The sequence below is a fragment of the Trichoplusia ni genome, chromosome 25 (genome assembly GCF_003590095.1).
Source record: "Trichoplusia ni isolate ovarian cell line Hi5 chromosome 25, tn1, whole genome shotgun sequence".
Taxonomy (NCBI): domain Eukaryota; kingdom Metazoa; phylum Arthropoda; class Insecta; order Lepidoptera; family Noctuidae; genus Trichoplusia; species Trichoplusia ni.
In genome coordinates, this window is record NC_039502.1 from 3,230,100 (window position 1) to 3,301,749 (window position 71,650).

The 71,650-nt window shown below is 32.6% G+C and overlaps 2 protein-coding genes and 1 non-coding gene across 5 annotated transcripts; 2 read left to right on the top strand and 1 right to left on the bottom strand.

Annotated features, from left to right (window-relative positions):
- Positions 1 to 5,481: 5,481 nt before the first annotated feature.
- Positions 5,482 to 52,362, top strand: LOC113505332 (diuretic hormone class 2). 3 transcript variants are annotated; one of them, XM_026887970.1, is made up of 5 exons: positions 5,482 to 5,601; positions 48,741 to 48,824; positions 49,389 to 49,496; positions 49,913 to 49,933; positions 51,429 to 52,362. In XM_026887970.1, exons 2-5 carry the CDS (start codon positions 48,742 to 48,744, stop codon positions 51,556 to 51,558), a joined length of 342 nt encoding a protein of 113 aa, XP_026743771.1. In that variant the 5' UTR covers positions 5,482 to 5,601; position 48,741; the 3' UTR covers positions 51,559 to 52,362. The 3 variants fall into 3 exon arrangements, with proteins under 3 accessions (XP_026743771.1, XP_026743773.1, XP_026743772.1); XM_026887971.1 differs by lacking the exon at positions 5,482 to 5,601 and adding an exon at positions 44,847 to 44,867; XM_026887972.1 differs by lacking the exon at positions 49,913 to 49,933 and having other exon boundaries at positions 5,488 to 5,601.
- A 699-nt stretch (positions 52,363 to 53,061) lies between these two features.
- Positions 53,062 to 53,133, top strand: Trnae-uuc. Its single transcript has one exon. It is a non-coding gene; the product is annotated as a tRNA-Glu (tRNA).
- A 1,461-nt stretch (positions 53,134 to 54,594) lies between these two features.
- On the bottom strand, positions 54,595 to 58,221 carry LOC113505412. The gene is made up of 7 exons (XM_026888085.1): positions 57,649 to 58,221; positions 57,328 to 57,351; positions 57,037 to 57,251; positions 56,501 to 56,627; positions 55,975 to 56,154; positions 55,278 to 55,459; positions 54,595 to 54,758 (listed from the first exon to the last, which is right to left on the bottom strand). Exons 1-7 carry the CDS (start codon positions 57,695 to 57,697, stop codon positions 54,633 to 54,635), a joined length of 903 nt encoding a protein of 300 aa, XP_026743886.1. The 5' UTR covers positions 57,698 to 58,221; the 3' UTR covers positions 54,595 to 54,632.
- Positions 58,222 to 71,650: the final 13,429 nt, after the last annotated feature.

A 71,650-nucleotide genomic window follows, 5' to 3' on the forward strand; every position in this document is an offset into this window, starting at 1 on the left:
TCAATAATTTAATTCTCCAAATAAAATCAATGTCATATCGCGATATCCCTATATTGCCAATATTTTAATAACCACGGTTATACTAGATCGAAATACAGAATTAATGCTATCATATCTACTCATACGTAGTTGTGGTAACATAGAAATAGGAATTTGTATTTTTTATTGGTTTACTTTAATTAACTTTTAATTGTTAATTTATATTATATATTTAATGAAACTAGTTATCTCTGCACTTATTCATGTAACAAAGACTTTCCATGGACACATTAATTCGAACCTAATTAAGTGCGCAAAAATCATGTTCGTAATTCAAACATTAGGCAATAACTTTATCAGTAAGTTCTGATTGGCACGTCGCTCGTCGGTTGCCATGACAACAGTCCATGACGCTGTACTTACCCCGTTAAGAAAAAACGTGAGCATATTACAGTCTAGGCAGGCCGTTAAACGTTTTGCGATCCACTCTTAAGCTTATTGACCGTATCTCATTTGATGGCTTAGTGAATCACCGAGCGGCGTCAGAATTACATCAGTATATTAGGTACTTGCAAAACTCGATAATCTAGGAACAAATTACTTGGTTTTATATGTAATTGAACGATAAGAGAGTGGACCTTAAATTGTAGAGAATTTGGGACAATGTACAAAAATAAACTTTGTTTTTAAAGTGGCGATTTAGGTATTGTGATTCAAATAAAGTTTTCAAAGTAATAAAATATGTTTTTTTCAAAATTACACGAAACCAAAATTGACTGAAAAAAATGAGCCAATGATAAAATCAAAGTCATTAAGACAGACGTAAACATAGTACCTGCAATTCATCTTTGAAAAGTTATAAATTTTTATTTAAAACTAAAAAGTTAAAGAATTGTGAAAGATAAAAATTTCAATGAATATTAATTTGATCTCTCAAATATTAGTTCGTAACTAAAAATAATACATTTTTTATAGGTGTCTAATAACGAGTATTAGAAAAAGGCTTTAAAACTTCTTTAACTTGTCTTTGTCCAGGATTTTCTTCAGACGGTTCTAAAAAGTAAAAGAGGGAAACGCGATAATCCTTGGTAGTATTGAAATCTAGATTCAATATTTCATTGTATCAATCCTGCTCCCTTATTTTTTATTATTGCCAGCCTACCTCCTTTCCCCTTTCACCTGTTGACCATTTCAACACCGATCTAAGACGAAAAGATTTCCTCATATTCATCATCAGCAAAAAAGCTCTTTGAAACCCCAGTAAATTAGACTGCAGTAACTTAATATGTGATAGGATGTTCCATTCAACGCAAGCGGAAAACCGAAACGGTTTGTTCCGGACAAATAGGCTACAGCAGTTTCTAATTCATGATAAATATTGGTCAACCATCAAATTTCTGACCTTTACAACCATTACTTAAATCAATCAAACCAATAATAATTTTAATTTTTATTATATTTTGTTATAGCGCTTATCCAAAAACATAATCAGTAAAAATCTGTCGTCTAACTATCACGGTTCATATGTAACAGCCAGGTGACAGACAGACAAGCAGCGCTGCCCTAGAGAATTCCTCTTTAACCCTCTAGGTGCGGAACCTGTGGAAACTCTAAGCTATACGTTTGTAAACAACGCAAACATCACGGAAACATATTAGCATGTATTTTGTACACAACAACTAATAGACCACCTTAAGTAAGTCAAGCAGGGTTACCCGACACCTACCGCCGAAGTCATGGCACGTGGGCGCCTATCATCTCGCACCAATCATATTTCCTTTTGTTTGCTCACTGTCTCCCCATAGCCGACGACGCCATTGTCCGGTCAGAAAAAATAGATCACCCATACTATTGGTTGGGTTTTCATCTCGAATGGAATTTAGCTGATAGGTTACGAAAAGTGATAAAAAGTAAAACTCACTGAGATACTTTTAGATGAAATTCAAGCTATCTTTAATCAGTTTTTATATTAATTGTTGAGCTGTTTATGTATCCTTCGACAGTGTTTTGAAGCTTTTATTATATGTAGGTTATTTTCACGCTAGATAATAATGTTAATTTATAATACCTGCGGTAAATAAATAATATGCAAAACAGATTTTGCAGCATGGTTATCCTTTAATTTGTTATTTTGTTACCTACTATTGTCCCGAGTTACGTAATTTCGTGAATACCAAACAATTTGTGGATCATAACCATCTTTCATCCCTTCTAAACAATACTTAATTCATTCTTAGATAATCTAGGCCTATTAACTTTAAACTGTTTCAAAGGGAAATTAAACTGTGCTAAACTGTTTCGTATAAAATAGAAGCCAACGACAACAACTTCTTACAATTCCTAAAGAAAAAAATTTTCGTAACAATTTTTGCATACAGTTTCTTCTTATTGAAAATTGGAGTTAAGTTTACGGAAATTCATTTGAATATTGAAAGCTTTTATTTTATCATTCAGTTCCTTTTCCTTTTTATAAATCTCCGTATTAGCATAGATCTTACAGCAGAGCAACGTGAATTAGCTCATTGCTCTATGGGTTCTGAGGATCGACGAATATTGTTTTGACATGCAAAAAGTAAGTAAATATCCAAATATATCGTTTTATAAAAAATAGTGCCATCGTTGTCGTTTAAAATAATTTAATAATGTATAAAATTCTCAGTATTTTTTTAATTTGAACGCCTAATAAAGTCTAAATAGCAAATTCTAGAACTGATCAATTAAAACTTTACACTTATGGTAGGGGTCATCTAATGAAATACACATCTATAGTTATTTGTGAACTAACAATTAGTGAGGCCCATTCATGGTCACATGAGCATCTATGGTGAGAATGTCCCGTATTATACGAGAGCCTGCGTAGGCTTATGGCGTAGTAAAATACGAATTTTATTAGAAGAACCAATATAATCTGTTGATCAACCATACTGCTATTTAATTACGCATGGAATCGAACAAGATTTTTGTAAATGTTTTCATTTATCTTTGGAAAAAAAACATATTCCGGTACATACAGACATAAAAAATTACCTGAACACATTGTACTAGTCTATTACACACAGTTTCATATTAATCCGATTACTAATACAAAAGTATTATAACTCTAATCGAAAAATATAATCACGAGAAATAGGGTACACATTGGAAAGAACAAGAGAAAAACTATTGTCAACTTATAACCCACAGCGGGTTTCAACTGGGTAGTAATATTATACATTCCTTCTCAAAACTAAAAAACATAGAAAACTAGAGGCCCCTACAGAAGAACGACAACACATTTTCTTACAGTTGCAAAACAGTCGAAAAAATTACTTAATCATCTTTCGATACACGCTCTGCGTTGTCTGACAAATCCGTAAAATATTCTTATGACATGCAAAAACTACAACAAAAAATCCTTTAGTTATTAAAGAAAATTCGCTATATATTTAAATTGTAAAAACCAACTGAAAATCAACCTCTACTTTTATACGTACCACGTCCAAAACAGTGAATCTCATGAACCCTTTTCAAACTTCAACATTTACAATATTAGCAGGATACATCATGGCCGGTATATTACCTCGTTCACTCAAAATAAATATAAAAGAGAGGTAATGAAGCCGGGTTGTCCCAGGGCGACGGAATCGGTTCTCAGACCTCTCTTGACTTACCGACGCCTTAATGAGCTCTCCTAGGCACAAAGCGTGAATGTGTGGGGAAATCGTTTTACATGAGAACAGAATAGAAACTATAAAAAGAAACAATGAAAAAGTCAGAATTATCATAATTAACAGCATCTAAAGTCCCTCTTTATAGATAAGTAATAGAGTAATTTTGGAATAGGAAAAACAATTTTTATTTTTTAAACTTACTTATCAATCACTTTAAAGGGTCTCGTTACTTAAAATTCCCTGGCTTTTTCATTACATTTTGAGTGCCTCTTTGTAATTTAAAAGATAAACTCAACACATCAAAATACATAATTACGCAGCATGATTTTTGTACGCGATGGACAACTAAACTGATTTTTGTAAATTTTGCGCACATTGAGCAGTTTGAACCAACCTGAAATAAAGAATTGCTATCATCACAATTATTATTTGACAGTCCTGACTGTTGTGTGGTACGAAGTTTGTAGAGTCAGCTAGTTATAATATAAATAGTACATTCAATCAAGAATGAAACTAAAAATCTACTCTCTGACTATACAAACACAAAGACACCGAGAATAGCACCGAGATTCTTTCAGGACCTTTAATCGTTTCCGTACCGCACCGTCCCTTACTATTGACTAGTTGCTAGTCTGATTCTTGTTCAAAAAGATTGTACACGTCTTTTACAGACTTTGATTAAATTTCACATACTCCGCTGTCTATCTGTAACCAAAACTAAAATTTGATTGATTGATTAGGAATCCGATTGAGCTGAAATTTTGACAGCATATGCATATTGTTACTTTTTCATATTAGCTTGTTATAAAATAAAATATATATTTATTCCGTTTTACAGCTTTATGGAGGAGGAGATATGGAAAAAAACATTACATTATTCTTATCTTCGGACTGGATGGACAGATTTGCTTATTCTATTTTCATTTAACTTGAAATAGCTGTCATTTGATCCCATTAAAATTTCAGAATAAAATCAAAATTTCATCAGCTTTGACTCAATATTTTTGTTTGAGTCTGTTGTATGTTTTTGTTGTTACAAAAATACTCAATGATAGTTCTTTACAATTACATTACACACACAACTACATTTTACCACTGTAAAAGCCAAATAAAGCTCCTTCATCCTTGATAGAGTAAAAAAAGCAAAGATTTAACTTACATCCCTTATATAAAATAAAATTGAAGTTGCAAACATTTTAACGTGAGCAATCTTGGGCTATAAATATGAAACGTAACAGGACTTAAAAGTATAAATTCACGATCATAAATATGCACAGAACACATAAATTGTAAGCTGTTTACAAGAATATTTATATATCAAAGTTGAAAAGCGTAAACTTGAATAGTAGAAAGTTGTATGGAGATTTTTCCTACTAAAGACGACAAAATCATTGGTTTTAAGGGTAATCTTTAAGCTTTCGCACCCAAAAGAAGTTAGAAAAGGGACCCTATTACGGAGGTTGAGCTGCTATTTGAAAATCATTTCTCAAAAATATGCAATTTAATATACCTTTATGTCAAAATCACAATAAAAAATACTTATTGATTTAAATACAAAAATTATGACTAATTTAGCCTTTCTAGTTGAAATTATATCTATCAAATTTTAGAAAGAAATTAAATTCTTGTAAAAAAATATACATACACCCAAAACCTTGTAACGAAATCATTTAACGCTACAAAAACGCCGCCTAATCTAAATAACCAATTTAAACATACGCAAAAGGCTAAATAAATAAAGATAAAAAATAAATATTAAAATTAATGTCATCATACAATTTTGTTACCTAAAATTGAAATGCAAACTATGTTAGTAGCATTCCAGCGATGATTAAGCCGGTGGGCGGGCGGGCGGATGGAGCCTTCGCGGTATATAAGCGCGGGCCAGGGCGGGCGACTGCACAACACCACTTGTTGCCGACGACAGTGCCTGCCTGTTGACATCGCTGGAACCACACTTCATACGAACCAGGTATGTGGATCTGTGAAAAAAAAACATTTTATTTTTAGAAAGTAATATTCAGATTTTATAAAAAAGTTAGGGTTTTATTATGAAAGTGTTAATTCTATTTCATGTCTCAGTGGTATTAAAAATTATTTTAAGATTAACATTGTAGAACGCAACAAAAAATAAAAAAAAAACATTTAAAATAGCACTTTCGATTCTTAGCTGAAAAAAAAAATACAATCACTCTAAAAATGCCCAAAACAATTTAAAAGTCATACAAATTCAAAAAGTTTAAACGAGTAGAAAATAATATTACGCAAGTTAAGAAATCTGTTAACTTTTTCTGAAACGGAGGACGACTCATACTTATTGTCACAAAAGTTCAGCATTCTTAAAAAGTTTTATAAGTGCGCTTCGGAATTTAAATAAAATTTAAGGAACCCCGAATAAAAACTTTTCTACAAAACTGTGGACTAATGTTCATAAAAAAAACTGACCAGAACTACTTATCAATATTTTGAGACATTCTTTTTCGTTATTTAACATCTGATATTGGTTTCATGTGCAGTAAAATAATTGCTTAGTAAATTCTCGACAGAAAATTCTATAAAATCAAAACAAATTATACTCTCCAAATTCAAACTTTTCGCATCATTATCGTAACAAAGCTACAAACTCACAAGATATGTTAATTTAACTTAAAGCAACTTTCTTTATTGTTCCAATATGACGTCAGACGATAATTAAATCGACTTTGGAAGTTGAATTATAGGAAATACTTAAAATATTAAACCTTCATAATAAACGTCACTTTCTACAACTGAACTTGAAGTTATGAACTCGTAAACTCATAACTTAGAGTTAGAAAACTATAAAAAAGTTAGAAGCTTTAACTAAGCGATTGTAGAGGAATTATTAGAGAAGTTTGGGATTTCTAAGCTTTATTTGATCGACCCATAATTATTTTTATCCTTAACCATTTTAGTACTTCCAATAGCATGTCATTCTGATATCTATTAATTAAGTTATGTTCACAAAAGCATTCGTTAAAAACGAGTTTTTTTTCTTCTTTGAGGATAAAATACGATTTAATAAAAGTTTTGGACATTTACTCTAAGCAAGCAGCACATTTAAATTTATTTAAAAATAATCAAGTATTGGATAGCTTTAAATTAAAAATATAGTCACATAGCTCTACAAATATAAAAAAAAAAACTAGTAATTAATCACGACTCCTGTTAAAGTTATTTTTTATTTACATTTTTAATGAATCTCTCCAATACAACAAGAACGTTAATAATGAATGAACAGATTGCAGAGAATTGATTAACATCATACGATCTTAAGATAAATGATGGAATCCAACGATTCATTTATAAATAGAAACTCTTCGAACTATTATTTTTCAAGAACAATGTACAAAGTTGGAAATAAATGTTACGGAATGAAAAGATATGAGAGTTAAGTATTGTAGAAAAAATATGTGATTGGCCAATAGAAGGGCTCTACTTCAGAGTTTTGAGAGTCACCGTGATATTTTAAACTTAAATTATTAACCGAGTTTGCCGGAACATCTAGGACGTGACACGGACTTGTACTTTTAATGTAGTGTAACGGTAATGTTTATACGAAAAATTCGCACAAAGAAAATCTTACTTACATTCAAAATTTAAATTATTATAAATAAATAAGCCTTTAAGTATTAAGTACTTAAACTTTGACTGACTTTAAAAGTCAGAGAGACTTTAATTTAAGGCAAGAGTTGAATTGACAAAACCTGCGCCTTTTGCCAGTTATCAAATTTCTCTATTGTGCGACAAAACTTCGGAACAATATAATTTTATGTTTAGACACAAATAAATTCCGTATTCAAGTTATAACTTATTGTCTTAGAATTACTTTTAGGTATTAATTATAAGTATCACCTTGGTACCTTTGTTCAATTGTTACAAAGGCAAGTCAATCGGAATTGTTGCTGTAAATTATTGAGATTGAGCCTGAAAATGAGTCTGAAAGCACGTAGTTACTTAAAGTAATATAAAATCAGAACTCTCTTTTTTAAAGCAAACTAAAAGCCGGAATACAATTTTAATTGAAATATATAATTTTACGCAAACTCAGAGAAATAATTACACCGTTTCAAGTCACTATCAAAAATATGTTCCAAAAATCCAAATGTGTCTCTGAATACATTTACAGCTTCCATTCATTTTTCCCATGCATTGTGAGCTCAGAGATGTCAGTAGAGTTTTAATTCAACCGAGTGTAATGCTTTCTATCCACACGTTTCCGCAGGCTTTGACGGAAAATAGCGTCGGTATAATGGCTTCGACATCAATACACGACACTTAACTTTGAAATACCATAACATACTTTGAACAGAAATATATAATATACCGTTATTTTTTCATGAATAATTTTAAGTGATTTTTCTGTAAAATGAAAGGTTGCGGCCTTTTATGGTGGTTAGACAAAGACCAACCTAACCCTTAATGCATCCATCAACGTGTGTCAGTTATTCTAAAATTTCCATTTATTTTGTAAATAAAAATTACTTTAGAACATGCGGGAACCCTTCTCAATTTAAGGGTAAACTCAGTATCCAGCTAAAAATATATATATACAACATAGATACAGAGTTTTCTACAGCGGTTTTATATTCTTCGAGATTAAATATGATGATCCCTTTACGAGTACCTTAGTTTCCTTAACAGTAATCTGGCCTAAACTACCTATCTCAACGTAATCACATAGTAAAAGACAATGTGTTATGCATGCTTAGGTGTTATAACCATGGAGGTTCTATTTCTTAAAAAATATGCTATAAGAAACTTGAATCACTAACCCTCTTATTTTTAACTAGCTTAGACACTGGCTCTACATACTTAGATATCAGTTTTTCCATTTACAATCATTTATGAAATTTCATTAGTTAATCTTAATAGATATTTATTATCGAACACTTAGCATATAGTATCCCGCACAATTTATTATAACACCTTAGCTTCAATAATTTGAACTGTTTTCGCGACGTATAGTACCTCCGTCATCTTTTTCGATAAGAGAACAGAAATATTCAGTTAAAACTCTAGATAAAAGTAAATATATATATTCTAGCTTATTTTGAAGTGTGGATAAGAGTTTATAAAAATGCTCTTTCTCTCATCTTTATTATTCTCGTGTAAAGATAAATAAGTCCACACACTTTCTGTGAACATGAACCAGTCACAAAACTATACTTAGAAGAAAATATTAAAATATGAAGTCACCCTGCAGACTGCTTCTGTGGTATTGTATCTTTCTTTTTTTAATAGAATGACATAGAGTTAGAACTTGACATACTTTCGTCAAAATAACAAAGAGTATTATCTGCCTACCCCTTAGTGTAGGCGTTATAGCAAACACGAGTACAGGATACAGGAACTTAATTTTCAACGCTGTCATAAAATAAACTCGATTCAGGAAGATTAATATTTATAAGTTGTGTTTGTAGTCCAGGTCCTTTAAGAGCTAGAGTGTTTATGAAGAACAGTTCGCAACGCTATAGGTTACCAGTGACCGACAAATACATATTTCGTTGTTTGGCAGTTCATTTTTATTTTCGGTAGTAGGCCGTCACGCTACGACTTATATTTTCTAAAAGGACGTAAGAAAAATAATTGTAAATGGTAATCATAATTATTGTCAGGCTGGTGTGCAAAGGATTTTTTCTAATTGATTCGATTCTAAATTTTGTGTATAAAATTTTAGTGACGTTCCAAAAAAAAGAACGCGGTAAGGACAAACGTATTGTATGTCATCTATTTGTCTATCGAGATTAAGAAGTAGGTCACTGTTGTACAAATACGTAGTGACGTGAGTTCAATAGTGAACGAAAATAGAACCTTTTTTGATGTAATTAGGAACGTCACCTCTAAGGTAAAGGAGAGTGTTTTCAACACCCTTTGTCTTAGTATTGTTAGTTCACCTTTAGAATAAGTTACGGAAATCACTACGCACATGGCATTGTCTTTAAATAGTGATATGAAATATGCATTTTTATGTTTAATACAATTGATGCAGAATTTTGTGAGGCTTATGTAGCACTTTATCTTTTCTTATGCTCATAATACATGCAACCGTCTTGCAAATTTAAAAATATGATAATTTTCTTCGACAAAGTTTCGAACACTAACAGTAAATATCATTTTTACTTAACACCATAAGATAACAACTGCACAGTTTTCTTTAAAGTTCGAAAAATATGCATTTTGCAATAAAATAGAGTCAGTAGTAGCTGAAGTAAAAAGTTGAGAATAGATTTATGAGACACCGTATATGTGAAAAGTATTGTGGATAGAGTCGGTTATTTAAATAGCTTGGTTCGTATTTTAAAACAGTATTAAGTTGCTACAAAAACTACGCTTGTGACTACGAAGTGCTACGAACGTAGACTATCTCTACGAGCGCCGGTTTTACATTCACAACTATTTATCGATAAATTACGGAGGGTTTATGAGGAAAGCTACATACTTTATTTTTGTGCAGACTTTAAAACTATCGGTTTGATATGAGTACTGTACTACAGTACTGGACTTCGTAGGCATGTGTTTCTTACTACGTAGATACCAACAACAAAATTTTGTTGAACCTTTTCAGGAATTAACAAAACCGTTATGAAATGAAGGCTAATATGTGGTATTCAAGAATAAAGTGTTAATATTTGCATATATTTACGTTATAAAGGCTTGAGCCGAAAAATGTACCTACCCCATTTGAGGGTTAAGGCAATAAACATAAAAACATATGAGAACTCTCATCTCACTAAATTAAGTAGAATATTATTTAATAATAGTTAGTGATAAAATTCTCTAGTAGATAAGAAGCATGAAGGTTTTATTATAAAGTCCTAGTAAAGTTTTTTCTTTTTTTTATCATCCCTTGAATTATTTCCGAGTTTACAGTTAATAAAGCTAAATAACCCGCCAGTTTCATTTACAATATTTTGTATCATTAGTATATACTAGAATTTTTTGTTGATTTCAGCTTATTTGTATCATGTGTTATTAACAAATTATAGAACAAGGATCATCATTATTTTTTTGCTTGAAGGTAAAATGTTTTAGTTCATGTATCATTAAGGAAACCTAACATATAACAAAGTCAAAATATTTCAGATTTCATTCAATTATTGGTAATGTACATAAATAAGCAGGAGATTATTCTTTAACTAAAAAATATTTTATATGAATATGATAGAAAGATTGTAAAAAAAATCTGAAAAGTTTTTTTTTATGTCTCAGGTCCTACCTAGTTATACTATTCGAAACTGTTTTTTCAATTATGTTTTTCCCCCTAATTTTATCGGATATTTAGCACGCGATGCACTGTTCCTTCAGAACTTGTTATATGGCCTAAAATAAATATGTCAGATAGTTGAGATTTTTGTCTTTTATAACTCATTTAATTTCAGAAATATAAACAGACATATTACTGAGCCACGGCAACTTCACGTTAACTAATTTCTACATCATACGAATATAAAATACTTATAAGATATTATTAGAATAACAGATATTCCTGTTACCGTCTGTTTTATTTGAGGACTAAAAAGCAATACCTACTAAATCAAAAAGGATTCTTGTACAAATATGTCTAAAAGCGAGCATCCATGCCTGAGTTAACCCATATACGTAAAATATTGTATACATAAAAAGTGTCATAAATTTCCTTGCACGGAATAACATTTTGGGTGATTTCTTTTCTCTGTTATTGATCCAAAAACGATGAAAAGGAGGTTTAACGCGACTATTTCTAATTATATTTCAGAGTTATTGAGTAGTTTCTTTGGTAGACAGCTTTGCTGCTATCAATACAAGCCAATCAGCTGTCGTCGATAAGTCATATAACGTCAAAATCTCATTACGTAAAATAGATGAAAATCAAACTATAAACCCGTTCCCAGTATTAAACTCGAACAAACAACAATAAACATCAAACATTTTCGGCCAAATCACTATTAAATTGGAGAACCAATTCCGTGAGCGAATTGAAGGCTTAAAATTTACCGCCAATAATAACAAATAAATTGAATTTAATATACGAGTAATAGTGGTATACGCCTGGTGCACATACTGCGCGGGACGGACGCGTCAACTTCACGCGTACATCCAAACTCAGCGATAATTACGTGTTTCCATTTCACCCTTCTGTTATTTTCCATGGACCATCCAAATTACGCGCATATCCCATAGCGCTTAATAAGGTGCGAATAAATTATAATCTCTCAATTAAAAATAATTACACCAAAATTGTTATAATTACAGAAATTCATAATAAGTATGAGATTTTCAAATAATGGTTACGGTTCACGGAAATGAGAGTTTTACGATCGTTGTTTTGAGTTTTACAAGTTTGGACAGCCAAATTTTATACAATGTGCAAATTAGTTTGTTCTTTGTTTTAATGATTGACTTGTTTTATGTATGTAGATTTACACTATAAAACCACCATGACCATTGGTTTATGGCCGTCAATATTCTACATCCGATTCTCTATATATGCGATCTATATTCGTAGCAGTAGGTATTAGACTAGACTAGCAGTAGGTTAAAAATCGCCAGAGTTATAGACTAAGTAGTATTCTCCCAAATATTGTTTCTTAGTCTAAATTCATTCTTCATCTTTGATAACGAACTAGTATATTCCCTCCACTCCTTACTACCGCGAGTCACACAATACTTTTCCACATGTAAGATACGAATTCTATTTTACCATACACCAAAAGGTAATTCAAATATTTTCTCGTATAACCAAATATCAATGCACGACATTGTAAATGAAAATTCACGTATCAATACCTAAGGGACAGGAAGGTATTGACGATCTCAATATTGTGGGAATCAAATTCTGACGTCTAAAAAATTGTATGTACCGACATATTTAACATGATAATATGTCAGAATTTAATTCTGTATAATATGTTAGCTGATTTTACTGGTATATTCTGTAGTATTACACAGAGTCTGAGTGACAAATTGAAGTTTTGATCAAGACACAAAATAAAGATTATTAAAATAACCTTTAAAAATGTTAGTGAAAATAACCAAAGCCAAAACCAAATAATTATTTCATGAATTTTACCAACCATTAAGACATCCTGGATACAAAAAAAAACATTTCACCAAAATGTCTGTGGACACAATAATTATTTCAAATTTTTTCAAAAACAACATATCCACCAAAAAATTTAGCTGTACAATATACATTATAAAATGTGATTCAATTTGCCTATAAGCCAAACGTTAGGCGGAAACATTTAGAATCGTTAGGCTCGCGTATAGTCGAACAGTGAACGTAATAGGCTTTCCCCAAAAGGGTTTTGCAAATTATCTGTTATCCCTGTAAAGAAAACAGAGGTAGAAAACCAATATTCCTGTTTTCGTATATCCTTCATTTATATTCTAATGTAAAGTAACATCCCTGATTATATTTTTAGGACGATACATTGCTATGTTTAAATAATTCATTCGATGACTTCAAAAATGTTCGTGTTATTTTATGAGTTCCAGACATTTTAGATCCAAGACAATTCCCATTGTCATTTCCTTATTTTATTTTTTCTATTTTGTACTAATTGATTCGTTTATTAATTTGGGACGATACCTTTCCGATCTCTTTAATCTTAATTCTTATAAAAATATGAGCGAATATATATATATTTTTTATAGAAACGTCTAATTTAATCAAGTTTATTAACAGTACAATCATTTGCTATATACAAAATTTAAATAAATTGACTCTCTGTCTCCAGTACCTATACAGTGTAATCAATAGTTCATAGTATTTTTTTTCTACAAAAACTACCTCTTGTAGCAAATATTAGTTCTGTCCCAATGGACAGCCGCAGATTACACCAGGCTAGCGAAAATCGACCGCTTCACGGAGGAACAATAGTAGAGAAAATAACTGCTCACCACCGAAAATTCTCGAATCACAGTTTCCAATTACATATCCAAGTTGAAATCAACTATTACCCTGTTCAATGACTTTTAGTCGAATGTTCTAGAGTGATAATTTCTAAAGGTGTTCCATAGTTAAGATGTGCTCAGTCTCGCAATGACTCCAATCCGCTTTATCCACGGATTTTCGATTTCAATTAGGTTCTATATGAGGAAAATAGGAAATACGAAAGGATTCACTTTTCTGAGTGAATGCATTTTACGAGGTGAGGTCTGCAGGTGTTAAGATAGTGAAAAATATTTTTATGTAACATTAAGTAGGACGATGGTAGAACTAGTACGTGATATCGTTTTCAAAAGGCTTTTGTAAGCGTCTTTTTTTTGTATTAACAATCACTAACATACCTACTACCCAAGTACCAAGCCACTTGTTACTTATTTAACAGACCAAAGATTAACCACAAAAATAATAAACGATTCAAAAATGGCAAACAATATTATAATATTAATACAATGAAATTCAACAGGAATAATTCATCGGAACATCACGAAACATTTGCATGAATTAAAACATAATTTTCGCATCGGCAAAGTTTTACACTCTCAATACAGGTCGCATGCTACAGGAAGCATCATAATTTAATTTGATATCACATTAAACATGCTTTTTGCGAGCAATTTTATACCAGTTAATTTAATTGTTTAATTATCACGAATATATGATATGATTTTCTGATTGAATTGTTAATGCATAAGCCGATATTATGATTTATTAATTCACATTTTATGCGGAAAGGGGTGAACGAAAAACTCCCGTCTGTATTGAAGATGATTAATGAGATGAGATGAATGATACAGCTTTTCCTGACGATTGCATGTTTAGGGGTTAGCATGAAGCAAAAAAATACAAGTTTAGAATTGTAAATTGCGGAAGAAACACTACGCTACTCGAAGGTTATATTTTAGCTACTTACTTACTTACTATTTTATAGTAACACTTGCTATCCTTAGACTCAGGGAACACCTAGTTAAGGGTTTAAAATTTCAAGAATAATTTATTATATCTCTGGAGAACTCAACAAAATCTTTGTTACAAAATTATTATTTTGATAAATATGAAATCGGATGATACGGTATAGGTAGTGGTTTCTTAGGTTTACGTGAATGTTAGTCTGCAATCGCCGAACATCCTGAAGGTTCCAGCCATTACATTAGATTATATTTTCTGCAATCAATCTATTTCTTCTACATACAACTAGGTAACAATATAAAACTCGTTGCAACCGATAAATGTTTGAGCTAAAGAGGTCGTCGGCGCCCATTTGTGGTTTGGTCGGTTCGACGGCTCGATTCATCGCCTTTGCGTCGACGTCGATTCAAGTTAACAATATTATGGACCGCAGTTCAATCCGAGATAGATTAACAGATTTCATCGGAAATATTGCATCGAACTATCAGTTTAAGCCTTTGAATATATTGTTAACAGGTGTAGATGAAAGTAAATAAATTAGATTCAACAAATTTTTCGGTTTAATTCATTTTGATTTGAAGAGACGTGCTAATCTCTGGATTTACAAAATTACTAACGTTATTTAAGAGGATCGTAGACTATTTATTAACCTTAAAAATATCAACGAAGTGGGCACTGGTTCGCTAGATCTAATACAATTATGTAACATCGTACTGAGTTAAATACACGAACGAAAATAGTTTGCTATGTCTTAACATTTTTTATCCACTGTAATGAAATAAACATCAATATAGTCCATACTTTCAAAATCCCCAGTCACCAGTTAATTCACGCTTAACAGTATGTAACGGCTTACATTATCACAAGCCTAACAGGTTGTAGAGAAATATAGTGGAATTCCAACCATGCCACCCTGCGCGCACATAAAGGATAAGATTCGTCGTATAGTTTGTAAAACCTACTATATCACATACTTTGAGTTTGGATCCCAGAATGTGGTAGAAATAGTAGAGTCTTTTTGATAGACATTATACGGCTTGGTCAAATCTTAAGTTAAGATACTGGTTTGGTATCGGAAAATAATATTAGTATGCTACACAACTTTAAAGGTAGGTACAGTTTATTTAGTAACTAACTTGAATAAAAATGAAATTCTTAAATAAAAGAGCGGTAAATATAAAAAGTTTTATCAAATTTGTCTTTTAAATTTAATATTCGCGAAAAAATATAATATAAACAAGTTGAAAGGCCTTTTAACTGCTAACTGTAAACACTTTATCTGTATAAGCGGCTTGAAGCAGAAAAAAAACTGGTTGTTTAATTTGAATTCATTTTAAACGGCTGCCATGATAAGGCACGGGTCACAAAGATGAAAATAACGAAATCTGGAGATTACCAACATTGTAAATTGCATTTTGTTTGTAAAAATTATTAGAATTAACACTTTTGTGTATTCAATTGATAGAAAATATTTTTTGCGCTCGAATACACTGCTTGAATTGGAATAAAAAAAATGGTAGAAAAAAATGGAGATTTTTAGATGTAAAAAGGTACGACAAAATTATAGAGTGAGAAAAATCATGTTTATTTTATAAAGTTTATACCTAATACTAGTTTTCTTTCTTATAGTATTAATATTTTTCGGCCATTTTTCTTTACGAAAAACAACCCAAATTGTATAAAAACTCAAATCTTTTCGCTTCCTATCGCAAGAGATTTTGTAATCCTTTTACGTTAACCTTATCTCAAGCTTTTACCATTAAGCTGAGAAAACAAAATTTTATGATCATCTTGAATGAAAATGCATAGCACTCAAGATTAACAAACAATTTTAGTGAAGTGTCATTTTTACCTAAGTAATGGGAATGCTAAGTATATACTGAAACTAAGTTACTTTGGCAAGGCTTCATGACAGTTTGAAGTACTACATAGGTACCCATGTCTGTACCTATTGTCGCCTAGTTCAGGCATTTGTAAGATGAAAATAGTGGGTATGTTTCTGTTTGTGTGTTCGATTATCTTCAAGCTTAAATGGCTGAACCGAATTCGATAAACCTTTAAAAATTATTTTCAACGGAATAAGTAATTTTAAAACTGATTGGATTCAGACATAAAAAAGCGCTTTTTTAGTGGAGGTTCAATACTCAAATTCTTTGAAAATCATTGCAGTAAAATTAAAAAAAAGTTGAAAACTGAAAAAACAATATTGTTCACTGCTATTCTAAAAAGGTATGTAAGTTTAACTCTCCTTACTTAACTTTTTACAAGAAGGTGACACCTAGTTAGCCGAGTAACGCCATTCCCATTATTGGATCAACGCCTCGCGGATGAGCTCTCAGCTACCGACGATGTTTATCAAGCCACTCAACTTTGTGTTAACTTTTACCACATCTATTAGTTTCTTCAACATCTTTCTGAAAGGCTGAGTAGTTAGACCTTTAGATAGTATTAGTTACACTACCGCTTGTATCGCTACCGCGAGTTTTCGTGCGCTAGTGCTTTCAAAATTTTAAAGCAAGATTTTCATCATCGGTAACAGACCGATGAGGAAAAGAGATGGCATTATGTGGAGTGTATAGCGCCTTCCTGCTTCCTCAACACGATGCTAGTATCACTCTGGTTTGGTTGCGCTTTTCGGTCTTCACGCTTTGAGAGGATAAAAAAAGAGAACAGAAATGTTTTTTTGCACTACCGATCACTTATCTTTATAACGAGAAACTGCCATTACAGATTTTTTTTATCAGACACAGAGACCTTGTCATTCGTTACGTTAGCTCGTCCCAAATTGCGATTACCTTGATTTTCAATTCATCACCAAATTCTATCTGGTTTAGGGTAATAAATAAATTTTCGTGTTACAATTTTTTTTCATTAGCTTCCGACGGCAATTGAAAATCAATTCAATTAATTTCTCCAATCTGAAATCAAATTGGATTTAATGAGATATTCATTGTTTCAAAAAGTAAAACGATTTCAGATAAATCTTTTGGTTCTTTTAAACTAATGTTGTTTTCTGGGCCATTTATTTGATTCCAAATCGTTTCTTTATACCTTTATTTTAGTGTAACGAAGATTAACATTTGTTTTTTTTTAAGAAATCCTTATGCTTTATCTGTTTGTAAGTTAAAATGTATTCTAACTTCGATATTCAGGTAAGGCGATTTGAAACTAGAACGAAACCAAGCGAAAGACAACATGTGTCGTCTTACGGTTGGAGTTGGTATTCATTTATTTAAAGTTTATGTTTAGTTTATTTATCCGCTCGAAAGCTACATTTCAGACGACCTGACTTAATTGAGGCCTTATAAGAAACTGTCTCTCTGAAACTCTGAAACTCAGGCAAGGTGTACGAGGTGCTTGAATGAAATACCAAATAGCCTAAAAAAAATCTGTTTAATTTTTCTTCAAAATGAAATCGTATTTTTAGACACGAAATATTGAAAGGCCTAATATTTCGTTGACGGCAAACGATCTCGTCGCTGTTTATCATGGCAATTAACTTTCGCGGAGCGATGCTTACGAAATATATTCTGTGACCGCGTCACCCTGCCGCAAATTGATGGAAGTAACAGCCTTGCTCTTGAGTTCTCATCTGTTAGCGGGTTTTAAATTGAAATAGGAACTCGAGCAGAACGTGTTGCGTAGTTGAATTTGTATAAAGTTGTAAGTTTATTTAGAGACCTGCCTCAATGTTTAGCAAATAATCATTTATTTATTTATCCATTTATCCTTTACGCACAACGTGTAAAGAGGCGGACTTAATGCCTTAGGCATCTATACTGTTTGTATTCTAAAGTGGATGAATAACGATTTAATTACTCTTGTATGGGTCTATAAAAAACATTTGGATAATCTTTGTCAATTATTTCTTACTTGTTATTGCCTGTCAATATTTGAGTTGTAGATCACAATTTAGTTTTATAGTGTAGAATTGTAGGTACAACATATATTCAGTATCCTCACAAGGCATTTGATCACAAAATAATTCAAAAAACTAAATTATTTACTATAATCAATACTTAGAAAGATCATGACAAAAAAAATGTCAAGTTAGAACCGCCCGTGCTTGAAAAAGCCTTGTATAGAAGAAGTTCAATGGTGTTTATTTGTCAAGATTTATTATGATTAAGGGGAACCCGAAATTGTTACGAGTAGGCCGTACTAAGGGAGTACTTTCATCTACTGAAAAGCTTGTATGATTTGTTTCATTGTTTTCATGATTCATAAAAGGGTGAACGCGCATACAATTTATTATTCATTACGATTTTTGTTTGTCGTAGCTGCAATATGTACCTATATTTGTGTTTGTTTTTTAATATTGGTAATTTTATCGTTCAAGCCACTCTGTATTAAAAATCTTTATTCAAAGAGTTCGAACTACTTATTTTCAATTCAAAACTTAATCAATTTACATAGTCTTAAAAATAACAGCTCTTAAAAGGTCAAAGTTTAACAAAAAGTAAGAGAAGTCTTAAAATTGTAATGAAATAGACTCATTGGTTACCAAGCTAGCTGTCAAATAGTGCCGTAAACAGATATCTGCAAATTCAGTAATGGATCGTACACGGCACGCCACTATCGTGGACAAACAACGATGTTGATACCCTTTTTGTAGCTACCGTTAAAAATCCTTCTAGTGTGATACTTCCGTACCACACAGTATCTACGGTCAATGGTTAAAATAAGTTAAGTTACTCATTAGCATAAGAAAAATAAAAAACTATACAAAAACAAATAATTTTCTAGCACAAAATGCTTGCTTTAAAAAGCTTCGACAGAGACTTACACTCACTCACAATAAAAAGCTCATTATGAAAGAAAAAACAAATGAAAGATTCTTAGTTTGAATTCGTTCAGACCAACTTTGATCTTCGATTTATAAATAAAACACCAACAGGCGATCAGAATGTATCATGGCCAAAAAATGGGAACGCCGATGAAATAATCTTTGAATTGACATAACCTATTTAGGTAAATGTCACGTGATCCGTGAATGTCACTTCCACACGTATTTTGTTGATTTGTCTGAAAGATTGTAATCTTTTTATGGAACGTGATTGCGAAATACATATTTACGAAGCTGTTAAATGATTGGTATTTTATGATTAGGAAAGCAAATTTATTAAAGATGTAATGTGCAGCGTATGGGACAGAATAATCAAGTAAAGAAGTTCTATCATTCTTAGAGCAAATTTTCGTTATCACTACTAACTTACAACAGCCAGCACTTCGATGCCAATCTCTTCATAAGTATGTAACAGAGATTGTCATTTATTTACGACCCGCCAAACATAATAATCTGCACTAAACAAGCGGCCATCTTTATTTGATGACGTCACGCAATATGCAATGATTTATAGGCCAATCTAAAGGGTTTGAGGGAAAAATTAGGCTGATATTATGTTAGTACGTGACTTCGGATGGTATGCTGACGTCACCAGTCCTGATAGATGTTTTTACGATCCCCGTTATTAACATTTCAGTACAGTAAAATTTGGTTTATTGCGAAACACGGTTCGGGAATAAAATTTATTATTGTTTACACGCTTTCGAATATAATAGACTCTGAGTTATGTCATTTGAGTCGAAATTTGACTGGAATATAATAAAAGAAATATTGTTTTTTGAAAACAGGGATAATTGACAAAATTGAAAATTGAAATTATCTAACTATAAAAATGTATTTATGGATAACTATAAGGCAATAAGAATGTTTTCCTACGTTTTTTGTTTCAAAGATTGATACTTGGAACGAAAACGTTTGAGAAATATTGATGAGTTCTGTGAAAGAAACTTGACCTTAATCAGACCTTAAATAATTATAGCGAATTAATTTACAAGTCTAATTGCATTTTCCTCTTTTTTGTAAAACATTAGGAACACGTTTCTTAAAGTTAATTAGTTGACAATTACAACCATTTTTCTCTTCCCAAGGACATAATTACACTGAAACGGATATTTAGAATCAAAATATGTTTTAAAAGGAGTTTAGTAAACTTCAAATATATTTAAGTGCTCATACTTTCTAAAACTAAATAATAATAATGAGTCACGCAGAGAATTTCTTTTGTAAATATGTGGTGAAAGTGATTTTTATGTTTCCTTTTTGAATTTTCCTAAATAAAATAATTGAATTTTTTGAAGCATCCGAAAGACACTTTTTGTAAACAAACCCTTTTTTCATAGCTGCTATCTTTTTCGCTATTTTCTTTTAATAAAAAGGAATAATAAATTTGTCGAGTTGTAACTAGACTAGTTAAGACTAGCTATTCGAATCGTGTTAGTGGTCAGTTAATGAAATTATGTACGGCCACAATTAAGTTAGGGATCCCAAACCAATATGTGGTTTTGTTAACTTAGCGGTTTAATTGATTTCAGTAAATTGCAACCGTATAAACAATTTAATTACTTTTTGAAAATAAATTAATTGTGTTTGCGAACGCGCTATGGTATAATTTGAAAAATGATGAATGACATATGTATGTATGTATTTAAAAATACAAACGCAAAATTTTCATACGTGTTTTCAACCGTAGGCAAAAACAAAACTATGATTTAACCTTCCTTTACTGTATGTTGAAATACTGTATTGTTTGTAGTGCATATAAAAATCTTAATTTTTCCCAAATTTCAACCCAAAAGCAGAATATGTGAAACAAAACTATTTGGATGATACATATGCCACGATAACTAACGGAAACTACTGCAAACTTTGTCCTACCAATGTTATTTATATTCTAATAGTTGAGAAAACAAATAGAGGGATTTGAGAACGAGATCTCGAGACCAACAGAACAGGGTGCAAAAAACCTACCCTTACTTATACCAACTTAATAACACAAAATTTTCCGTGTTGCCAGATTAATTTTTGAAATTTAGTATCTCTCGTTCTACCCACCCACATGTATTATTCAATTTAAATTTTAATCAGAGCAAACTGACAGGCCTCGAGAACAACGGACGCACATACAAAATTTATTTGCTTCAGTTGTATGTGATGTATGGAAGTAGGTAACACCTACATGGTGCTTAATGATAATTTATTTTACGTGACTTTTTTAAGTTCCTTCTTTCTGACACTTACATACTTAATCGGGCATTTTAAACAGCTATCTCTGCCAACATAGTCTTACATAATATATTTTACACAACACTCAAAGGCTCAAAGTTATGATATTTTTGTAACTAACAGCAATTTCCGTTAACATGACGCAATTTCACTCGAAGCCTAATCCGTATTTTATTCTGGCATTATAATAGAAAGCAGCTTTTATATAAAATTACGTTTTTTGCTGTCAATTTTAAAGGTCAATTCTTATTGACAAGTGACGAGTTGAATATTTAATTTCCATTAATTTTAGAGTTTCTTTATCAACGTCAATATTCTTAAAATGAACTAGATAAATGAGAAAGCTTTTAAAATGTTCCTCGAATATTGGGGACAATTTAAATATCTTGCGTCGTTGTATTTTGAATAATAATTGTTTAATAAATACCTCATGTAACTTCGGCGTGATTTATGCTCATTCTTTCTCATAAAAGACTACTTCCCTTTGCCCTGCAGTAAAAAACAAGGTTTTTTCATTAGACACGGACGTGCCAAGTTAGTAAACACAATATGTCCTGGCGTTTTATTTCCTTTTCTCGCCAGATACAACCTTCTCATACAGTTTTTTTTGTTTATTTTTGACGCCATATACCGTACCACAAAAGCCATCGTATGCCATTAACAAATCTATTAAAGGTGGAATACTTGACGTATACTCATTTTGGAGATTAATAAAAAGAAAATGATGTTTATTTCCATTCTGTGTATATGCATAAAAAAATATGTTTTTTCGTTTTTTAATTATCTTGGCAAAAGTAATAGTTTATCATTACTTAAGTTCAAGTCACATACGCGTTTAATATGTGTGTCACAAACAAAGAAAAATCGTCGAATGAGAACGAAAGTTGCACATTATTATTAAAATATAAAATATAATGTAATATATTATATATGGAATTTGGGTGCTACGTAAGTTGGGAAATCAATCGATCTTAGACTGATGGATTGGTTTGGTGTATACTCGATCCATAATATCCATATCGATGGTGAAGTTTTTTTCAGAAAATCAGTCATCGTTCAGGTTCATTTTATAATCATTTACTTTAGTGTAGTTCAAATTTTGTTTCGCTTTTGTATTAAAAATTAAAATGTTATTAAATTTTATTTAATTAATGTAAGTTTCAGCAAGAGTTAAATAATTAATTTTGAAATTTACAATTTGATGTAAAAAACCTGATTTTAAAACTTATAGTTTTAATCAGATAATTTGATAGTCGTTCAAAGTCATCTTAGTTTAAAAAACTCAAAGTATCTCTACGTTTTTTGACCTAAAAAAATATACTTGGTCTTATAATAATTCCTCTGATTAAAAAATAATCCATGTTTATTCACCCAGAATACAGACTGTATCACAACCATATCTAGTTCTCGTTACCTAGCAACGAAATTGTTATCCTTGCTATTTAAACACGAATTGCACTCTCACCTGCAAATGACGTCACTTTTACGATGTCAAAGTGAAAATAAAATGGCGTCTTTATGACAGATGTAAATAAACAGATTAAATGTGAAAGGTCAGTGGGAGCTTGGGATTTGTGTTAACAACATTGTATAGTGGATTCTTAAGGTTTTACACTCTTTTTAATCCACTCGTAGTCGTCAGGTTTTCATGTAGTGTTCATGTTTATTTCTTGCATGGAAATGTAGGTTTTCTTTTGTTTCCTCATTTTCATAATATAGTAAAATAATAACATTACGGAAAGTTTGAAAACATAATCATGTGTGCTCATCTTTTTAACACGTAATTTGAAACAACTTTACATCAGTATTTTTTTTTATATGTCAATAATAGATTGTGTAAGAAAACCTTTTTCTATTTCCTATGTTGTATCATCTGTCAGTGCCAAATACTGTAGCAAGATCATGATGAATGATGTCACTTCAATGTGACTTCAATGTGACTTAAATGTGACTTCAATTTATTAAACAATGTGCATAATATATGATTGGTTGATTCACCTATAAAAGAGGTTGCACACCTCTACCAAGTTCAAATCCAACGCTACATCAGGCCACAAATGAAAAAGCAAAAGTCAATATTAAAAAAGTTTTAATTTGCAAACAAAACAGCGATTTCAATTCAGTGTAACATTTGTTTTTTTTTTTCGACGAACAAGCTGAGGTTCTCATTAACAGCCAGTATCATCCCTATTCATTGTGATGCTAGGGTTGGCAGGAGTGAAAAATGTTCACTACAAAAATTTTAACGCGGGGCGTTCAGAATTTCCTCATAAATAAAATCTTAACACAATTAATTACGTTAGTCTTCGTCTTAAACACGTTAATGTACACAATTTCAGAGCTATTAGGGTTGAAAAATTCATCTTGTTAGAGGAAAATTTATAACGGTGGAAAATGTTAAATCTGAAAGCTTGTTGTCGGTATATTAGTATTTCTTCCTGAGAATTATTTGAAAACTAAAGTAAATAGGGACTCCTTTTTTTATTAATATAACTTGTGTATTTGACAAAGAAAAAATGAAATAAAAAATCTATTTGATCCCTTTATTTCTGAGAGCTAAAATAACGTGACAGAATATAACACGTTTCACAGAAACTGTGAATGTTCTCGTAAATCTCAAATGCTGAGTCAGTTACATGCAATTTTTAGGCATGGAAATAGCGAAAACGGGTTTTAAAAATCCCAAAATAATATTTTACACCATGTAGGGCTAGAAATAACATTTAAAAAAGTAAAGTTTTTAAATAACTGTCTGAAAGTATTAAGATAAACTTAACAGACACTTTTATTGATTTTAATTTCGTTTGGAAATTAAAACTTATTTAAAAGAAATTATTGAACCTTAGATCTGAATTAAAGATCAAACGAACGAATACAATTTTCTAGACTTAGACTAACACCCGTTTTAGTAATTCTATTTTAATAAATTAGGTAACCATAAAACAATTTTGTTTTTTTTTTTATTATTGACTTTTGAATCTGGAGTTTGATTTTATTAAACGTCTAACGCAAAATCGCACGACCTTAATAATTACCTTTAAAAAAATCAATAGCATTCAAAACTCGGTTCAAGAGTTTGTTCAAGCTTCGGTTAATCCACGGTTGCAACTACCTTCACACAAAAAAAAAATTAAATTTGTTCCAGCTGTTTTAGTGTAAAGAGATAACAAACAAACATACATTTACATACACCTTTACAATATGAGTTTGAAATCTTTTACCATGAAAATTTTACTACAACATAGTCTGACATACTTATATTTCCGTAGTATGTTTGTTATTTAGTTATAGTTCAGCTTCAGCCTAGGTTTAGGTCAAGAGGCACACGTTACCGGAGGCATCCTTGAAGTCAATTGCATGAGAAAACTGACACGAGGGGGACATTTATAGAACAAAGGGGTGGAAACGAGTGAAAAACATAAACGTTTTGATGCTATCGCGATGTATCGTACGATATGTGAAACAAATGTCACTTTAAATGTGGAAATGTCAAACGTTTACGTAGGTTTTTGTATTCTAGGCTTTATTTATTTAATGATGAAGTTTGAAATTGGTTGACACAGGTACCTTGTTTTTGAATGCTTCCTATATGTTTTCCATATTTTCCACATTTGGCCTCAAGTAGGTTATGGGTTTTGTTAATTTTTTGTAATGTTTAGGTAGCGGCACCTGCCTATACTTATAGATAAAACCTCTGCATTTCATTAAAAAAATTGTGAGGAAGACCATAGTCCTGGAGTCGGGCTTCAGCTAAACAAGAAAAAAAAATCATGTAATTTCAGAATGAGAAAAAATATACAATGGATATAATAATGATTTAGTTATACTTACACTTAGAAAACGGTTATTTTAACGAGGGTTACCTTTTTATTTTCTATAACGTATATTTTATGACGGTTGTTACACACATTACCATAAAACGTATTTTAATGGTTTTATATTTGGGAAAATCGATGGCAAAAGTTGGTTTATAGCTCTCAGCTAACCCGAAACTAAGCAAGTAAACAGATTTGAAGTAGCAACGTTTGTAATTAACATCTTTCAAGTTTCGTTACTGAATGAAATAATTATTTTAATGCCATAAATCTTAAGTTAAACGTTTTACTAACGCTTAATTATAGGATAAGTCGTATTTTAACAAGAAAATATTGTTTTTCACTTTAAACGTGTATTTATTATTACAAACAAGAATAAATATAGACTGATTGAATTAATTTTATGAAGTGTATATATACTTAAATGGAGCTACGGTTTACTCACGTTTATTTATTAGGATTGCCCGAGTAGTTTCAGAGTCAACTAGAGTCCTTATCATGAGTAGAGAAGCGGTTGTAGAGTCGCGAATACTACTGCGTGCTTTATTATGAAACTAGTTTGGTTGTCTCTTTAAATGGTACTATTAAACGAAACCAAAATCAAATAGCTATCCAGTATTATAACTTGTCGATCAATCCTAGTTTCAACAAATTGGCGCCAGTTCCAGAATACCAACTCCGTCTACTTCGACTAAAAAGATCTCGATTGCTTCAACAGTAACCCTACAAGAACTTTTGAAAGAAATTTAATTTGAAAATAGTTCACTCGCTAGAACTTTTGAAAAACTATCTGTTGTAAAGTAGAGTCACATTTGGCAATGCTTTAAACCTTTGCCAAGCCCGATTCGACTTTTGGACTCTACATAGTTTGTGTAGTACAAAAACTCCGTCAAAGAAGAAATATGTAAAGCTTCGAGTATAGTTGAAAGCGTTTCAGATAATAATTCAGATTAGAAACTTCTGGTAACCTGGATTTCCCGAAGGCTTGAGTAAAAGTTTTAATCAAGCATTACAGAAGTATAACTTTATTGTTATCAAAGGTAAACTACAATATCATATACGTACCTTTTTTAGGACATCAAAAGACCTAACTATAATTATATTTGTGGAAGCGTGACAGCGCTATAGACGGCGTAGAGCGGCATCTCTCTTCCACACCCGTAATGTAATTGCTTGGGGACCATTAGTGGTTACTGTCAAATTGAAGAGAAATTAATATTTATTCATAGGATCGAATATAAATGAATACACCCTTTTCATTTCAATTTCTGAATTCGACAAACCTTGTAGAATCTTTATTTACATAGTAATTGTAAATATTTAATTGTTCCATCTTTATGTATAGTATACATGTGCAAAAAGGGTTGAGGATTATTTATTAGCATTCACTCTTAGTATTCATTATTACACTATGAATACTATATTTTCCCTAACATTTGCATTTTCATTTAATAATTTATAGAAGGAATAAATTGTGCCAGTCCCACTGTTCTGGACAACTATTGTTTTAGATAAATTGGAAAATGTTCTTGAAGTCGTTCAAAGAATACTGATCTTGCTTTAGGCTTTAATTTAATGGTCTATTTTACTAATATCTGCGAATAACCTCATAACTTTTTGGCAGTTTGATCTTTTAATGTCTTTAAAAAATATTTTTACATATAAAAATAAGTCACGCGTTATAGCCGCAATTTTAAATTCTAATTTTCGATTCAACAATATTTAAAACGTTAATGAATTAATGCTGTTTCCAAATTTGTGACCGTGTCTTAAAATAACTATAAAATGTAAACTAACCTTTAAAAATACCTTTCTATTTACATACTTTATTGCGTAAGTTGTTACAGTCTGCATGGGAATATAAAACGTCTGCCACAGCTGCATAAGAAAACACTTATAATAACGCTCACACTGAAACTTTTAAAATGTTTATTTACATAAACGTGTAGAAGAGTTTTAATGGGCTCTACTTTTAGTTTCTGTTAATAAATGTAGGTAGGTATTTTCCAAATGGTTACCATTAAACATAATCATGTTCTGTTCATCATCATGATCTTCAGCTAAAGCAGCCTGACAGTAAGAAGATTTGTACCCAATGAGGTAAAGGGAGCTCACAGAGGGAGCTACAGTAGAAGAGAGAGAGAGGTAGAGAGAGACGTTCATGTACGAAGTGTAGTGCGCTATCTCTCTCACACATCTCCAATAGCATTACTTTAAAGTGTACTCTCTCGCTTCTAGGTATATGTTTATTACGAACTCAACACTTAACTCTATTTTTTCTCATCAAAATCGTAACAAATTCGCTTCATACAACCCTTATCGTGCAGCATTTCATCTAGTTTCATACTAAGCATCGTAAAAATGTTATAACTCTGCAACATTTTATTTTCCACGGTAAATCTTTTCATTGCGACTCTACTTTTAATAAAGCCTTGTGAACTACATCCGAAGAACATATTATTTAAAATGTTTTGAAACCGCTAAAAGCCTAGTTAAACAATTTTGCCTGATGATCAATTCAGCAAAAAAGGTTATTCAAACAAAGCTATCAAGGAGAGCGTAGTATAATAAATATGCACAGTTGAAAATGAACCTTATTGATTCACCAGTACCGGCTTGTAACAAATTTCATTTATATTAAGCTAAGTTTAAATTTAGTCGCCGAATAATATTGCATAGAGTCTATAATTAAATACATCCAGAAATAGAAGCCATAAATAAACAACTAAATGAAATAAAGCGTTTATTTTGGCCGATGCCACTTACAGTGTTATAACGAAATAGGTTGTATTCTCAATTGTCACCTGAATTATTATTAACTCATACATTTATTTGACAGCGACCAGTGATATAACTAATTGAATCGGGTTATCGAATACCTGTCAGTATAAGCTGCACTTTATTTTAGTGGACGTTTTATTAAGCTGATTAATTAATATTTAACTCTTTCAGTTCATTAAAATAATCTTTTAATCAATTGAGTTAATAATTCGAATCAATACGTGTTGAATGTTATAGAATATACTTATTTTTTCTAGAAAACATAGAGCTTAATAATGATAGTGTCAAAATGAAAATCAAGAAGTTTTTCACATCGTGCCAATGCATTTTACTGAGACTGGTACTTTTAAAATGAGAGTTTATTTAGTTTCGGTCACGACTTACCTCAGCGAGGCACTGTATTTCGGAATAGAAGCTACAGGCGTCAAAAAATAAATTATGTCACTAACTTAGACCTTTCAGTTAAAGTATTGTGGTTCCAGGACATGAAATAGTTTTCCTACTTTGAAGCCTTTTCTGTATTGTTTACAAAATCCGTATGCGAAATGTTACTTCACTTCTCTATACTACAAAGAGGCTCAAATTACATAGTTAAAAGACGTCAAATAAACAAAACAAGTCAAATATATCCAGTTACATGTTTGGACAAAAGCACTTTATTCTCCAACTACATTTAAATTTGTCAACCCTTTTCAAGTGAAAATTTCACGTCAAAAAAGGTTATCACAGAACCCGTTGGGCTATCCTCAAACTAACAGAAAATGCCAGTCATGGAGTCAGATTTATAATGAAATGTCACATCTTTTTAAATAGGTCAAGAATTTGTTACACAAAACTTTGACTGCACGAATAGCCGAGTGGCTGTGGTCACCACGCCAAACCCACTGTACGCGACGGGTCGCAGGTTCGAACTCCGCGTAGGATAAATATTTGTTTGATCCAAGAAAGCTTGTCCTGAGTCTGGGTGTCTTTGTGCATGTAACTTGAAGGATTGTGAACCCCCGCGACATAAGAATTAAATTCCTTAGTGCGATTAAAAAAACTAGGTTAGTTTTGGTATAGATTTAGAAAATTAAATGATATAAGGTATTGGATGAATATGAATAAAATCAATGGCGCCGGTGCCTACTAACAAATAATTACCAATAACGTAAACTGTAGCACATGTGGAAGCGAGATGGCGCTCTACACGACATAGAGCGGCGTCCCTTTCTTATTTCCATAGAGTAGCACAAAATTCATTATGCGCACTGTGTGTCGATCCCTGCGTAGGGCAATTTATGTGATTTGCAAGTGCTTCTCTGGGCCGGTGTGTATTTGGGCTGGTGATTTTGAAATAAATAAAAAATCCTGCGAAGCAATACAGGATTAATTTACGTAATAAAGTACAGTAGTGAATTACTTTAAAGAACTTATGTCAAAGTATTACTCATAAGAAAAATATAAACGAAATCAAATCGATCTCTCTCGCACTCGATCGTGGTTTACGAAGTTACTCGATCATAACTATATATTTGAAGTGTTTCTAAGTCCGCTTTCGGATGGTTTATATTCTGTTATTGTGGATACTTAAGAGTCGGTAAATTGAAATAACTTAACTTGCGAAACTAAGATTTTGTTTGTGCGTTTAGCCACTTCAGAAATTCAGAAAGTCACTCTGAATTTTCTAAATACTTGTGAAAGTTATTCAAAAATTTATCAGAAAATGTTGACGCAAAATTTCCGAAGTCAAAATTAATTATTTTATTTAATCCTTATCCTAATTTCAATTTCAAATTCAATCAAACTTAAACAGCAACTAGCATAAAAAGTTAAATCTTAAGTAGGCAAATACGTAAAATGTGTAAGGAAGTTGTTATAATTTAAGTTAAAAAATTTTTTTTTTGAAACTGGCCGCTTTTCGTACTTCTTTCTTTTTTATCCAAGTATCGTTCAAGATTGATGAGATTCTAATGAAACAATTGTTTAAAGGAATACCACTTGAACAAACTTCTTTGACGGAATTCAATTTCGTATTTGTAGAAAGGGACCATTGAAGTTTTAATTTGTAGGTTTTATTCAAGGCCGTCTGAAAAAGAAATCTATTTATGAATAATTGCTATTTCGGCTACTTTTAAATTAGAAACGGTTCCTAGAAGTTGTAAGTTTAATAAATCTACCAATTTGTCATTTAAAGGTGAATGTAGACTTGGCCACACCGCACGCCCCACAGACAGCGGTTTATTTTCAGTCCTGCAGCAACTGTGGAGTACTGAAGTTTCAAATTTAGAACTTGATAAAAATAATTCTGATACAGTGACAACAGGTCAGCATTCACCTTAAAACACCCAGAAAATCCCCCAACATTATCCAGTGACCACAAAAATCAGTTTTTCACAAAGGAAAAAGATACAATAACACCTATATTTTATTGAGTCGCCAAAATTACTATTCCACGATAAATTGAATGAGGTGATGTGTGAAATCCCTCTACATTGGGTTAACTCCGATTGGTTTTATACTAAAGCTAAAGAATAACAGTGATAACCAATTGATTGAAAATGGAACAAACTACAGAAATCCATTATTTTGTCAGTTCGAAATTCGAAGCTTATGAATACGGCCAGTATTAACTAAGAAACAAATTTAAAAAACATAATAATGTATATTTATATTAAACCTAATTGTTAGCTCTACGGATAAAATCTGTTTGTAACATGAAAATGAGGATAATATTGAACAATGGCGGACTTCTCGTTTACAGTCAACACATAAATTTTCTACTAAACATAATTAGGTCTAGCTTAATATAATATTCATATTAATTCATGTTTAGTATTTTCATACAGCTGTTCATAATTAAAGTTACTGTGTAGATATACGTTACAGTTTTTTTAATGATGTTCACATGTTAAATAAAGTTTAAATCCTATTCGTTTCAATAAAAAAAAATATCGAATGAAACTGAGAATGGCACAAAAAAAACATCCATTCCAAAATTTGGTATACAAAATCTGATAGAAAATTGTAGGAATCGGGATAAATTATGTTGATCTACTTAATATTTATAAGATTGTTACCAGTAAACACAATAAAGCACGTAGATAATATCCGGCCAATAAATTCAATTAAGTATTTTTAAAATAAACTTAATTCTGTGAATAAAGAAAAAGGAAAACTTGAACTTAAAACTGAAGGAATTTACGAAGATGACTCATAAATCCATTCACCGAGGAATAAATGAGATAGCAGAATTATTATCTTTACATCTCTACAATATTCACTACAGCAAAACTATCTTGAACTTTAAACGATGAATTTCTTCGATTTAGATTTACTTAGTAAAAATAATTATATTATTTATTATGAATGCAGTATCTATTGACTATCATTATTGATCAAATAAAAAGTCATCACACGCGACCTCCTTTCTTCACCAAGCACTGCCTTTAGTTATTTTTATGAATTAAACAATACATACGTATACCCACACGTTAAGAGCATGACGCAAACGCGAAAGTTTAAGTCACGTTAAGGTATGATGGGGCGGACAGAAATTCCTTTTGAACTCCCGCAATGCTTTTGTACTAGCGTAGGGTCATATTATAGTCTATTTATGTATTATAAGGTAAACAATGTAGGCCAGAAGGCATGTATGAGTATTGTATAGGGCTATAGATTCTGGAAGACTGCGGTCTTATTAAAGGTTGTACCTTTCGTGTTTAGGTTATCTCAATGGTCTTTATTTAGAGTTTGTTTTAAGTCCTAAAACCAAAAAAGTCGCTGACGTTTTTGGATGTCAGATAACTTTCCTAAATTATAACTATTAACTTACCCATATGGTATCAGAAAGAATGTGTTATATCATACCGTATCAAACTCACTCAAAGCATCATAATGATTTGTAAAAAAAAATCGAAATCTTTCAAATATTTAAAGTCTTTTTACTAGTATACGCGCTAAGACTAATTTTCTATTTTTATAAAAATCATCAACTTGTGTCTTACAAGTTGATATCCAACAAAATATTCTTAAAGCAGTATGAAAAACGTATCAAGAGATTTTATTTAGAAAATCCATACGATCTTGCTTTAGACAGTACATTTCAAAAGGCTGCTATAATCATAGAGTTTACTTAAGAGCAATGAACGAACAGGGTGCTTACCACCAACATCTATAAAAAGACAGTTGAGGAAGCAAGACGCCGCTCTACACTGTGCATCAAGCCATCTCTTTCCCACATCTATAATAGTCTTTAAGCAATGGTAATACAACCCTGAACTAAGATATTCATAACATTAGCCAGTTCATACACACCTACTTGGAGTACTTCTAGCTTTACTACTAAAATAGGCACGTTCTTAGTAAAACCACACAGTGGCATGCAAATGCAATCTGAGATAATTTAAATACCTTTATGATCCTCTCTGTATTTGCATTGTAGAATATATTTAAAGTTGAAACCGCTTTACACTAGTACGCATTATAAATGCAAATCTAGTACGGCTTAATAAAGACTGGAAATGATTATTCTAGAGGACAGTAGGGGATGTGAAGTGGCTTTGATGTTCGATTAAAACTGTATATTGTTGAAGTTGTTTGTGACGTCATTCATGTGTTACCTTTATTGATTAGGAAAAGGTCTTTGCCAAACATACTCGATTTACCAAGTTTCATTGAAATTGAACCGTTGGTTTTGTTCATGCTTGAACATACATACAGACAGACAGACAGACAATTTTTTTTTAATCACCTATTTGGGTTTATTATTGATCCAGTAATGCTATTTATTTTTTCAACATTTCCAATGTACAGAATTGACCCTTCTACAGATTTATTATATTTATGGATTCAAATATACCGATATTATTCCGGAAAAAAACGAAATCAATACTTTTGGTATCTGTTCCAAAAATTTTAGGTATTCATGATTGTAACCAACCTTGTGTCTGTTGTATTATTAACGTTGTTTGCATACTACTGTCTGCTGAAGTAGAAGTAGCATACATGACAGAATAAATACTCTTTAGTTTGCGTATTTCATTTTCCATTTTTTTCGTTTCTATTCTCTGTTGGTGGCGTATAAAGAAGTAATAATACTTAGTACTTGTATTAAAAACAGTATTTTATATGTTATAATGTTTGATCTATCCCTTTCATTCATATAGCCTAAACTCCACTGTTTCTTTTCTTAGAATTAGGTAACTATATTAGTGACTAGTTTCTGATACTTTGAGTGCATAACCCCGAGTTAACTCGATTCCGAACTATACCGAAACTTGCGTTACTGCAGGAAGTCGTAAGTCAATTTATTATTATATTATTTCAATCCTTTAGTAGCAAAGAGTAGAATTCTCCGAAATGGAAGCTTCAGGAATTATTTATAGGGTGAATAGTATGTAGGTAAGAGTAACCGGTAAAAAAATCAATGGGAATACGTAAGTGGAATATTTGTTATAAACTAGGTGCTCTTAGCATATTCAATTGATTTAAATTGCAATAACCGTTCAAAATAGACACCAGCTGTCATTTGTATGGAGTACTATTTTTCCTGAACACATTCTTAATATTATTACAGAACAGTTTCTAAGCTTAAATTGTTACCTATATCACGTTTGCAGCCGTGAAGTGCTCCCTCCTGTGAATTAAAGCAATAAGGTAAATAACGCTTGAATTTCAACCACGTTCACGAGAGATGTTTACTCATGGAAATAATTACAATCATTAAATTAAGAGAGATCCCCTCAACTGGTTTGCATCTGGATAACTTCGCTGTCTTATCCAGGTTCCATTTTGGGTTGAATTCACTACTGACCAGCCGAGGATGTAAATTGAAAGGGTTCCAAAGTTCAACGTTAATTCAATTATTATTATGTCTGGATTCAGAAAGTTTTTAGGAAAGATTAAGTTACATTTTTGTCGATCCTTGTTAATGTCAATTTTAAATATGTTCATTGGGTGATAACATTTCTTGGGTTTTGACATTTTCCATTTTCCCAACCTGCGACGGTTTAAACCTGAAACTTTCAGCTATTCAGGCTCTTAATAGAGCAATAAGTAAATTGTGTGTTGAGAATCAAATAAATTAAGTGGTTAAAAACTTTGAGTGTTATACGCTAAAGTGTACAAATTGTTAAAAAAACAAATTGTACACTTACTTTTTCACTTTTTTTTCAGTAACAGTCTGCAGTCAAATAATGCATTACCTAAACGCGTAACAAACGAAAATCACACTTCAACATTCAGTCAAGTCAAGTTTCGTATTCATAACAACTTTTCAAAGTTCTTCATTTTTATTTACCTCCATAAAAGTAATTTCGAATAAAAAGAGCGGTCAAATACTTTTCTTTAGCTATTAAAAAGAAGCCAGTAGAGCGTAGAATTTTATAGCTACTTTAAATACACGAAATTGTAAAGAACTGAATGGGATTGGTATTGTAAGAGCCGTTTTAATTTATTTTTTGTTGAAATACAAAATAAAAATACAGATGTTAAGGTTTTTATAGGGTTCTTCATGTTTTAAGGTTTTGAGCAGTTTATGGTATGAATGAGCTATGGTGTTCTTTAATTTTATGTCACAGACGGACGTTTTTTAGAAAATTTTGTGCCGACAAATTTAATCAGGAGAAAATCTTGTTTAAAAATGACAACTCATATTATGATCACCCTTCACAAAATTTAAAATCATAGATTTTAATTACGCAATGTCAACATAGAGCAAGAGCCCGTGAACCCCAGACCTTCGTTATTTTATAAAAGCTGAAAGTTTGTCAGCGCATACTCCCAACCCAGGTAAGAACGATGGACCATTATGAAGTTTGGGTTATAGTGGCTTAGGCAGGTAAACGGTACTAAAGGTCTGAAAATACCGATCTAAATTCGTCAAATAATAAAGTGCGATTTTTTGATATTATCTTCAGAATATTATAAAAAAACCCCCTTTTTCATTGCCAGACACTTCACATCGTGGCAACCCCTTGCCAGACACCCTTAATGTTCATGAAATTATAGTTTAACTTACGTTATAGTATAAAAGCTGATTTTTATATATAATACTTGGGTAATAAGTAGATGATGTTTCGTCATTAGCCAGACATTTTTTATAGTTCCAACCCCTTGCCAGACAAGCATGTAGGGTAGCTGTAGGAGCGAGCGCGAGGCAGTATGTATATGAGTGAGTGCGAGTGAGATGGCGAGTTAAGTCTACCGCGATACCTCACTGCGCAGTTGTTATTTCTACTTTTTTTTTATTTATTTATTCAGTTAACACAGGTACACGTTATACTTATGACATAGTACAGTGTCTCACAAAACAGTACACACTGTTTGTCTGCGAGATCAAAAGTATATAAACTTATAAAAAAAACTTAAATTATACGTATTATTATATAAACTTATAAAAAAACTTAAATTATACATATTATTATATAAACTTATACTGCGCATGTATTGTTTAGTACTCAGTACATGTTTACATCAGCTAAAATAATATAATATAGTATGATACGTAGATTATATGTTTACAATTTGTTTATGTGACTTTTTAAATAAAAGTGATTTTGTATTAAAAATAAGTCATGGGTGATACATTAATTTGTGTTATTTGCAACAAAAGTAGTGGCAAAATAACATTATTTTCTGACGAGACATCGAAAAAATGTGAATTAATTTTAAAATTGCGAAAAAAACATAACCTTAAGTACAATGACATCATTTTTCCACGTGAATACACAGAGGGTGGCTATCACAGGGAATGTTACAAATCATTCACAGGGCTAATGAAAAAATATTTTACCTCAGAACCAAAAAATTCTCAAATTTTTAACAATTTAAGGTAATTGTAGCATCGAATGTCTTTCCTTAAGATGTTTTTAAAATTTACATAGATTATTAGTTAAATAAATCTGCGCCAAAAAGTTTATTTGCATGAGTCATTCTAATCACAAATCTCTTCTTAAGACATACAATGTTTGTCTGGCAAGGGGTTAGAACTATAAAAAATGTCTGGCTAATAAGGAAACATCATCTAATTATTACCCAAATATTATATATAGAAATCAGCTATTACACTTTAACGTAAGTAATGATATAATTAATATCATTCTTATCATTTATAACGAATATTTAATTAATAATAATTGAAGATAGCACATATTATTGTTTTAGTTGATGTAAGCATGTATTAAATACTAAACAATACAAACGCATCTCACTCGCACCCACTTATATACATACTGCCTCGCGCTCGCTCCTACAGCTACCCTACATGCTTGTCTGGCAAGGGGTTGGAACTATAAAAAATGTCTGGCTAATGACGAAACATCATCTACTTATTACCCAAGTATTATATATAAAAATCAGCTTTTATACTATAACGTAAGTTAAACTATAATTTCATGAACATTAAGGGTGTCTGGCAAGGGGTTGCCACGATGTGAAGTGTCTGGCAATGAAAAAGGGGGTTTTTTTATAATATTCTGAAGATAATATCAAAAAATCGCACTTTATTATTTGACGAATTTAGATCGGTATTTTACACACCTTTAGTACCGTTTACCTGCCTAAGCCACTATAACCCAAACTTCATAATGGTCCATCGTTCTTACCTGGGTTGGGAGTATGCGCTGACAAACTTTCAGCTTTTATAAAATAACGAAGGTCTGGGGTTCACGGGCTCTTAGACCAACACCTTTCAAAGTAATATTGAAACCTGAAGTGTGACTGCAAGCTCCTTTCAAGTTAATATTATTGCCGCTGTGTAAAAGAGACATTGCTCTACACCATGTAATGCGCTGTCACACTCCCACAACAATATGTATTATGACTCTCTTTGTCCCTTTCTGTTCCTATTAACCATCTTTGAACAATTAGCCGCGTCTTAAAGTCTGTCTGCCAACATTGTTGAAACGTGTTCAGCATTCGTCCTCATTAATTGTCGTCAAGTAATTAGTAATTCTAACCACGTAATAAATAACAACAGTAATTAACTTGAGTTTTTTAAGAAGTCCCGCGGTTGAAATGGTATAATGGTGGAAACGTTCAATGAGAAATATAAAATCGGAATTAAACTGTTCAAAACTATGGATTTTTGCTCGAGACCTAGTAGCTGTGCACTCTTAAAAATGTATTTATTCGCTTGCCAAGACTTGTCATTAGTTTAAGTGTAGCCAATTCCAGCCAAAATAATGCAGTTTGACTTGATCGGATTACTGCAAATGCATGTAAAAATCCACTTCCTTCATTTACTGCAAGTACTGATTGCGAATCATGCACGAAAAGAGAAGACTCTAAAAAAAAACATAAAGAACCAAGTTAACACTAAACCTTCGATAGAAATCCGAGCAAGGAGGTTGTAAGCGTCAACACTCGCACAATCAGTCAGATATAACACAAGTAGGTACAGAACTCATCCATCAAGGGTGACAGCTTGTTACTGGCCGGCTGTTGAAACAAAGTCGCTACTAAAACAAATATTCGTTTGTACAACATTGGGACTACAATAAGAAACTTTTTGTACATGGTCATCAATCATTTATTTTCAGAGTATTTTTAATTTGAGAATTGGATATCAGCTAGCGGTATTCTTTTGTTACTCCTCAATTGCTCTAAGTTTAAAGTCATCACAATTGTTCATGCTAGATTCTGCTGTAATGTTGCGCAATAATTTACTCATCTTAAAATTTTTCTATCGCAGTAAGAAATCCTCCTAATCGCTCCACTGTGGCTTTCTCAAACTTTCAAGTCACGTGAACAAAATATACTCAAATTAACATATTTCATAAGATATGGCGATTGCGGTCCATTGGATCTTCCTTTCTTCAAATAACCCAAAACAGGAAAACCTTTTTATCTTTACAGATAATTTAGTCTAAAACTAGATAGATAGATAAGTATGCTTCTCCTACGAACTTCCATTTTAGTACTTCAAGTAAACCTAAACCAAGTCACGTACACTTTAAAGAGTTGTGCTACCATTTCCAAAATTGTCCTAAAATCGAATATAGTGAATCTTGTATAGAACACGTTTGTGCCGAAACTTTCAATTTTCTCTGTGAATACATGAACGCTGAATTGCAATTTTGTGATGCCACAGAATACGGGAGAATACATAGAAATTGTACGATTTGTTGCGCGTGCCTAGGTTACTAAGTAATACGAGTTTACTTCTATACTGTCCCCGTGATATTTTCAGCTGAGAAAACTGGCTTACCTATATATAAATGGTGTCCATTATATATATAATAAATAGATTACGCCGTATTTCCTATACAGACTTGACTTAAAATGTTTTAAAGTTAAAACAAATTTGGTTTTTCTTCTCCATTTATATAAACTTTTTATTATTACTTGTGAAAAATCGTGTAGACAAAGTTTTATCAACTCAAATAGATATTTCAAAAAGACATATTCATTACTTAATATCAAATAAATCTTTGATTATTGTTTAATTAAACGTTTGAATGTGACGTTATTAATTTTCCAATTGTAAATCAAGAATTACGAACAACAGATGAAAATTGTGTTGTGCTTAATTAATTCTTAATAAATTGCTTAGTTATTTAGCACCTATAAATAAACATTGGATTGAAATGTCATGAAATAAACTTAACTTAGTCATATAACTGCTATGACATTACTATTTAAGTATTTATTTTTAACCCTTGACGCAAAAAAGATGATATTTTTGATGTGTCTATCTAACTATTCATGGCATCTTAGCTTCCGAACGGATTAACCATATTCGATTTAGTTTGTATTAAAGGTAAATTATGACCGAGTATTCTAAGACATGTTTGACAAAAATGAACGGATGTCGAAAATATTATACTCGACTATAAAATAAAAACCAGTTTAAACTACACTCGGCCTTAAATCATCACAACTAATAAACAGCTGTTTTATAAGAAGTTATGTGACGTAGAGACAGATAAAATTGTAGAGTCCGCCGAGCAGTACAATGGCTGAAGAACAATGTCTCCAAGATAATGAAGAGACGGCCGGTGTGTGTGAAATGAAAGAAGTATTACAAGATAGCTGGAAAATAGAATCAGGATTGAAATGGAGTTAGAGAAATTAATGGTCGTATTGATAAAAGGTTCTATCCAGTGCTTGTTAAAATGTTTCCTGGTCTTCTTTATAGGAATAGAATTTGTGCGATGGACTGGATTGTATAAAAAAAAATGGTAGGTTTTTTTTTTTGGGAAGCCCTTTAAAATGTCGTATTTAACTGTTAAGGTGTGCAATAATTAAGGAATGGAAACAATTGAACGTCATTTATGAAAAGTCTTTATGATTTTCTATTTTTGTTATTTTAAGGCTTCATGTTTTCGCAGGGCCGGGGTACGCAGATCCATACATATTAAAACATTATTATAACTTTCGTGAGTAGGCTTCATAATTATCTATTTAATAACATAACACAGCGTAACTAGACTAGTTCCGAACGGTTTCGAATCCACCCGATACTAAACAATAAATCAGTATAACAGCATCTACATACATATTTCACACAAAGGACAATTCAATCCAACATTACCCTCATAAGAGTCTACTCAAACCCGATTTTTCGGGATCCGTATAAAAATTATCCGAACATAAATCAGTCTGACACATTATCTCGTTACAGTTCCGTAGCCCATCGATCTGTAGGAATAGATAGATAATCTTTGATGTTACATTGTTACACGTACTAAACACATTGTTACTCGTATATCAGTGCACGATAAGATACCTATATTATCTAATTAATCTACTTTTAATGTTTTAATTGGAACGGATGAGGTTTTAATATAATTCTGACTATGGTACTTACAAAAGCACTTGTACAAAAACATGCGTTGAATATTTGAAATGTCAATTTTAAAAACCGATCGTGAAAGACTCATGACCATACAGTTTTTATTTGTGAAAATAATAATGGAATATAAACCACCCCTTTTTAAATATAAAAGAAAAAAAAATAGCATAATAACGAACTGTTTTTCGTTAAAAACGCGTTACTATAATGGAATTAGATTTTCCACCGATTGTTTACCATGAATTACATCATAATACTAGCCTTTTCCCAACGTTAGTCGGTTCCCAGTTTGGCCGTATGCAGCTAAGTACCAGTCCTCAACCTTACCTGGACTACAAGATACCTCTAGGTTCGAAACCAGCATCATAGTCGTAGAAATTCTCCCCAAAAAATATCACTCCCAAATACAATTACCTCCACAATACGATAATACAATTAAAAATACGCGAACAGCATTTTCGTGCAAATTCACGGATAATAAACAACAATATTAAAGGATTCATTACGATCCAAATCGCCGTTGGAACGAAATAAAACAGATATTCTTGGATTTATGATCACGTAATGGGCTGTTATATAGATGACTTAGTACCTACTAAGGATTATCTCTTGTGTAATTGTTTCTGTATATAACTTTAACTGCACTATCCATCATGGTATTTAATGGTCACCAATTTCGGCTCAATATAATTTTCGGTAGTTGCTTTCATATTTTATCCTAATTCTCGTAGCTTAAACTTTCATAGATGAATGTCTGTTGTCGCTTTAATAAGGAATAGAATCAAGATCGTGTTTAAGCAACGGTTTGTGAGTCATAATTTGTCATCCAACCGATGTGTTTATCTTTGGCCTTACATACGAAACCCTCCATTAATATATTTAAAAAATACTAAAGTTACGGTACAGTACAGTAAAGCTACTTCAAGAAAAAAAGGATGTTAATCTTTTTTTTTATCTTGTGACGACCTCCGTGGTCGAGTGGCGTACGCACCGGTTTCAAGGTGTCGCTAGCTCTGAGGTCCCGGGTTCGATCCCCGGTCGGGTCAATGTGAAAATTCACATTTCTACATTGTCTCGGGTCTGGGTGTTTGTGGTACCTTCGTTGTATCTGAATTCCATAACACAAGTGCTTCAGCAACTTACTTTGGGTTCAGAACAAAATATGTGTGTTGTCCGCATCTTTTTTTATCAAGTATCATGCAATTAATAAATAAATCCCACCAATACACAATCTATTTTAAGTTTCTATCTAAGATGCCTATTCCTTTCGAATTAAGTTATGGAATAGTTATGGAATAATATAATAATAAACTTTTAGTTTTCCAAAGGCTAATTTAAAGTTTACAAACTTTAACTCTAGATAAATCACAGTTATAAAGTTGGGAACTTTAACAATACACGAATACGCGATTGGTTTTTGTTTTTAATTTAGAGTTATGTTTTTTATTGTCTTTATTAGCTTTTGTTTGTTGTTTCATTTTTATATAAAACCCGCATTTTTATAACCACATAACTTTGCTGAGAACTGAGAAAAAAGGTTTTTTTTACAGATAACAAACGTTTTGACTAACTACCAACAGATTTTATTTTATTCTTTTTAACAACGCTTTACGGCATATTGTGCAAGTGTCTATATGTTCCTTACTATATGCACTCATATATAAACACGAATGAGACTGTTAAAGAGCAAATAAAAGCCCTCATTCATGATTAGATAAATCTCTAGTGTTTAACTACAAAAGTTTTACTCATTGGATCGATTAAAGCAATTTGTATGTATTATATATGTAGGATCCTATCATGCAAAAAAGTGATACGACAATTAACTGCGATCATTTTGTAAATCTTTGGCAATTTGTTAAAGATTTTGAACCGAATGAGTCTAAAGGTCAATTATCCAAATATTAATTTTCTTGTATTCATTTAATTTACTGTGGACCTGTGACTATGAAAATAACCTTATTGACATCCCCTTCTCTTTCAAAGCTATAGAATACCATTCTTAACTGATTCAGTTGAATAAATACTATTTTGCTTTGTGTTGCCTATCTGCCCTTCACATTAATTGCCATATTAATTTTATAATATATTAATTTTCTAATTGCCATAGCTATGAATTCAAACATGAAATATCTGTGGCACTTTAAAACAAATCATCATAATAAAACACAAAATAATTTTAACCGGAATAAAGTTTCGACAATTTATATATTGCATAAATTGTCGAAACTTATCTCGCAAATAATTTTCCTTTGACCTTTAAAGCATTTGGCAACATATAATTATGTACATACAGTTTGAAACAACAATTATTTTGTGAAATTTATCAAAGGAACACCTTGGAACCTGGCACAAAGCGACTGCTTGCTACAAAGCGAGTTATCACAGAACTTTGAAAACTGACACTTTTCCTTTACTTAAAAGTATCCGTAGTTTTGCGAGATCGAGATTTTACCACCTACATTTGTTTGAACCATTTGTATGAACACAGGATGGTATTACTCAATACACGATTATAAACGTATGTTTATGGAAGGAAAGTAAGATATACATATCTAATCCAGAGGGCAAAAGAAGGAATATGGGTGGGTTTTTTTTCTGTAAATGTCTGATACTCCGCTTCCGCTCAACCCAAAGCAGGAGGAATCATTTTATGATTGACAATCCGAAAAAAAATATCTGACAGCCTAAAGGAAACGGATTTTTGATGACGATGACTGTTTGAATTGAATTGATATCGCAAACAATTTCCAAATTCAATTCAAATTAATAATGTTAATTCTATAGGCAACATTCCTTAATTCAAACATGTACTTGAACGTGCTAAGCAAAGTTCCAATCAAAACAGAAACATGTTGTTTTGAAACTAGAAAGTAGTTCATACTGTCACTGTTGTAGAAGCTCAAACACAAAGGTGCAAACGAAGCTACGTTGTACAATGCCAGAGAGTAAGTAACCCACAGAGGCGAAGCTTCGTACAACCTGCTACTAAATACGTCATTGTATTATATACACATACAATTTTTGATTTGACAGAAAAGTTTGAACCGGTTCGATGAAAAAGATGTAGAACAGGTCTGTCGGTTTTGTAGCAAGATAAATTAAAAAAATATTTAAAGCGGAAAAGCGCGAGGCAGTCTCGCGACACTGAGGTGGTCTTACAAATAGGCCAGAGATCCACCCTCGATCTTTATTTCTGGAACTAGTTGAGTTGAAAGGAAAAACACTGGAACTATCACGGCTCATGGTTTCCGTTTTTATCCTTTGGGTCCTAAAATTATCGAGTGGACTCCTAAAATTGTCGAGTGCTCCGTACATCGGTAGTAAATCTATTATCGAAAATTCCAGCTAAGAAAGTATTATTCCTGATAATTGAATAAATTTCACACGTCCATGTATCTAAGACTAGAAAAATGTTAAGAAAATGAATAAATCAAATCTTTAGAAATTTCTTCAAGTCGTGCCGCTGTGAGTGTCTACTCTTTGTCAATGTACAGGAAAGAGTCCGTGCCTAACGAGGGAGAAGTTTTTTTGCCTGAGGCTAGCGGGACATTGATGCTTTGTCTGAACTAGCAGCAGGTCATTTAAGACATCAGCAAGATTTTAAACGATATTTAAATTTATTATTGTGGACGTGCATTTTATTATTTATACGACTAGAGTAGGAATTTCATACAAGAGAGACTAGAAAAACTTCTATTCTCATTTGACAAAAAGTGTAACAATGACAAAATGCGGTCAAATGTTAGACTTGCAACAGACACCGATGGTTTGTACAAATGGGTTAAAAAAAACTAAAAGTTTAGATGACATACATTTTTAAACACAACGTGAGAACGTTGCCTAAATTTTATCTCTTCAGTAACACATCATCTGAGTTTCAAATGTCTAGTTACCACGGTAGTTCCTGGTATCACTAGCTTGATGATAAACGGAAGGAGACATAGACGAGACAAAGCAATTAAAAATATCCTAGCTGGATATTTACGCCATAATTTTAACCATCACATATCTCTCCTAATTTACTTCCTCCTAAATTTATTTTATAACGCGTTGTGTATTATTTTATAAAATTGTCACGGTCGCACTGTAGGCACCACTCTCGTATTAATGTATGCCGCATGCATTAATTACGTCACTAAGTCTTAAATCCGTTGCCGCCGTACATCAAACATGGGTTTCTTTATCATAATCGTGTTCCTGTTTAATTTTACACTGCATTGAGAATCGTGACGCAATAACCAGTCAACTGTGCGTGCTATAAGTTAATACGTCAGTAACTTTATCCTGGATTTTAATATTGTACCTCAGTACTACCTAGTATGGTATATTTATCCTCTATTGAAATATATAGTTACGAAGAAAAAAATTAATTCGACAATTTCGGTTTCGTAAATTTTCGGTTGAAAAGTTTACCTATGAAAAAGGTGTTCTTTCTTGAATAGTCAAACCTGGTTATTCCAGCGCAAGTTTTGAATTCGCGACAAATTTATCGACAGAGAGCTTCAAATAAATTTATAACTATTATAGTATTTATATTAAATGCATCCAGCATTTCGTGTCACGAAACTGAAAAAAAAGTCTATTCTAAACTTCAATGTAAAAATAAATCTACTTACCTCGATTCTCAAAACAACTACCTACTCTTAGTTATGACGTAAATTATACCCAAAAACATCAATGGGCAGCTGTAAAGCTAGTTTATCTACTACGGATATTATCCTGAATTTACTCAAGTGAAACGTGTGGCCGAATCTGTTACAAGGTACACTTTGTATTAATCGAATAGTCTAATTACTAAATCGAGAGCTTTGTCAACATACCGCTTCGTTGGGCACACATGATAATAATGCATCAGATTACGATACAATGCTTGTATAAGCTCCAAATTACAAAATGCTACCGTACTTTTTGGCAGAACAGGACTGGCCGTTGACAAGTGAGTTCGATTTTTTTTTATTTGAAATTAAAAATGGAATTGGAAAACAATTTTGCTGTCTCTCATCTATTGTTTTCTGTAATTCTTTTTTTTTCTAATCTGAATGTGGCAAAGACAATGTTGTGTTATGTACCAGTATTTTTGAAATAAAAGTAAGCAGTATTGGTAGAAAAACAATTTCAGTCCGGTATCAATTGTAGGTTGAAAAAATCAAAGCAAACTGAAATCGAAAATGAAAACGATTTGCCCAAATGTAATTTTGTCTTTCCCTTGCGTTGGAATATATTCTTTCTGGACTTGACGTAAAAATAACAATTTCATAGTGTGTTACACAATTGGTTGGTTTTCTTAAAGAAGTGCTACTAATTTTACATCCAATATATAATTTCATACTGATTTGATTATATTAACGCTGCGTATGTCACTTGTTCTCGCGTTCTCGAATGTAATGAATGTAAATCAAGGGAAAATTTAATTTGGAAATTGCGGCTTCAGTTTTAGGAAATTGTATGCATACTTGATAACGTAAATTCTAGCTTTCATCTATGGAGTTATAATATACTCGAGATGTCAAGTTTGACGAAATATTTAATGTTATTAATTGCTCATTTAAAATAGGTAACGCAAGCAAGTAAAATTCCGAAAAATTTAATAAATACCGGTCGAGTGATAGTCGGACTCATGACACTGGGGGTTTCGTACAAATAGGCTATTAATGACCGTAACAACCACTGCTTAACATTTAACTTTATTTTTAGTTTATTCGCTGTTATAGGGGCAGCAGAACATACACAAGAACATACTCGTTCGTTCGATCATAATTCATTCATTCGTGTTTCATTTTCCGGTGTAAGAACAGTATATTCTTGAAATGTGAAATTATTCAATCGGTATACATTCAAGGCACAAATGCAGTTATTTGATAGAGCCATTATAATTATTTTAAGTGACATTAACCTCATACCAACTAATATTTCTTCATCACTACCATGCAATCTTGAGCAATGGAAGGATACTTTATATTAAAAAGGCCAATTGAAAAAGGTTGCAAAGAAATTAAATAAACTAGGTCGACAGCTGGCATACGTACCGTTTCTCATAGTTTCATATCAAGGGTTGTATTAATTAAAAGTTTAAGCACTAAGCAAGCATTTTTACGTAAATCTAATATATATAATTCCCGTGTCACGATGTTAGTTAGCTTACACCTCCGAAACGGTTCGACCGATTTTTATGAAATTTTGTATACATGTCATATTGGGTAGGTCTGAGAATAGAACAACATTTATTTTTCATACCCCTAAGTGATAAGGGTTGCTCACACTAAAAAAATATATTTTATTTTTTGGACAAAATTGATTGATGTTTTTTATGTGGCATTAAAAATACATACAACTAGAAAAACAAATATTCGGCGAAACAAAGTTTGCTGGGTCAGCTAGTGTTAATATAAAACTTACTAAAGTTCCATATACTTTGACAAAGTAACCCCGTATAGTCTAAAGGTTCAATCGTACTTAATTCCAAAGAATTCCTTTAACAGACATTTGCATTATCACCATCAAGAGAACTGTACACAACAGTATACTCGCGACTATTGCAAATAATACGCATTTACCCAGCTGTTTGCATAATATCCAATGTAATAGACCAGTAAACGTGCAAGTCTATTGAGCGTCCTAACCTAATTAATGCTGTTGATGCTACAAGCTCACTCACTTGATAATACTCGGTGGCCAGTAAAATAGGAGAGCAACTTGCCTCGCCAGTGGTACTAGCCCGTAATTTGAATGCAACTTAACAATTTGAAAATGGATCGTAGCTGTTCTATTGACACTAAGCTACCGTATTATAGAGACTGAGAAATTGCTTTCGGAGATAAATGTTGGTAGCTACAAGAATTTGAGTTTCATTGTTGAATTCTCAAGATGATTGATTGATAAGGAAATAATCTTGATTGATTCGATGCTTATATTATTGGCATTGGCCATTTTAAATTCGCCGATTATTAAACCACTATGATATGTATTGGCAGATTAATGAAATTGTTTGATCGCGGTGAAATAAACTGCGGCAAAAATAAAGCCATTTGCGTTCAACAAAATCGCTATTTAAATCCGATTTATGAATAACGTAAACTTTATACAACCAGAGTCGAAAGACCGAAATTATTCATGTGAAAATTTAATCGAAAAACTAAAAAAAACCGACATCAACTCTATGAAATCCATAACAGTTTATCCCACGCACTAAGTCTGACAACTTGCCCTATCGCGTATTAAAACTGAATGGGGTCTTTGCGGCCGATAGGCGAGACGAGCCGACTGCACAAATCCCATTGTAAGCCCTACTTAGAAATGTAGCCGAGACCTAAAGCCACTAAGTGCATTGCAAGTCTTTTGTACAGATTACTATGAAACTATTCAAAGTTAAATGGAAACTGGCTCTACAATAGCCTACTTTGACAAGCGATTGCGTTGGACTGTATTTAATAGAATTCTGATGAGGTAATGGGAAAGTGTTATGTTTTATAGTTTAAAAAATATACTTCACTTGTACGAAAGGTTTCAAAATGTCTAGAGAAAATAATTGGAGTGATGATTTAAATGTAATATTACAGCTTAAGATGATCAACATGTGGGGTTTTGATTCCACGACAATACCCAAATTTCGGTGCAATAAACCTCATGCTTTAATACTGTAACATTTTGCTTTCTACGTCTTTGTTTTCCGTGCTTCGATAGAGTAAAAAAAGGCCTAATTAATTTTAAGAACTTTCAGACATAACGTAGACGTTAAGTGGCAATAAACTGTCTTGCATTTTGGGTTCTGAAAAAGGGCCTTGGGATAGATTAGTCAAGTTCTCAGTTCAAGACAAAAGAAAAGTAGATGATCAGTGACAGCAATTCAATACTAATTAACGAAGTTCGCATTGAGTATAAGCGATTGACAAGTATGTGAACCGAAGTACCAGCCAGTTCTCGTGGCATATGCTAGTGTTTTGCTATAAATGGAAGAGGTATTCTTTGTATATATAATTCTAAATTTCTCCTTTTAAAGTCCACGCGGTAATACGTAATAAGAATTATTTTGTCAATCTAATAGCCATTATTATAATGTCTCGAATTAAGTAAATGATTCTATTGGCAATACGCTGTTATCTTAACACCCGCGATTGGTTTTTATTCAATTACTTCTTAATACCATTTTTTTTTTCTTAACAATTATTTATTTATCTCTCCAAGCGACGGATGAAACCGATATTTTTACAGTAACTAACAAATTAAATAAACTCCATCAATGAATTTTACAAACAATATTATATAATGGGTTTTGACACTTTTGAATATTGAATTATAATGGGTATTCCAATAAAATTCCCGGTTATATTGACGTTGGTTTTGTGAAGGAGTTTTCCTGTTTTTGAGGCTTACAAAAACGTATTTTTCGTTAATGGCTGGTAAAATGAAACAGATATTTTACCCATTTAAAACGTACCAAATAAAGAGTGTATCATATTCGAATATAAAAAAATATATTCCTACACAACAAATACCTAACAATTTTGTAACAGAAATGAAATAGAAGCTCTATTCGAGTTTTAATGTAGTATTTCCACTTTCATAATGAGTTCCAGGGATCGTTAGTAGAAATAATGATGTGTCTATCATTTATCTTCATTTTCCCAATACCATATTCAAAATATTTTTATAGAAAGTTTTTTTTCAGCATATCCTAAGCAGAAATATACCTGTGGGAATGTTACTGATGCCACTGTTAGAAATTATTCGCAGTAGATTTATTAAAGGTCTCTTTCTTTGTTTATATCTAATAATATTAATCTCCTTCTAATAGTTTTTTCCATTGTTTCAGGATGGTGCGAGCAAGCTGCCTGCTAGCGAGCTGCGTGCTCATGGCTCTTCTGCTGGTTGTACCTTCATCTGCTTACCCCAGGTAGTGGTACAATATACGATCTTACATACAATTCCTTGATATCGAATAAACCTGCAAACAAGTGACTATTAGTTCAGGATATAATGATGTTTGTAATCGGTGAAGCATATGGAAAATAACCTTTCTTTGACAGAAAGTTATCACTTCGTAGTAGAATTCTTAGTTAGTTGACTAGGAGACTTCTCAGTAGGGCCGATGCCTGCCGAGCCAGTAGGATTGTATGAAAGATTGCCGCGGCCTCGGTACAGTCTTCTGACACTTTCTTCCACCCACCCTAAGGCGGGAAGTATAATTTGATGATTTTCCATCCAGCAAAGTTAGTTGGACTGTGGTAGGTGAAAAACAAATGTGGAAAAAATTATGTAATTTGCCACAAAAGACTGAACCGTGTGAAATAAATGTTGATAATAATTGCATTACCTATAATACAGTATTACGATGGAATTAAGAAAAGGGAAAATGTGTTTTTGTTTTATTATTTCATCCATATCCATATTTTTTTTATTATATCGTAGTACTTTAAGAACGACAAGTAGACATGTTGAACAGTTTGTTTCATAATTTCAGCCCGAGCAACTATTTCCGCGAAGATTTGGGCCAGTACGAACCTGAAGAGATCATGGACATGCTGAACCGCCTCGGAAACCTTATCCAGATCGAACGCAAAATGGAAAAGTGAGTTGACATTTCTGAAGAAAAAAAAAATCTTTAAATTATGTTCACTGATTACTTTTTGGCCATTCTAAGGCAAAATTCTTGTTGTAAAATCATAATTTACTAATTTGTGAACATAAATCAACTATGCAAAAACTGGATGGAATTAATTTTATGCAATGATGATGAAAAATTAAAATACACTATGGGCAGAATCTTATTATTTAAAATTCTAATTGTTTTCATTACACTGCATGATTCAATACCAATTTGACTAAAATAAGGGAAAAAGTAAAGTACAGTACATACACATTGTAACTGTCGTTCAAATTTCACAATTTACTGAACAATTTTATATTTTCTAAATTCTTCATGTATATCATTACCAATATTTACCATCTTCTATACCTATATAACCTCTTTTTATTTCTTTTCAGCTATAAAGATGACATTACTAGGTCTGTATGTTGTACTTAGGTTCAAGTAGTTTGGTGTTGCTTTTTTTTTTTAGCCAACCTTAATGCATGTTATCCTTTTCTAGTCAATAGAGAGCTTTCACTATATTACCACTTCCTACAATTTAGCTTTTGCTGTTGTTAAAGCGGGATGCCAATACACGACAAATACTGGCGTTCTTATTCCTTTTTCGTCTTATTAGCTTTGTATATTTTTTTAACCGAGTCTTAAATTTTGCATGATTTTTGTGGGACAAGTTACCTTAGAATTTAGTTAATAGATTTCATAATTATCACCTCTTTTTTTTAATCTTGCGTTGTTAAATCCACTCTCAATCCAATTTAATACTTTATCATTTAAACTTGAAATATTATTTTACGAGTATTCTACCATTAAACTTAGAATATGACTGTTAGAATCAATATCTAGAGATGTAGTTCGTTTTAATAATATAGTGTATAGTAACACAAATACAGTTCGATATTTCCTGCAAAACATTTAATACAATAGCTGAAACTGTTTGTTCTATGTAGACTAACAGTAATTTGGCACCATTCCCTATAGACCTTGATTAAAACCTCCGTATTTCCCGTTGGAGATTGTTCTAGAAACAAACTTCAATATCTAAATAACGTTGCATGCAAAATAGAGTTATTATCACTTCGGATTTTTTCTATACGATGTTTAAAAGCAGACCCCGATCGTATTTACGAAATCAATCTGCTTGACGTAAAAACAACGGTCATCTTCAAAAAAAAAAGAATTATGCATTCCAAAAAATATTCATCAGTTGATGATAACTTTGTATAGCATAGCATTGATATATTGTTTCTTGAGATATCACTGGGGTTTGCTTAAAATCGTGTATCGTAAGTTTGTCCTTTATGGTTGTCTCAAACAATGATCTGAATTTGATGAAAGTCTACAAAGGTATTCTAATGCGTCCGAAAGAGTTTCTCAAAAACGCAGAGTCCAACTCAATATTATTCGCCCAACAAGCCCTGAAATTGATAAATCTTTGATATTCCGCCCAAGACATGAAATAGATGACGGGAATCATTTTGTTACTTACGCATGTAAAAAACGAAGAGGGAGCTTAAAAATACTTTACGAGCCGCTAAAATATTTGTTTGGAGGTCTCGACGAACCAACGAAACAATGTTTAAACGCCTCTCCCCAAAGAATGTACAATGTTTCAGCCGCCAAGCTATTAGTACTAACATTTCACTGTAGGCTCACATTTTTCATTGTAACAAATAGTCGGTCGACTTTTTAAACGCAGATATTTTCCTCTTTAATATCTTCTTATCTTATATCTTAATATCTGTGCTTGAAAGATGACGATGCATCATTATTAATTGAGACGTTTGTTTCGACTAATTAGTAGCACGTTAAAAAATAGAAGGCATCAAACTAATTTAGAGCATTTAGCGAATTTTCACATTTTTATCTTTCCATACGAGAACAGATAATAATTTGTTTTGTTATATTTTCTAGCGAGAAGCGAGCCCTCGATCTCGGTCTTAGCCGCGGCTATTCTGGAGCTCTCCAAGCCAAGCACCTCATAGGTCTGGCAGCCGCCAACTACGCCGGCGGACCCGGAAGGAGGCGACGAGATGCCAACTAAACATAAGCAACCCGAAAACTGCACTGAGATGGACAACTTACAACCGTCAACCATCTACTCTGAAACCGGCAACCACATCTCTGCAGTGACATCACGCACGTCATTCACAATCTGGCTGGCTACATTATCAACAAATCATTCATATAGTATAGTCAACTTTATTCAAATTAAAGCTTAATGAAAAATTTCTATTCGGTGATTTAACCTCCAAATATTCTTAATGGTTAACGATATGTAACGCTTCAAATGATTCAATTCTAGTCATAGCAATCTGTAAGACAGTACCGTACAAAGCGTATTTTTCTATTATGTAGTTCAGAGTTTTAATATACTGTAGTCTTATGTTTAGTAAGTCTTAGACTTGATTTTAATATTCCAAGCTTTGTTCCTTAATAAATGATCTGTAGACGACAAAAATGCTTTTGACTGATTTTGATACTGTATTTCTACGAGTCCAAGATTGTACCTGTTCTAGTCATTCCTAGTCATCTATGAAAAAATCAACTGGTCTTTGTTCATTTCGGTGTTGGTAACTTCAGTACTTAGTTATCATTAAATATGTTTCTACTAGTAAGGTTTAACCTCGGAATGCTGTCTTGAAACGCTTAATATTTATTGTAAATTAGAATTACTACATTTCTTAAAAAATCCCAGCTTTATGCTTAGTATATTGTGTCATAGATTCAATGTTACCATTCCTATGTATGTACGTGGCAAATTAGTGTTTAGATAAAAATTAAGTGATAAATATCTCCTGTCTAGAGTTTATTGTTAAAAATAAAGAGATATTCATATTTATATAAATGTGTTTATATTAATGATCTATTTACTCTATTTTATCTTGGTAACCATTGTAAGACTAACAATGTCACTTTTATTGCAACATTAACGGCTTTTCACTGATTCCCCGAGATTGATCAATTACAACACCAGTATTTAAACAATATTTAGAAAAAAAGGTTGAAATTCAACATCACTCTTGACGATGGAAGTCAGAACAACGCCATCTGTTCGTTTTTAATTGAACTAAAACAGTGCTTGTCTTTTTAACGCCATCTAGTAGTTTTCAGGAAAATCTTTTGACATCAGCGTAGACTAAGTTTTGCTAAAGATGATCAGTACCTACCCAGAGGTCACTAGTTAGTAGTGAGATATTCACAGTACATTTTTTTTTTGTTTCGCTAAATGCATTAGTTGACACTATAAAATTAAGTTATATTAGACAAAGTAATAGTTAAACCTAGTATGGAACTTTGTGATTACTTTAAATACGGCTTCCTAAAATACCAACATATTATTACTATTTATTCCTACGTCATCATGTTTTAGTCGTTTGGCTATATATAATAAAATGAACATTTAATATCATATAAAATCAACATTTAATAGTACTTTATACGTATAGACTTAACATTTCATATTATGACGTCACACACCCTAATTAAATTGTGATAATGTCAAGCAAGCAGGTTGTTAAGCGTTATTTCAAATCTACTAAGCACATCCCGTATGGTCTAGTGGCTAGGATACCTGGCTTTCACCCAGGAGGCTCGGGTTCGATTCCCGGTACGGGAATAATCTGATAGATGTAATTTTGTTTTTCTGTTTTATCTAAAACTAGCTGTTGCCCGCGACTTCGTTCCCGTGGGTAGAAGTTAAAAGTTATAATTTATACCTGCCCTGTTTTTTCACATTTTCCATTGTACCTATCTTCGCTCCTATTAGTCGCAGCGTGATGGTTTATAGCCTAAAGCCTTCCTCGATGAATGGTCTATTCAACACAAAAAGATTTTTTTAATTTGGATCAGTAGTTCCTGAGATTAGCGCGTTCAAACAAACAAACTCTTCAGCTTTATATATTAGTATAGATTTATAAAACACTACATAACATGAAAAATAAATTTATTATAACATAACATCAAATTAATTAAATGCATCTCAACTTCACAAGGTCATGTTAGGACTAAAACATGCTTATTAAAACTTGTTGGTTATGGAATTTATGGCCAACACCTCGGATTAACACAGGCATATCCATTAATGATTACGTGTTAGTTACTACATAAATGATTTCTGTAAAAATACAGTTTACATGCTAACAATACAATAAATGGTTCATCGTTGTCTAGGAGCTAGTGGTACCCATCAAGCTATCTAGGCATGCCAGTTTGCACTGAACTAAAGAGCACTGTCAACAAAGGTAGGATGAGCAAATAAAAGCAAACAGGACCATTTTAACCAGACCCCTGACGTCAGCAATGTCGTTTCCAACACACCTCTTTTTATACTGCAGAAAGGGGGCGGAGGAGGCCTTCGTAATTTGGATTGCATCACTAGGGTGAATTGTGTATTCGGATGGATGCCCATACGTTTTTTCAACATGGCCGCTCTCTGTATTTATAGTTGCTGTGTATTTAAAGCAAAAGTTTTATGAAGCTTATGTGGTTTTGAAGAGAAGGATTTTAATTTTGATGAGTCCTTGGATTATGCTGTTTCTAATAGATAAGATGAAAAAAAATGTTCTCATTTTGATGGTTCCATTTTATTAGTTTAGAAATATTACTGTTAACATCGACGACGACATGTTTTAGTAGAAAGTAAAGGTTTAAAACTACGAGAGTGCTACACCGTAGCGACTACATGTAGACAGGCTACAGCTACGAGTTGTAGTAACTGTAAAAATGAAGTTGTGTTTATGAAGTGGTCTATAGTGCCTTATATTAAATTGTGCCAGAAATATAGCGACCATGGAACTAGGCTAATGATATGACAGTATCAGCCATTATTAAGTAGGGCTCAATGACTTGTATTTTTGTTGCCAAATTACGTGCAAATGGTGTCATTGAAATGTTTTCGAATTGGCAAAAGCTTGAATGTTTATGAAAATTTAGATCTGATGAAAAATAAAAATAAAGTTAATCAGTCAGTCTCATAGAGATACCATTAATTCAGCCAATTGGGTGATACAGTGATTCTCAAAGGTAGTGAATAAAAATATGACAATACATTCAAAGATATTAAAGTAAAACTTTTGAATTGTGAATAACTAAGTCGTTTATTAAATTAACATAGTTTTAAGCAGGTATTTGTGCCAAACAGTTAACATCGTAAGGCGCATTTATGAAGTAAGTATGCATCGTGATCTGTCCTACACGGGCTGATAGGTCGTAGAGGCATTGTGGACCATTGGGGATCGTGTACTGTAACAAACAAGAAAACAAATTTTTTCATAAGTATTTCAAGAGTCTTGGCAGATGCTCGTCGATGATATAATATTATGAAGTTTGTTTAGTGAACACGCTAATTTAAAAAGTATTTATGGTTAAAACAGTATAATCTAGGAAGTCCATTTGATATTATGCTAAAACAAATAACAGGAAAAATGAGAAGTAAACTCAATGTATGTATAGAAATGTGATTACATCTAGAATTTTCCTAAACTCTATTGTGGTCGACTTTTTGTGTTTTTTGTAACCCTATTTCAAATAAAGGAAACCACCTATCTACCTTCTTCTATCTACCTCCTCATGGATGCTTCCCTTTGGTGGATGGCGGATTTCAGGGCTCTTACTGACTTAAACCACAGAATTGCTTCTCAGTTTCTTATAGTCAGGATCCAATGAGAACGATTTCAATAACTGTCGCAAAAAACTATCCATCTACCTTCAAGCACGCATTTTACTAACACAGTATCCCATAGGTTCAGAGACAAGTCTTACCTTCACAGCAGTATCTCCAGAATACTCAAACAATTTGACAGGTCCCTTTCCAGGGATGCTTATGGCGAATATATTGTAGCCTATTCCGATGAGCTGGTCGTCAAACACGAGAGGGAACCATGGGAATATGGTGCCAGCACTGCATTCCGTCTCAGCTGACATGTTGTAGTAGTAGTGAGTACCTGAGAATGTTTTCAAAAGAGTCATTAAGTGAAAAATTGATGTTAGGGATTTTTAAGAAATTGTCTATTTTAGAAGACAGTCAATTCTTAAAAAAACAGCTGTTTTTTTCACCCACAAAATCAATTTATAAAAGTTTTTGTGAGGCAAATATCACTTTTCTTTCGTAATACTCGAATTGATTAACACGTTTTAGAAAAAATGGATAAAAGTAATAGTCCACAACGCCATCTAGTCTCGAGCTAAGCGAAGCTTGTACTATGAGTACTAGACGAGTATTAAATATACTTGAGTATACTTCTAAACACGTTCATGGATTTGTTTTCCATTCGCAGATAGGATATTTAAAATATCATAGAGATACAAAAAGACATTATATAATATTTTTTCTTATGTTCAATTGACTTCAAATATTTTCGAAACTGGCTGTTATAACTTCGCCTTAACAATCTTTTAACAATTTTTAATTGAGCATCCTGCACTGCGATTAAATATGTAAAAAAGAAAAAAAAATTACCCATCCATTGAATACAGTTCTGCTTCGTAAAGATGCTGTTAGGGCCTGTGATAGCGCCCGGAGTGGTAGAAATCTCATACAGATCACCGTCAAACGCTGTCACCCAAAGAGCGCCATCTTGTAGTAGAATTGATGAATTACGAGACACAATGCGATCTACTGGGTTTCGTTGTAAGAATTCTGGAAAGAAGATGAATTAATCTTTATTTTTGTACGTACTATACGAATAATCTTATTGAAAACAAGTTATGATAATATTGTCTAACGTACGAATGGATAACCTTTGTTAGACATTGAGAAGATAACGACGAAAACATTTTATCAATTAAGAAAACGGTAAGAAAAAGCAAAAATAGAGCAGGTTGCCTCCATCCAAATATTCGCCGTGTACTTTGTTGCCTAACTTTGAAATCCTATCTTTTTCTCGAAAAACTAGGTAAATTAACTGTTCACAAGTCTGAAGTTCTTTAAAACTGTTTCGTACATTATCATAAGTTTTATCCTGGAAGCAATAGTTCCTACATACCGCCGGACATAAAGTACTGTTGCATAGTATAGTATTCCTTGGTGACATCATTAATCTCTGTGGTCCAGCTGGTATAGCCTTGTGTCTCCCAGTCGTACTCAATATTTGTGAATGCATCGGGTTCAACCTAGAAAAAATGTGGTAATTATTAGTCGATCTTATAATCATGATGTTGGAAGATTCAAAGTAGGTTTAGTAAGTGACACATAAAAATTCCAGGTTCACGATGGTAAGGCTTTGAATTAATAGATTCGTCGGCCTCACCGATCTATCTCTGGTCAATTCGACCCTTTATCACAGAAAAGTTACCAAAAATAATATGGCACAAGAATGTCATCAAAAAGACTAGGAACTAATTGATCAGAAGTCGCTTAAATAAGAAATAGCTCAATGTGAAAGCGGTTTACACCAGGACGATAAAAACGAAAAATCATATGGAAAACCTCATTTAAAACTTAGGCCTCTTTCGTACTTTTAATCGACCTAAAAAATATATAATGGAGTCAAAGTACTACTTGATAAGAATCTTATCATACCGCAATTTGCAATCCTGCAACGAATCGAGTATCGTCATAGAGCACGCAGACAGTATAGTCGTCGGCAGGACAGAACAGCTTCAGATTCTCCAGCCCCGAAGGACTTGGGGGGCGCGACTTTTCTACAAAGCCTTTGAGTACTGCATCACTCTCGTATAGAGGCATTTCTATGAACGCGGTTTCGCCAAACGCGTCTATTGAGAAATCGTACCTTACTGCAAGGACAATTTTTATTGGTGTTCAAAGTATTGAAAGATATTACTTGGTTATAAAAAAATGTAATAATTTTACCTTTCAAGTTCGGATCGAGGAGTCCTGAAACAAATAGATACGTGAAAGTAACAGATTTAACACAAAAACACAAAAGTATGCCCTCAAAAAAATCTACTACTATTTTATATCCCTATCACTTGATAGGGATATCTAATAACAGCGGTTTCCATAACCCTTGTTATGGAAAGCGCTGCTATTAGTTAGTCGACGTTTGGTCAAACAATGGCGTTTTATCAAGTAATTATCAGTAGATATTTACTCAAATAAGTAGATATTAGTAAAAAAAATGACATTGATTCGTACATAGAAGAAAAACGAACTAAAATATCAATGCCTTACCCATCGCAGGCCCTACCGCAAGCCATATTAAAAACAAACCAAATATCATGACTAGGGAAAAAAAATAGCCTCTGAGAGTAAATTACACTAGCCGTAATGTTCAACTTTCGACATTTATATAGTAAACGTATCGAGTACTTACCTACATCGATATTGACATGCGTGACGTCACCATCACTTAAAAATTTATACCAAACATTTTTTTATACTATGAAATACAAAATATTATTTTTTTCAGCAATACAGTTTGACAGATTTCACTGTTTGTCACGGCAAAGGAAGCGTCCTTTAGAGACGGGCCTTTTTAATAGGTCTTTGACAAGGATACCAAATAAATGAATCAATGCAGTATGCTTATAGGTTCACCGGCTATTCCGGTTCAATTGCTCTTTACTTGTAACTAAAATGTTCATAATAAATTGGTTGTTGGTTTGCCAATTTAGAGAATCACTTAGAAAATTTTACAAAAAAGCACTGCATTAAGTCACTTTACACGTGAACGAAGCCACTGGCATGGCTAGTATAAAATAACTAGCTGTCGCCCGCGACTTCGTCCCCATGGGTAGAAGATAATAATATGTCAGTTATGATTTATACCTGCCCTGTATTTTGCACATTTTTCATTGTATCTTCGCTCCTATTAGTCGCAGCGTGATGGTTTATAGCCTAAAGCCTTAATCGATGAATGACCTATTCAAAACAAAAATATTTTTTCAATTTGGACCAGTAGTTCCTGATATTAGCGCGTTCAAACAAACAAACTCTTCAGCTTTAAATATTAGTATAGATAATCTAGCAGTTGCAATTTGTAATTTATAATAGTATTAATTTTAATAAACAATGGATTTCGTAAAACTGTCAACATTTACCAACTGTCTGAATACTTTTATTGCTAAATGAAAATGCTAATTATTATTATGCTGTGTATAATTCTTTATTTGAATGATATGATCTTAATTTCAAAATTTTCAATTTTCTAATTACATGTTCTACAAAACAAAATGTGTCATTATGGAGACATAGTGATACTTACGTTAATATGAACAATAATCATTTTAATTCTAAAGAATTAACACTGAAATTATTGATATTTTGCTTGAATACGTCACATATTCTTCTTAATAAAGGCCAATGCACTATGATAGGTAGATTAAAGAAATATTGTATTTCTAATAATACATTTTACGAGTTTTTTATTCTCAATCAATATACAAAGAAAACTAGTGAGTAGAATATGTCGAATCATTGTGTTATTTCCAACGAAAGAAACCGAAAAAGGATATAGCATATAACGCTTAAAGAAATATCGAGCTTACTGAAAAGTTGTTAAGGTTTATAATTCATTGGCTAATAATAAAATTACTTTGCAAAAGTAGCAAGAAAATCGATTCGTAGTGTTTTGTGATAGTACAATGACTTTGACAAATGGATGGCGAACACACATCTGTGTCTATTTATATTTTTTTTTTGTATTAACACTATTCCTAGGTATTCTGACAAAAATAGTGTAATTAAATTCATTATCAGCCACCTGCCAGAAATTAACGTGAAAAGTTCTTGATGGCTATTTATTTTTAAATAGGAGGTTATCACATTTTGTCTGCATTTGCAGTTGAAATTATGCAGCTTTTAAATGAATTAGAGGCTAGTGTCATTTTTGGGGTTCCTTATCTAAAAGGTATAAATCGAAACCCTATTACCGATGAGAATATTTATACGGAACCCTATTTATAGTGTCCCGAGTCCGATTTGCACTTGGTTGGCTTATGATATGAAATAAGTATTTTATACCAATATGTTGTTTTACATTTTTTTGCGGTTGGTCCTTGTCCTTTGCGTTTGTAAGGTAGCATCCTATTCAGACTCTTTGTAAAGGTTCTCAAAGTAGAGTTACAGTTGTTAAAACAAAGAGGGGAGCAAAGGGCTAAGAAACGAGTAGCCTTATCAAACTCTAACCCGAATATTCCTATCAAAAATATTTAACAAATGTACCAATTTGAACGACAACATATTTTGGCTTGGCTCTAAATACTTTCAGTTACTAACTGAACAAGACAAAGTCGACCAAATCAATTCATTATGTCAAAAGTTTTCGTTCCACATTCTGGCTTCATCATCCCACTAACTCGAATCCACAACAACATAATATTATCACTGAACTTACACACTACTATGTACCTAAAATCAGCTCAAATAGAGAGTTTCAAAGCTTAAAATAGTATTTAACTACAAACCTTTAGTCATCAGGAAAAACATGTGCAACTAAGGAAAATTTAGCAAAAGAAGTCATAAAGGTCTATACTTTCTTTCCGAAGACATTTCTTTGAAGAAGCCGTGTTTAAGTAGCTCTCTTTACCTGGGGAGGTGCAATATCGATCGCGGTCGTCGACCCGACACGCCCCAAAGACGGTAAATCATAAGACTAACTACAGTTAGATGTATTCCAGTGTTAATGGAAAAGTTCTTATTACTTATGACGTGGAATTATAATGGTAATTTATGTTTCTTTGTTTTGTAAGTTGTATGGATGGATAAGTAACTTAAAGGCTGGTTATCCGTGTGAATATATAACTTCTACGACTTCTACGTTGTAAAATCGTTTATGACGGATATTTTGAACAAAAAACCTAATATAGGTGTATTTCTTCATAATACCGTTTCTTCTTGTCTCTACTCTATCTATATATAAAAATTAAAATCTGAAAAAAAAAATTGTCGTTGATAATTATAATTTGAAAAAACACTTATTGGCAATACCAAAAGTAAAAATATAATAAAAGTCCATTTTGTTATTTTTTAAGATGACAATATGAGAAATGGCTTATTCGTCTTTACATCCAATAAAGACTATCCTAATTTATTATTTGGAACGGATGACGCACGCATACAGCAACAATTATTATATACATTTTAAAACCTAACCATAGTGCTTAAAAAGCACACCATTCTATTAAAAACTAGCTGTTGCCCGCGACTTTGTCTGCGTGATTCTCAAGATGTGAAAAACTATGAAGTTTAATAATAACGATCATCTCAAAAATGTAATGCAATATTGAAAATGAAACACTTTTTATATTTTAAGCTTGCTTTTTATTTCTAAATTATAATGAATCTTGAGCGGCCCAAAAAGACTATCAAATGTTTGAATCAAACACATTTCATCGTTTACGATACTATCCTGGTGTCAAATATTTCAGAGCTGTTTTAATGAATTTTTCTTATTGAATCCCTAAAAGAGGGGTTTATAACTTTGACATATCTGCCTGCCTGTCTGTCTGTCTGCGACATCATAGCTTCCGAACGAATTGAACTATTTTAATTTAAACGTGAATTATGTGCGAGTGTTCGTTTAGACATGTTAAAAATGGGGGGGGAGGTGCAAGTAGGAAAAAATAACAGAAGTGCTAAGACTGAGTTATACACTCAGTCTTAGCACTTCTGCTAAAAATGTTTTACTTTCGAGGGTTTTCCATTTTCTAATTGGGTGGGTTATGATTTTCGAGCACGTCTGTTCTTGGGCCTTGGCCTACACCTGAAATTGCTAGACGGATTATGACAGTGATTATGAGGTACCTATCATAAAATTATTATTGTAATGTAACCAAAGAGGTAAATCAGAACCATATTACTCAGGCCCCGGTGTCCGTTCGTCAGTCTGTCACCTGGCTGTTTCTCAGGAACAGTGATAGCCAGACAGTTGTTATTTTCACACACGATGTTTTCTGACGATATAAAGAAGATGTCAAATTATTTTTGTGGACGGAGCTGGTGAAGTGAGAGTCAGGCTCGGTAACTGTGGATTTTATATAGTTTCAGAAGATATAAGATTTTGCAAAATTGCGCCCAGATAAACGGTTTCCTGAAACACGTTTGATTGCCCTCTTAATATTAAAACTGATCTTCCTCACAAACATTTGGACTATTTCTAAAATCAAAAAGGTGGGAAACGTGTTATCTTGACCCCCTGGTGTTTTGATCATGATTTGCCTTTAAATTGCTGATAAATAAATAGCGTGATAATAAAAAAAAACTATCAGACACCCCTTTTTTTTAAATTGACAATGACAAAAATCTAAAGTATAGGATATGTGTACAACAAAGCAAAATATGAACATAAAAGTGACTTCATGCGCATGAGTTCTATTTACTGTACCAATTTACAAAGAAAAATTACGTATTTTATTCGTTAACCTACCTGACGATCATTGAAGTAAAATACCGTCATCCCTACTGCATAAATGGAACTTAAATAAAGACTACATGAGGTTGGTTGTAAGGTTAGGCTGTCGACACCGACAACCAAAATGAATTTTCCAGACGTTGTATGACAGATGTAAGTGCTGATAGCTACACGCTATTATTGGCCTTATTGGGGAAATTTCCAAAAATATGTTCCTAATCCTCGTCGGCTTAGCTTTGGAATCTCAGAAACTCATTCAGTCTCGTTCCTTCCCCTGTTTTTACCAGACTACGAAAGAAGAAAATTTTAAATAAGTAGAGATTACAAAAAATTGTTAAAGGATTTTTTGGAAGGACCACGTGTGGTGTTACGAGAGCGGATAGAGTAATAAATGAGTATATAAGGGGAAGTTTGAAAGTGGCACCGGTTACAGAGAAACTACGTGGTAACCGGCTGTCATGGTATGGGCATGTTATGCGGAGGAATGAAAATCATGTGGTAAGGAAGGCGTTAAGCATGGATGTGGATGGATATAGGGGAAGAGGACGACCAAAGAAACGATGGATGGATTGTGTGAAAGACGATATGGCTGTAAAGAGTGTTCCTTGTGAGATGACATGTTGCGCCGACCCCAAATAAAATAATTGGGATAAGGGCAGGGGAATGATGATGACCACGTGTGCGGTCTCTGTAATGGCGGATGTAGACCGATCAAATCGTTAAAATGTTGAAAAATCAGGTATCAGTGGACATTGTTCTATCAATAGATACATAATGTCAAAAACCGTCTAGCGTACGGTCTTATTCATTGATAGCTTTGGTCGTACAGATCTTTCACATTGCATACCTATTATGCAGTTTACGCAAGTTTTCTGGGCTTTTTTATCCGAAATACTATTGGCCTATGTAATGTTGCAAATTTAAGAAAACATTATTTCATTGTTTGAAAGGCTTTTTTTTGTTTGAATGTTTATATTTTTGTTACAGATGAACCAAGGTAATAATTAACTGTGTCGTTCAGTAATTTATTGTTGCATATTTATAGATGAGATCAATGTGAACTACATGCAACTTTGGGTTGAGTGTCACTACGAATGTTTTGATCTTGAAGACGTAGGTATATACAACTATCGTAAATAAATACAAAATCATATTACGGTATTCCACATTTGAACTTGAGTAATTTTAGTACATCAATAAAAATTAAAATAATTTAAGTTCCTCTCTTTCAAGAATGTACCGATTACGGTAACAATTGCATAAAAAAAAACGAATTAGTTTATGTTTCTTTTATTTTACTTGTGAGATAGTCGTGGTAGGCCTATATCAGACTTGAAAGAGAATAAAATGACTAATTTTGTGAAAATGATTTATTTTCGAAAAATCCTATTATTGCTCTGCCAAAAGTCTTAAGATAAATAGCGAGATGTTTTTTTGTGTAAATTGATGACCGTGCTGCTTACTACTCAATGGGGTGAAAATACACCTCATAGTTGTATTACACGATGTTACGGGTGACTCCAAAAATTTAAAACTTTACTGCTCATGCCCCCTGCATAGTAGCGTTATGGTTTTTGTATATTTGTTGTATCATGTGTACGATAAGGTTCATGCAAAATTTGAACGAAATATATTCAGTAGTTTATGAGATAATTTGATATTTGTTTATAGATATAAAAGGCTCCTGCTCACCCCCTGTAACGAAAAGCGAGATAATAAGTAAAAAGTATGTTGACCGGACCTCTTGTTGATATTCTCTGAAAATTTGAATCAAATCTATCCAGTACTTTCCGAGATCTTTCCGGACATACATACAGACAAACAGACAAACAGACAAACAGACAAAAATTCTAAAAATCATATTTTCGGCATCGGAATCGTTCGTAGACCACCCTGCAATTATTCTTTTTTTAAAATATTCAATGTACAGTTTTCACTTTTCTACAATTTTATTATATGTATAGATATCATAAAACGATCCTATTCACGCCACCTATTTAAAATACCGGATAATTAACTTCTCTTCCAATTTATGAAACCAATAAAATATAGTCGTTCATATACATTCAAACTGTCAATTTACTACATTGTATACAACCGCCGAATCTAATAAGCTACCACATAAATAACCAAGCAAGCAGCAACAAAGAAAACCCTCAATTCTTTCTTAAAGTAAAAGAAAATTAAAAGAAGCCCTTTCAAAGCTTTATTGCGTCCCTTAAAAATATATTGCACATGCAGTGTCTCTTATATCTTTCTTAAAGTTAATATAAGGAGAAGCTAAGTGTGCTCACATCTCAAAGGATGAACGCATTGTGAGTCAGCCGTCCGAAGATATTCTTTACTCACTTCTATTCTATATTTTTCAATGCAATTCTTGTCATTTTAAAAGGAGAGATATTTTAGTGCTTTATTTTAAATCAATTTTATTATATTTGTTCTTTTTACCTTGAATAGGGATGATGAGATCTTTTTAGTCCATCAAATATCATCATCATTGGCCTAGCCTTTTCCCAACTATGTAGTGACGTCACGCCTAAGTTCCATACCAATCATACAATTTGATCAGTTTATGTTTGCGGGACAGATTAATATTTCTTAATGCTCCATAAAATGTAATTTGACTGCACGGATAGCCGAGTGGTTGAGGTCACCACGCCAAGACCACTGTACACGTCGTGTCACGGGTTCGATCCCCGCGTAGGACAAGTATTTGTGTGATCCACAAATGCTTGTTCTGAGTCTGGGTGTCATGTGATTTGTATGTTTGTAAAACCCCCCGCGATACAAGGATTAAATTCCTTAATGCGGGAAAAAAAAATTGTGCATACATAAGTCCTTAGTGCTTATGTACTGAAAAAAAACTTTTATAATGTTGGTTAAGATGACTTGTGGTATCTATAATTACCTACTACCTGTTTATTATAAACACAGGTGGTTACATCAAACTAAAGTAGAAACCTACTCGTATATAAAAATAAAATGTGTTGTGTATACTGTGTGTACTCAAACTCAAACCAACCATTATTTGAGTTGGATCTTTTCAGGCTTCCATGACAAAGGGCAAAACAGAACTCTATTGTTAAAAGTATTTTTTTTAACCATTTTTGTACACAAACAATTTAAAGTAACACAATTTGAAAGAGGTTCGTTCAAAGGTTCTAATTATTCCTTTAAAAAATCTATTTTTGTTATCCGACTTGAAGTTTTCAATAACACAAACCTTTTCTTTCAATCATGTTTTTTACATAGGACAAATAATTTTTTCATCGGAATAGTTTATAAATCGAAGCAAGTATTTTTTTCTTAATATTCAATGTGCAAATTTCACTCTTTTACGATTTTATTATATGTATTAATATTTGTTTACTTTGATTGAAAAACAGATTTTGTTATGACAGACAAAATTCTTTACTGCTTTTAAAATTTAACATCTCATAAAAACGGTTTGTTGGGCATAAAATATTAAGTATCAGTGTTCAGCGGTATTCCCTTTAAGTGCACAATCAGCGATAAAAGACGATGAACATTTACGGCGTTTTAACTTCGACAATTATTTTAAAACATTTATACTTTCTTAAATGATGTAACGGTTTACTCACGCGTATTTATCGGGGTAGCCCGACTAGTTTCGGACCCAACCGTAGTCCTTAATCATGAGCAGACGCGGCGGGATCGCGAGTCGAACTGTTGGGTCCAAAACTAGTCGGGCTACCCCGATAAATACGCGTGAGTAAACCGTTACATCATTTAATAATGAATCATTCTCACGACAGTTACTATTAAAATTTACACTCTCTTTTTGTAAATACTAAATTTAGCAGCAAGCGCAACATTTTAGTGAAACACTGATGTATTTCAATACCTGTTATATTTATCCATCTTACCCCTCTTTCACTAGTATTACCTACATATACTTGACGAAATTCCCGACAAGGTCACTCTTTTTTGACAAAGAAATAAGTTGCATTGTAAAGACGTTGCTCAAATTTTTTTTTAGGGTAGGTACCGTTATAAGAACTTGTCATAAAAATGAGGTTGGCGAATAAACTGAAAATTTCTTACTTGGTATATTCAACGTCCATAAAATTGTTACCACTTCATTGACAGCACTGAGTTCTTAAATCTAAACTGCTGCCACTGTGGAAGCAGGACAGCACTACAGTAAAAAGTAGCGGTGTCTCACTTCTACAACGGAAAGAGACTAGCTTAAACAGCTCGCAGTAAGTGAGCAGGTAATAAAAACTAATTGAATGTCATATTTTACAGCTTTATTAAATAGTTTGGTGGAGACAGCATTGTTAATTACATTACTAAGATTGACTAAGTAGCTTTAGCACAGGAACTGTAGAACGCTAATTAAGGACTTTTCTTTCGCAGAGAAGCCGATGATGTCATCCAATGACTGGATATATGTCGTCCTTATACTGACTAGAAACACCTCTAACTCGCCTTTGCCAATATCAGAGCCGCGACTTTGCTTTCAAAAGCAATGCGTTGCTTGTCCCTGACGGAAAGAGATAAACTATGCTCAGTTTAATGATGATATTTGAAAATAAAAGTGAATTAGATTATTGCTGATTTATATATACGAAAAACTATTTTCGCATGTTATTTTTTTATTTCCCATTCTGCAGAATTTTACTAAGTCGACGATTTACTAGGTCTTCCGATTAAAAAGCTAACAGCAGAGATCTGATCTGAAGACTACCTAAAAGATACCTTATTTATTAATATCTAATTTTGTGAGTCTTCTTTTTCCATTCGTATATTTTTATCACACTGAAACTATAAGTACCACATTATCAAAAGTCCAAAAAATACTGAAAAAAAAACACCACGTAATCAAAAGTCGAAATATTACAAAAAAAAACCATTCCAACTTTATTACCACCTAAGTTACTGAACTTATACAAGTATTCGACTTAATCGTACTCTTATTAACGGGAATGAATAATGTATAACATACAAGAAGCTCATTACAGTATAAAATGAGAATGTGTCTGTTCACTCGTCATGGCTCCCGAAGGCTTCGTCTGAATAATTTCACGGGTCGCATCCTAAATCGGGGGAAATTATAATTTTATTATCATCTAAAGGTCGTGCACTTAGCGACAAATATCGTATTAGTTGTGATACATTGCGCGCTATGATATATTACTTGTAATACCAGCGCTACGTGGCACCGCAATGTATTGCATCTCGTACGATATCTACTTATGTCTAAACGAGTCTTTACAGTCGCGCACCTGTCGTCTATTGTATTATAATACGTGGGTGGTGAGGTTGCTATATTTCGCTTTATATTAATCAACTGTACTTGAAGAGGTCGCTATAAAATACCTTGGTTTAATTTGTTTCGCAATTGTTTGTCTTCTCTAGTACTTTAGATAATCGGTCAATAAGTGAAGATTAAATAAACTTTATTCATCTTAGAAGTAAGGAAAATATCTAACAAAGCTGACATACTCCCTAAATATATATGACAAGCTGTTGCCCGCGGGCCTACCTGCAACAGATCGAAAATGATCCCACGGGAACAGAAAATCGGAATTAAAACTCCTGTGGTAATAAACTATCTGTGTGCCAAGTTTCGTCTAAATCCGTTCAGTGGTTTTGCGTGAAAGAGGAACAAACATCCATACATCCATGCAAACAAACTTTCGCGATCATAATAATAGTTACTATATTCAGGTATGTAGTATGTAGCAGTTTAAAACAGAACTAAGTATTGTCATTGTAGAAGCGAGACAGAATATAACGTAACTTGTAGCGGCGTCCCATTCATACAGTGTGCTTGTAGACAGTCACGTGGACTTTAAAATTACACAGCACTAATCAGATTGATTTAAAAGTTTAATGACACTGATCTATAGAATAAAACAATTAATTATTTTTAAGCAATTATGAATCTACAATATGACATTTGTGCATATATTATCATCCAATATTTATTTTTAATAAAAAATGTTTGATCAGCCCGCCGGTAGATAGTAGATACATTTTTGTAAAATAAATATTGGTTTGAACATACGTACAATAGAAAATAAACGTAATTTTAATATCATAAGAAAAGAAAAATGATTTTATTATATTCGAATTATTTTAATGTATTACTGTTCACAATGGATAAACTGAAAGTAAAATTTAAAAAAAAATTATAGACCTGTTTTTTTTTTTTTTTTTTAATTTCATTTTTATGTTAGAAGGTCAGTTTTATTTATTATTTACAATTTTACACTTCTCGTGACCCAAAGGCTGGCTTTTACCTCGCTCAGAGGATTAGCATTGCCATTCAACGTGGCAATGCTGCCAGCCTTTTGGGTACACTCCCAGCCGGCAGCGATGCCGATGAATTTTTTGATGCTTTAATTTAATATTTTTTTGTTTTTTAACTTGTAAATATTCACCTGTTTTGTAATTATGAATAATCAACTGTATAAACTTAAAACATATTGATGTAATCTTATTTGGCTTTAATTGTGTTGAAGTCACATACCAATAAAAAAACGTTTCAGCTGATTAAACACGAATATTATTATGAATAATAATTAAAAAAGTATTTAGAGATTATAATACGCAAGTTTATTGTGTTCCGGGGTGGCCCCTGGTAGATGCCCAGTATCATTTTAGATTAAAGTTCTCATCAGCGTCCCCGCAAAGTGAACCTGGGTCCTTGTGTATGCCTCTAAAAAGGACCAGGGTGATTTTCTTCACTCAAAGCACTCCTGGACTTCAGATCAACTTGAGATGTGTTTGCCGATAAGCGGAAGATGATTTTGTCTAAATGCTAGGCGTACATTATAATTGAGCGACGCTTTCATTCAATTTATGTGTGTTAACAATATTTTTATTTATTTTTGGAGTGCCAATAAATAATTAATATAGGCTGTTTAATGTCGCACTTATAAAGGCATATTCTTAAAATAGAGAAAGATATGAGCATTAGGTATCGCCTTTCCATTCCATTTTCTTTATTTATTGAACAAAAAGCCTTTACAAGTGAGCGTATTGTTCAACAATTAAAGCGATTTGTACAAAATAAGAAAGGAGCCTACTTTTTCAGAAACAACCATCATTAACCTACAAGAAATTGAAAGACGCAGACATTGAATACAACCTTATGGAGACAAATAAAAACTTCTTCGTAAATCCTTCTCGCATATTTCACATAAAACTGTTTTGACTGGCTGAGACCTTGACACACGAAACTATTCAGATTGACACCAGCGCCGCCTAGTTCGAAAGAAAAGAAACTACTGAATAATGTATCAGCCTAGTGGCCTTTCATCCAAGTTTTTTCTCACAGTTTGAATATATTTTTACTATACTTTTCCGTCTTTTTGATGAATATCCCAGTAAAAGAAAGATCAAAGAGGTGAAGTGGGAAATCCCTAATGACGTAATACTATGCTTTTGTAAAGTTCAGCTTCCAAGTACTATTTTTTCTTTTCCGTATACTGTCCCTCCTACTGGCCAAATACCTGCCCTATTCCTTTAACATCTTTCTATGATTCATCACTTTGAACTTCTTATACTTGGCGCGTAATCTGTTTTTCAATTTTTTTGATCTGACAATATCGGTATGACAGTTTATGGGAATAGGGAATGAAACGACTAATTGATCAAGCTAAGTTTTACTAGATTATTTGTTTATGTACTTCATCATAATCGCTTGCTTCGAAAGGGCTGTAGAAAAGATCTTGTGTTCAGCCTCATCCAAAAACACCAGCTGTCATCACTCGTCTTGATATTATGAAAAATAAACTTTCATAAATAAATGTAAAGGTACAAAATTATAAGCATATGAAACGTGGTTTGATGCTTCGATAAACTTATTAACATTTGACATTGAATCCCCCACTCCAACAAACTTTTCTTGTTAAGTCTCGAAGTACAAAATTCTCTGCACAAAAGAGTATCTACTTTTAGTTGAAGATCTCGGGTTAAAGGCTTAAGATATTCCAGGCACATTTTTATTTTAACCTTCTTTGTGAAATCCTTTGTCTGAAATATTATGATATTAGTTTTCTTTGTGATTTCAACTTTAGACTTGAAGTAAACGAACTCTGTATTTACCGCAAAGATCGATAGACCTTCATAGATAGGTTCGATTGACAGACACTATAATTTGTAATCCTTGTAATTATTAAATGCTGTTTTACGTAAATGAAAACTAAAAAAAATATTCCAAGTTTATAATTTTTTTTGTAACCCTGAATGCTATACCGAATTGGGTTCGATACCAAGTAAGAACCACCAAGAAGCAGCTCGTGGCTGTGCTATAACCGCATAAGTGATTCGATCACTGTTTAAGCTATGCTTGACGCGGTTGGTCCGTAGATGGGTGACCATCTTTGTCATAGCGAGTTCCTCCGCGTTTCGGAAGGCACGTTAAATTGTGAGTCCCGGCTGTTATTCCTACATCTTTGACAATCGTTACAGGTAGTCAGAAGCTTGAAAAGTCTGACAGCCAGTCTAACCAAGGGGTGTCGTGTTGTCCAGGTAAATGGCTTGAGGAGGTCAGATAGGCAGTCGCTAATTGTAAAACACTGGTACTCAGCTGAAACCGGTTGAACTGGTAGCCGACCCCAACATAGTTGGGAAAAGGCTAGGCTGATGATGATGACCAAGTAAGAACGTTTGTGTGATGAGCACATATCGTGCTCATCACACAAACGTTTATTTATAGTTTAGTTATTTTTATTCTGTAGTTGGGGTAATTTATCAATTTAATGTATGTATTTTGAATTATATAAGTAAGTCAATCAGTTGTCTACAATTCATAATACAAGTTTTGATTATTTGCGGCATTTGAAAATGCATTTCACCATAATATTAGTTTTCACGTTTAAATTGTTATTTTTATTCGTTTTTAAGATCGTATTTGTTCAAAATTGTAAAATAAAATAATAGGTAGTATAAGTAGAGGCTTTATACTGTTTTGGCAGATAAAACCATTAAAAGTTCAAATACTTTTCTAATAACTGTTCATTAGTCAATCAGTCATTGAATACATGATTGACGTCAATCAGAGTCAAATACTCGTCAACACATTTGCCCTGACCTTTCGCTTCACTCTCACACAACCAAGTTAGTAGTCCACTCTAATTAATCCATACATCGTGAGCTAAACTAAGTGAATCTGAGTATCGACTAAGTGTACATACGATACATTAATTTCCAGATAAACTAACATCACTAGTTTCGCAGAATAGTTTAATAGGTTAAAATAGTGTAAATCTAAGGGTTTTCATAGCAAAGGCAACGCAAGTGCCGAGAAATGACGACTTTAGTAAAGAATAAAGTTCATATTTCTCAGAGCTAATAACAATAACAACTCCTAGCGACTATCTTTATAATTTCTCGTAGAAGTTCGTCTACAAAGCGTTGAAACTGATCCTGGTGATATTCTAAATGTGTTTGTGCATTCAGAGACACGGAGACGGGTGGCCCAGAAATCACATCAAAAAACGAAAAAAACAGACTGAGAAAAAATTGTCGGCGCGACGTTTTTCAGTCGGAACTTTACGAAGGAGAATTTAGGTAGGTATGATGATGATGAAATCCTGTTATTACTCCCAGAGACTTAGGGCTCGTAGAAGATTTTTCTACTCTTTTTGATATTGGTCAACAAGTTTGATGTCTTTCCAGTCTAGACCAGTTAAGGCAGCCTCCTCTTCCCAACTGAACGACTCGTAGGTATAGGTAAAAAAGTTCACTCCTCTTTTTTTCTTGCCCTTTCAGTATCTGGCGACAATTTTGTATGGCAGAACAGCCATTTTCAGAATTGATTAATTTTCTTAAAGTAAGTTGCTCATT

Coding starts and splice junctions, on each gene's coding strand:
- LOC113505332 (XM_026887970.1), top strand. CDS start 48,742: ATGGTGCGAGCAAGCTGCCTGCTAGCGAGCTGCGTGCTCATGGCTCTT. Junction 48,825..49,388: donor TCATCTGCTTACCCCAGGTA/GTGGTACAATAT, acceptor TCATAATTTCAG/CCCGAGCAACTATTTCCGCG. Junction 49,497..49,912: donor ATCGAACGCAAAATGGAAAA/GTGAGTTGACAT, acceptor ATTTCTTTTCAG/CTATAAAGATGACATTACTA.
- LOC113505412 (XM_026888085.1), bottom strand. CDS start 57,697: ATGATATTTGGTTTGTTTTTAATATGGCTTGCGGTAGGGCCTGCGATG. Junction 57,352..57,648: donor TGCGGTAGGGCCTGCGATGG/GTAAGGCATTGA, acceptor TATTTGTTTCAG/GACTCCTCGATCCGAACTTG. Junction 55,460..55,974: donor GAACTGTATTCAATGGATGG/GTAATTTTTTTT, acceptor AAACATTCTCAG/GTACTCACTACTACTACAAC.